Source organism: Paramormyrops kingsleyae, chromosome 11 (assembly GCF_048594095.1).
Source record: "Paramormyrops kingsleyae isolate MSU_618 chromosome 11, PKINGS_0.4, whole genome shotgun sequence".
In the NCBI taxonomy this organism is placed as follows: Eukaryota; Metazoa; Chordata; class Actinopteri; order Osteoglossiformes; family Mormyridae; genus Paramormyrops; species Paramormyrops kingsleyae.
The window spans coordinates 22,750,330-22,822,418 of NC_132807.1; the positions used below are offsets into that span (position 1 = coordinate 22,750,330).

At 45.6% G+C, this 72,089-nt stretch overlaps 3 protein-coding genes across 3 annotated transcripts; all 3 read right to left on the reverse strand.

The window, feature by feature from the left end:
* Positions 1-24,824: 24,824 nt before the first annotated feature.
* Positions 24,825-40,528, reverse strand: dhx38 (DEAH (Asp-Glu-Ala-His) box polypeptide 38). Its single transcript, XM_023790851.2, has 27 exons — positions 40,054-40,528; positions 39,253-39,664; positions 38,842-39,002; positions 38,528-38,677; positions 38,281-38,443; positions 37,559-37,677; positions 37,159-37,238; positions 36,804-36,959; positions 36,291-36,452; positions 36,105-36,212; positions 35,727-35,851; positions 35,490-35,627; positions 34,948-35,134; positions 34,204-34,389; positions 33,985-34,125; positions 33,477-33,587; positions 33,274-33,390; positions 32,693-32,800; positions 32,017-32,129; positions 31,313-31,521; positions 30,782-30,936; positions 30,065-30,220; positions 29,471-29,605; positions 29,260-29,385; positions 28,820-28,915; positions 28,351-28,472; positions 24,825-26,110 (listed from the first exon to the last, which is right to left on the reverse strand). Exons 2-27 carry the CDS (start codon positions 39,579-39,581, stop codon positions 26,029-26,031), a joined length of 3,735 nt encoding a protein of 1,244 aa, XP_023646619.1. The 5' UTR covers positions 39,582-39,664; positions 40,054-40,528; the 3' UTR covers positions 24,825-26,028.
* A 412-nt stretch (positions 40,529-40,940) lies between these two features.
* On the reverse strand, positions 40,941-44,766 carry cyb5b (cytochrome b5 type B). Its single transcript, XM_023790731.2, has 5 exons — positions 44,431-44,766; positions 43,225-43,353; positions 42,586-42,612; positions 42,374-42,405; positions 40,941-42,092 (listed from the first exon to the last, which is right to left on the reverse strand). Exons 1-5 carry the CDS (start codon positions 44,575-44,577, stop codon positions 42,002-42,004), a joined length of 426 nt encoding a protein of 141 aa, XP_023646499.1. The 5' UTR covers positions 44,578-44,766; the 3' UTR covers positions 40,941-42,001.
* Positions 44,767-51,605: 6,839 nt separating this feature from the next.
* Positions 51,606-53,971, reverse strand: LOC111833002 (adenosine receptor A2b). The gene is made up of 2 exons (XM_023790850.2): positions 52,975-53,971; positions 51,606-52,430 (listed from the first exon to the last, which is right to left on the reverse strand). Exons 1-2 carry the CDS (start codon positions 53,789-53,791, stop codon positions 52,120-52,122), a joined length of 1,128 nt encoding a protein of 375 aa, XP_023646618.1. The 5' UTR covers positions 53,792-53,971; the 3' UTR covers positions 51,606-52,119.
* Between the last annotated feature and the right edge of the window lie 18,118 nt (positions 53,972-72,089).

The window sequence follows — 72,089 nt, forward strand, 5'->3', positions numbered from 1 at the left end:
CTGCTCACCTGTTAAAACATACAAAGCAAACCTGAGGCTCACTTTGCCACGCTCATCCTCTGCACTTCAAGCAAGAACCACACATATCATCCTCGTTCGGAGGCCCCTGACAAGCCAGGCTTCTTGTTTGTTTGTTTTTGAAGTTTCAGCTTCAATCGAATCTTCTGGGTCCCTGTTGATTAGCAGCCCGGCCAAAGCCGTTTTATCTCATCCTCCCCTGCCTAGCCAGTCAGCTGTTTGTTTTCCTAGAGTGTCCTTGTTTGTTGCAAATGGGGCAGCACTTTGGTGGTGCAGCGTTGGCCTGGGGTGGGGGTGGGGGGGGGGTGCAAGTTTTTTAAAAAAGATTGTTTCGGGCCAGGTTGCTAAATCATTCATCTGTAGCTGCAGCCTCTTCCCATCCAAGTCATTAACATGCGGGATGACTTATCTACTCACACGCTTATGAGGGCCAGCGAAATGTTTGTGCTGTTATTTATTTATGTCGCCCTCTCAATTATTCATTTGTTTATTTATTCATGGCAAAACTAACAGCAATTGGAAAATTCATTTTTGCTGAAGGGCACCTCCCCGCTCCCCCCCCCCCACTGGTAATTGCTTTATGTGACGTTTTCTTCGACTCGCAGGGGGATGTGATTTTAATCCGAATGGATGTGTGCATGGGAGTTCGGGAAGTGACAGGCCGGTGGGGGCTGTGAGTTATTACTCAGGCTTTCCTTCCTGTTTTACTTTGTGTCTGAGCTTTGGGGGATCAGCAAAATGAGAGAGAGAGAGAGAGAGAGAGGCCGCATAGGCATGAAGAGAAATGGGAGAAGGGCATGACCGGCAACTGCCAGCATGTCGCTGTGGGCTTCCTGCATGTCTCTGCGTTCAAGCCCCCCTCCCAGAGTTAGAGGTATACATGCATACTGAGTGGGTGTGTGTGGTAACGCTACGGCATATCTGTGGGGTTTACCTGTGCAGTTGGTCTGTGCAGTGTAATTGTGCAGTTGATCTGTGCAGTGTAACTGTGCAGCTGGTCTGTGCAGTGTAACTATGCAGTTGGTTTCTGCAGTTTAACGCTGCCACTGTTCTGTGCCCCTGGTCTGTGCAGTGCTGTAGCGGTCACCCCAGCTACTGGTGAAGCTCTCACTGTGCAGTGTACCTACAGTTGCCTCGGAGTGCTGAGTGTAGCAACAAGCGACTCCTCACTCTTCCAGCGTCACCTCTCCTGGGATCACATAACCTTGGTTTCAGGGGGAAAGTGGGGAGCAAACTACCAATGATAGGATGTGGGTACTCAATTTGAAGGACATCCTGAGCAGAAAGGAGAAGCTGTGGATACCCTGTAGCAGAAGGAGAAAGCCCAGACAATGGGTGTCATCTGTGTGTGTGCATGTGTGTGTGTGTTTGTGTGCGTGGATTACTTTTATATTACTTTGTGGGGACCAAATGTCCCTCATAATAATCTGTTTTTTGTCGTTGTGGGGAACATTCTTTGGGTCCCCACAAAGATCTGTGAATGCCATCAAAAGGTAAAAATGCCAAAAGCCTCGTATTTTGTTTGGTTACTTATGGTTAAGGTTAGGGCTGGGTGGGGGTTAAGGTTGCCATGTTGAGATTAGAGGTTTCCCCATAGGAGAGTCCCCACAAAGATATAATTACAAACCTGTGTGTGTGTGTGTGAGAACAACAGAACAGCAGAACAACCCAGGCAGACAGCAGAACAACCCAGGCAGACAGCAGAACCACCCAGGCAGACAGCAGAACCACCCAGGCAGACAGCAGAACCAGAGACGGAGCAGACAGCATTAGCAGAATGGGGGCAGGGGCACCATTTGGGGGGCGGGACACCACCTTGGGATACTCCAGTGGAGTTGGGGGCGTCGTGTGACAAAGATCTAGCCACGCCAAGCAAATCCCAATTAGCATGATTTAATTACAAATGAGTTGCTCTTGGCATAGTTCTTTCATTTATTTTAATCCTGTTTACGCACCTTAATTGTTTCACAATATAGGTTTTTTTGTAATTAAATAAGTCTTATTAAATTGCACGGCCCCAGCATCGTATGAAAATGACATGGTGCTGTTCTCCTTCACAGCAGCAGCTCTGCTCCCTTCCGCTGGGGGGGACAAGGAGGGGGGGTGCACAGTGTGGTCTTTACAGGTGTAGGGGGGTCATTAGACTGCATTGTGGCTGTCAGAGAACCGTGGCGGTGGTCTTATAAGGTGCCACTGTCCATCAGCAGGCGTGGGGTCGTGCTAAGGGGTCTTCATCAGCAACTGCTGGAACATTCTGGAGGCTTTCCCTCACCTGACTGCATTTCCTCACTCTGATACCCCTTGTGGACCTGCAGTGATGTGCTTTATTGCTTTTACTTAAAAACTTTGCTTAATTTTGATCACTCACCTGTCCCTTGCCCTTCCCCCACCTAAAGTTTCTCCACCCCCCCCCCCCCCATGTCACTTATTCTTCTAGTATGAGAATTATATTACAAACAAAATGAGATTTGAAATTCCATGTCTGACAAGCAGCTTGATGAAAGGATTTTGTCGCACGGGCTGATCCATGAAAGTTGTATGCTAATGTTTCTGCTAGCCGAGTGATCTGGCTGGAAATGAATCAGAGTGGCGGAGAGGGAGAGGGAGGGAGAGAGGGAGGGAGCGGGAGAGTGAGCTCGGTCTATAAACAACCGCGGATCTCATCAGAAATAGCCGTGGGGTGTTGTCTGTGTGATGAGGTTCGGGGGGAAAATGGGGAGTTAGAAAATTACACTGCAGCTTAGCGCTGATTGCCACGGTAATGTATGCAGCCGTGAGGTGCGTCTCGGTCGTCATGACACCGGCAGGATGTGTCCCTCCACCCCCCCACACAGACACACACAAACACTGCATCATCATTCTCTTGACTGTTTGCCATTTATCATTATTTTTCCGATGGCTCCGATCCCCGTGTATCAGTACGCGCTCTACTTTTCGAGATCATCAGGGCCCGGTCTGACTGAGTCTTTATCTAGCTGTATCCTTCTAATAAAACAGGCCCGGTTAGTGCTGTGGCCTGCACCGGGTTCCCAGCACAGACTCAGGCCCCCGTTCTGCTTCTTGTCTTTCCTGCTGCGGGGTCTTTGCTCGGGGCCGACGGGCAGCTGGAGCCCCATCTGGACAAAGCGCTTCGTTTCTCCCGCTGTCCACGGCTCCCTGCGTCATACGGCTTTATTTTGGCTCGGCGGTCCCCATGTTATTGTTATGCATCATCGGCGGGAGGAAGTGATATTATCCCATTACAGATATTGCACACTTGAGTGTAATAACGCACCGTAGAGCTTGTGCTATTAGACCACCAGAGTGGAGCTCCAGGGAGGGGGGGGGGCTTCAGAGCAGGCCTGGAAGATAGAGATCCACCCCCCCCCCACACACACACTCTCTCCGAAAACTACAGCCTCTCCTCTGCAGTCTTTCTTTTTTTCATCCTGATAATACTTCGACTTCGCCCTGCTTTCTGTCATCAAAGTAAATGAAGCCCTGAGGTAAATTGTGCCATCATGTAACCATGCCGACGAAGTGCGTCTGTCTGAAACATGCTGGCCGCCGAGAGGGGAATGCGGGTGGATCTTCTGGGGTGGGGGGAAGCAACCACCACCCCGGCTTCAGTGGAGGGAGATCTGCAAGTATAACTAACACTAAAATGTCTGAAATGGCCAGGCAGTATGGTGAAACTTTCTCGATGGGAAGGGAAGGTCCTTTTGGTACCAAATTGATCAGTCTTGGCGTTGCTTGTGACCCATTAGCCGGTTGGGTATCTAGACAGTAAATGATCAGTCAACTAGAGAGAGCTAATCTTTCAGAAGCCTTTAAACGCTGCAGCCAAACCAGGTCATTCAGACCGGCAGTGCCTGACACAGACGCGATAGAGGGCTTTGATTTACTGGAATCATGAGGCCCATACAAATGACGTTAAAAATAATATAAGGAAATATTCAGCCTGTTTCACTCCATGGGCTTCAAGCAGCAGGAAAATGGCTTTGGTCTCTGGAAAGACATTCAACTGACGAGGTCTTTTCAAGTGTGGCTTTTGGTTTATGGGATCAGTCTAGGAGGCGAGCGGTTCTGTATGCAAGCGTGAGATGTGCTTTAGAGGAGCCTTTAGACCAGGGGTCCCCAGCTATTTTCTCTGAGGGTCAAATTCCATCAGCAACACAAAGCCAAGGTTTGGTGCTCCCAATAAAGTTTGCCGAGCATGGGGGTGGCTTTCCCCGCAGTACAATTTGCCAATCGATCACACAGTTTATTTGCGCTTGGGGACTCCTGCTTTAGAGGAGCCTTTTGGGGGGCAGTAGGAGGAATGAGGGCAGTCGGGGGCTGGGAGACAGAACAGCGGCCAGTGGGATGTGGCCTGTCGTCATTGCAATCAGTCCCTTAGACTCCTGCATCTCTTATTATGTCCACTGGAGCTCCACTGTTCCCACACTGGGCGGCTGTCGGCCCTCGTGATGCACAGTCGCAGGTAGACAGTCTGATCAGCCTTGATTCTGCCTGACATCCAGCATATACACACCTCATCTCCCTATCGCTTCCACCCCTCATATCTCTCATTGTCGGGGGCCCACAAAGTTCTCAAATCGGTCACCAGACCCCCACACCCACGGGGCTGACGAGAGATGCCCGGCTCTCAGTGGCGGATCATCGACATGTGACCTGATTTCAGATCCTCTCTCCTCGTTCCTCTCGTTCCTCGCCTGCGCCGTAGACTTGATTCGCGTCCCGACGATTTGATGCAGACGAGACTGAAAGTGGCACTCGGATTTATCACTGCAGTCATCAGAAACGCACGTGTGTCGCTATTTCCTTCAGCAGCATGTGGGACCTAGATTAGACGAGGGAGAAGAAGACGTAACGTCAAAAAATCAGAGCAGCAGCACAAGTGGACCATGTTGGCCGTTAAGGTTAAATCACGACACTGGTTCAAGCTCTCAGTCATAGCCATATGCTGGTTTTTGGTGGAGAACAGACCCCTGGGTAACAGGCACCTAGTGTGGGACATTAGAAAGCAGTATTAATGGTGTTTAACCTGATACCTTTACAGCAAGGGATACTCAAACACATCAGTATGTGTCAAATGAGGACGCTGCCTAACATGCTTCAGTGTCTCATTTTCAGTGATGTTCCAGCTCTTTCGAAGGCTCTGCTGGTCAGATTGACGACGATGCTTTACTTGCCATTTGTACAAGAACAGTTATATTGCAATGTGTTCGCGTTTGGCTCCTGTTCTCCTTTTCGGGAAAAAAAAAAGTTCTGCGATTCTCCCAGCGCCCCTGGAGCATGTTTCAGGGAGTTAAAGGCCTCGCTCTCTGAAGAGCATGGGATTCAAACAGGTGAGTGTTTCATCCCAAGCACCGAGGCCTAACCACTGAACCACACTCTGTCCCATGATTCATGGTGCGGCTCCTGTTCTTGGTCCTTTTGGTCTCTTAGGGAACGCGTTCCAAAAGTCAAACCTGCCCCCTTCACATACCACCCTGAGAGAGGGAGTTGCTTCTTAAATTCTGACAGGTCGTGTGGCACTTTCTTTTAAGTGAAAGCCTTCTGCGGGAGCACTCTGTCGCGAGCGGCTAATCTGCAGAGCGGGCGGCATAGCTGCCGTCGACTGGTCACGTGACTAATTGTTTGTTATGTTGGCGTGCACACGCCACACGCTCGTGTCTAATGGAGTGTGGCGGGGCTATCCGTCACTGCGGCAACCCGGGCCGCATGCCGCGTGATTTACAGCCCCTGTTTAAGCACGGCCGAACCGCTCCACTCCCGCCCAGATTGATCGCCCCCCCCCATCCCCCCATCACGTGGACAGGGCCAGCTGACGCCTCGCCACAACTCAACACTGTTTTATAGATGGTTACAGCATTCCGGCTCGCTGTTTACACATCTGTAAGTGGCCGTGAGGTATAGACTCATGCTGACGCCTGTCACCGCGGGAACGGGCAAGCAGACGCCATGTGACTCCTCGTTATTTTAATAGCCTGAAATGAGGGGGAGAGTCGGGCTCCCGTCATGACGAGTGCGAATAATATTATTCCTATTATCCGCGAATGTATTTCCCTGCAAACCTGGTGCCTGTTTTCCCCGTTTTATTTTTTCTCTTACTTGAAAATAACATCTAGCCCTTCCGTCCTGAATGTTTTATGAGAAGCGCACGTTGCAGGTACACGTGGAGAACCCAATAAGCAACACATACATACACACACACATGCACAGCTGTATATTTGTGTAATTGCATTTCTCTGCCAGGCCACAGCCTCTCCTGATTAGAAAACGGAAGCTATGTACTGTTATGACAGGGACACAATAATGATGCAGACTTAGTAAGGGGGGGGAGGAAATGCCAAACCTGCTGGTTGTTCATTAGATCATCCTGAGGGTGTTTCATCATTCTGATCTCAGTGGGGTTCTGATCTTTCGTCAGGTGATTTGTGAGCCTCCTTGTTGGGATTAATATTTGCTTACGTGGCATGTGAACCACCCACTTTTCAGCTGCACCTGGATGTTTCTGGGGGGAAACCTGGCTAATGTGACACATGCAGTTAATATTGCGACTCATCAGCTGCGTGAGGCTCTTCGTCTCATCCATCTATCCATCTTCCAAGCACTACGCAGGGGGTCTATCCACCACGGATGGGATGCCAGGTCATCGCAGGACACACACGCACCACAGACAGTACAGAGATGCCAATTAGCCGCACTGCGTGTCTCTGGGCTGCGGGAGGAAACCAGAGAGCCCAAAATAAACCCATGTGACACGGAGAGAACATGCAAACTCCACACACATGCAGAGCGGGAGTCGAACCCCCAACCCGGCGGCACGAAGCCGCAGTGCTACCCACTGTGCTGCCGCGACGCCCCGCTCGGCATTTCGGGTTTTAAAAAAGTCCTCAGTGTCAAAAAGGCAATTAGGATGCGAGAAGTGGCAGGGGGGTGTCAGGGGGGCGTCAGAGAGACGGTTCGGGCCAGGCGGGCCTTGGAGCAGAGCGCGCTGCGGGGCGGTCTTTAATAAGCCGCTCTCCAGCACGCCGCCCGTCCGTGAGCAATCCCATCATCAATTCAGCGCCCGGGGCCCTGTCAGCCTCGGAGCTCCCAAGGAGGCCGTTGCATCTGCGCACATGGAATTAACCCGACGCCAGATAGCCAGCGCAAGCTCACCCCTGAGATTAACCCTGCGACCTAACTAGCGAGCGGAGCCCTCAAGGATTAACTCCAGATGACAACCAGTAAGGAAATGTACAGCCGGAATTAAGACTTAACTAGCATGCAGGGATGTAGGAGTTAACCCCAGATGGGATCATGCATGCGGACACCTTGGATTGGCAGGGATACCACGAGCCAGCAGAACCTGCTGGGGCTAATCCCTAGACCTGACCAAATCACCTCTACATGCAGACATTGGGAGGTGATGCAAAGTAGAATCCAGGCCAAAACAAACATGGTGGACCAAAGGGACCAAAGCTGGGTCCATGCAGAGCTAATTTCAGCAAATAGGCTGACCTTGAAGTTGCCCGTTAAAAAGTTACTTTTTAATTTTGTTAAAGTTAATTGTCAATTTAATGAAGGAAAACGTTGGTGCTGTTATGTGAAAAGTTAAAAAGGAATAATAATATGAAAGTAATTCTGATAATGATGTCTCAGAGGCTAAAAGAGTTCTTTTTCACACAGGCACTGAACCGTGCACTTCCTGGGTGTAATCAGGTAGATACACGTCATGTAAAGGGAAATTAGCTGGCGGGGGACAGAATAAAAGGTGAAAGGAATGGAAAACAGCTTCTTTGGCACTTGGGTGATATGTGCAGTGTCAAAGTATGCCAAAGTGCGAGCAGACTTTAAAGGGGAGGAAGCGGAAAGGCTGTAGTGCTGTATCCCAGGCAGATCCCGTGAGCTGTATCTTTAAGATGATTGACTGTGGTCGTCACAACGGGGCCATGCAGAGACTTTTTGAGGGGCTCAGTCAGTGAATTTTGCTGATCAGGAGGTGGGGGGGGGGGGGGCTCGTTTACATGATCATCTGATCGAAAACAGGTGCTCAGTAAAATTTGCCGGCCTGGGTGGGGGGGGGGGGGCCTACTCCTTAATATTTGATTCAGGGTACTCAAGACTCAGAAGGGAAGCGCTTCGGTCATTCATGCAAAACAGGCAGGTGCTCAGGCATCCCCACACCCCCCGCCCCGCACATGACTGCATTGCAATGTCCGTGGTCATGATGACTCACCAATACGAATGCCTGCGAAGGTCTGGCTGCAGCCAGTTACTGGGATTCAGCCAGCAGTACTGCCCCAAGCCCCCCGCCCCCGTGCCCCTGTGTCTACATCGTCTACGGGGCGGACAGGCTGCTCGGTTTGTGGGTCTCCCCCCGTCTCCCCCCTTGAAATCAGATGTTTAACCAGCCGATGGATAAGGAGTATGCTGCTCTCCGAGCTGGCATCTCGCCGAAGGTGCGGTGCTGCGTCGGTGGGGCCCCCCGGAGCCGCGCATGGCCGCGGCCTGCCAATACGCATTAGGGGGGATTTAGTAATTAAGTGATAGGCCCATGACTAAATTGGGTGTTTGTGGGCTCCGGGGCCAGCCTGGGGTCCCAGCAGTCAGGCAGATAGAGGATTCTAATTGCCAGGGATATCGATCAGCCTGGCGAGGGGGTGCTGGTGGATTTCGCGAGCGATCGATTAGCTGTTACTGTAGCTCACTGTCGATGTATGGGGGGAGGGAGTGAGGCTCGGGGCTTTCCCATATCCGCTGTGCAGTGCCACCCCAAACCCTCTCACTTCCTCTTTCCCTTCATCGTTCTTTCCTTTTTCGGTTGGGCTGAGATTGGTTGGTATTGGTGGGGGTACCCTTACTGTCACATCCATCCTATGATCAGTGATAGCTGGCGTAAAGTTTGCCCTCCGTCATCTTCAGTGTTGATGTTTTCAGGAGACACCTCAAGCTCTGCTCCCACCACTCAATCAGCTGTGTTGGCCCCCCTCCTGTAGGGGGTGCCAGTCCTCCGCTGATGGAGGAGCCGCGTGCACTACCAATCTGAGATGCTTAGTGGCCTCTCTATAATAATTAATCCAGGGCACTTTCATTAAACCTGAAAGCCTGTCTGGCCAAATTAAATCAATTAGCCACCCAAATGGCATTTCCACATGCACAGTTGTGGTTAAACTGGGAAAATGGCTAATTCCATCCTGTTTGCAAGGCACAGGGAGGAGGGCGATGAGGTCAGTGCATGTGTGTGTGTGTGTGTGTGTGTGCTTGGGTTGCAGCCAATGTTGCTGATTTGGTGACATAAGCAGATACAGGAGGAGAGAAGTGTGGAGGCCAGAAGAGCAGGAGAAGAGTCTGCGAGGGAGTTTCTTGCACGAATGGCGCTGACATCATTCTTGAAGGAGTCTCAGCATAGAACAACCGAATTGTCACGGGAGTTTTTTTTAGCATCTCTAAAATACCTTCATTGGCTTGTTACCTTTCAGCGGCAACAAATGGCACCGGAGTGAACGTCAGCATGAATAATGTTCTTCAGATTCCCAACCTAAGTCAGTTAAAGCTCACGGAATCGATGCATCGATCAATGTAAATGTGATGTTTATGTAACACCCCGTGCGTGTTGCCTTGGTGCGCCCGGGAATCCACTGCTCATTCCCACGGCATCTGCCGGCACCACTGTCATCCCAACCTCTTCCCTCTCCTGCTGCTTTCTTTGGGCGGGGCTTGTTGCTGGAGCTGGGGGCGGGTCTAGTGGGGGTACGATGTCATATCTTGCACTGGCTTTCCCTGGCTCTCTGTCCTTATTGACGACTCTATTGAAATGGTGTCACTCAGCAACACCTGAGGCTCTGTCATATTTTATGCTTTGACATAATTCCTCCTAGATTCCCTTAGTAATTTTTATTTCAGTAACATTTCTGATATTAGTTCTACTGTATGTTGTATAGCTTTTGTTTATTTTTCATAATTTTCATTTGTTACTGGTAAATGTACAATGTACAATTATAACTTACAGTTATTTATTTAGAAGATGCTTTAATCCAAAGTGATGTACAATTGAGAAAGCAGACTCAGCCGGTCCCTGGAGCAGTTGGTGTTGCCCAAGGGCCCAATAGTGACATCATTATGTGACAACTATGGGATTTGAACTGCCAACCTTCTGATCACAGGCACAGAGTCCCAACCTGCAGCCCTAGGCTGTATGCTTGTGATGTGCTGACTTGTACGTTGCTTTTGACTTTTGCATTTATTTATTTATCAGATGCTAAATAAATGTTTCCCCCTTGGGTTAATTGGGGTGTGGTCATGGTGTTTCCTTATATATGCAGGTCGTGCACTGGGTTACCCCCCATATTCCACTGGCAGCTTTTGGTATGTCTCATTTCATAAAAACCACACTGCATATCGATTTATCAGCGAGGCGGGGGTGGGGTAGGAGGGAGATACAATTTGCTTGAGTCTGAAGGTCGTCTGTGGGTGCCAAACTAATTATTTTTAACCTCAAGAGAGGCAATAAGGTTAAATACTTTTTAAAAATGTTCGGTTCAGATCTCTGTATTTTATGAAATAAGAAGCCAGCATTTAGCCTGCAGTTTAGCTACTAAGAAATAAAATTCAAAAAATTAATGCTCAGAAAGTGAAATAAATCTAATCGAAAACTTCCCAGTCAATTATGTTATGAAATAAATCTCCCTAATCCTACCTTAATATCTGCCATGCACAGACGAGCACAGAAGATTCTTGAGCTCATCTTCCTTCCCATCTGATGCTAATCCTTTAATAGTGAGCAGAGCTGTCAGGCTTCCCCTATTTATGTATTTTTAAAGCCTCCTGTCCCCATGGCTCCTAAATGGTGGCTGTCTGTGTACAAGGGGGCGTACAAAGGTCTTCGGCGGCGAGTGATGGAACTCAAGGGCGCCTCCTCCAGGCCACAGGGGGAAGTGCCTGGCCCAGCCCCTCTCTGGGGAAGGTGGGGGTGGGATTTTAGTGAGAGTCAGGGTCATCATGTCATTGTGTAGGTGGTCTTTGACATAATCAGTCTGATTGTAAAGGAGTGCAATTTATGCAGCCCCTGTTGTCCTCAGGGTTGATGTTTTCAGGAGACACCTCATGCTCCGCTCCCACCACTCGATGTATGAGTTTGCATTCATGTGCTTTTTCCTTACATGTTTTTGCCGTTATTTTTTTCAGCTTCTGCACGCTTGTACATCTGTCAGCACACAAGATGTGATAGTAAAGCTCCATCGAACCCAGGTTCTGGATGGAGGAGGAGAAGGTGGAGGATGGCGTCCAGCGAGGGGATGCCTGACCCTTTGGGGGCAGCGGTAGGTCCAATCTCCTCGCTGGCTTTCTGGAAGATGCGGAGAGTACAACCAGGTACACCAACATGGCCGCCTGCAGACTCCGTTCACCTTCATCTGATCCCCTTAAACAAGCCCTAATGAGTGTTCTAATCCTCAGACACACTCACAGACACACTGTTCTCAGTCTGGTACACAAAAGAAGAGACGGCTCAGATTCAGAAGACGGTTGATGCTTTAACTCCATCCTGATACATATTCATGTTTGCAATTAGGTGCAGCATCCAACACGGAACCTCGTCGACGGTGCTCCGTTGGTTCCGGCAAGTTGGTTGAGAGCGGATCAGGGCGTCCTCGCTCTCGCTCCCTGCCAGCGTCTACATGCTGCCAATGTTGCGAAGTGCGGAAGCGTTTCGGGGGATGCCTGACTAGCTTAGGGAGAGCGGCCGAAGCCTGCGTGAGATGAGGAACAACATACGCTCCCCCCAGGAAGTAATAATTCGGTGTGTGTGTATGCGTGTGTGTGTGTTTGGGTCGGCCATGTTGTTTTCACTGCAGCTTTTCAGAAATAATTGCCTGGCAGGACTGAGAGGCTCGTTCTGCGGCCCAGCTTTAATGATCACAGCCAGTCATGTGGAACTTAAAGGAGAAGGAGGGAGATGTGGGTGAGGTTTGAGTGGGGGGGGGGCGGTTGTAAGAGTCCGCAGCGCTCCGTTAGCATGGCTGGCCCTCTTTGAGGATTACAGCTGAACTGTGGGCTCTGGCCGCAGTGTGATCACAGTGGGATTATGGGAAGCCCCCCCACACCCCCCACAAGCAGAGCGTGCTAGGGATGGATTTAATTGCCTTCAGACTCTTCATCGTGGCTATCAGGTCCACTCTGTGCTGTATTAGGCTGTGGTGGTTCTGATGTTCACTGCACCGACAGAGGGTCCTGCCTCTGAAGGTGCCACCTGACCCCGACAGCAGCCATCTCTGGCAGATAGTGAGATGAGCGTTGACGTTACTTTGATAATAGTGGTGGGTTTAGCATCCAGAGTTATGCCTTAGGAGTGGTAGATGTGAAGTGTTTGTGGAGGCCTGAATTTAGGGAAAGTGGGGGCTCCATAGTGGAGGAGGCTGTGGTAATGTCATGATCTGGAGGTCAGCCAAAGTATCTGCTGGCTCCTCACCAAGATCTGACAGAGAAAGATTGTTCATCTGCGAGGTTTTTATCTGAGGTAACTTAATCTCACTGTATGTTGTTACCTGTTCATAGAGCTGGACATTTATACATAAACCTGCTGTAAAACTTACTCACATGAACAACAGACATTCTCTCTTGGGATGTGAGAAGTCACAGAAGACATTGCTGTTTCAACACCTCCATCTGAATGAGATATTGTTCTTGTTAATGGAGAAGTGCTCTGTGTCTTTTACAGTTGCTGTGTGTGTGTGTGTGTGGGGGGGGGGGTTCTGTTTGCCATTTAAAAGGAACCAGGGTGTGATTCAGGAAGTCCTCAAAGCCCTGAGCATCGTCAATGATAGGTAACACAGAGCTGTCCAGAGTTTTCTAGGCAAATGCATACGTCTGCCTACTCAAACCGGCCTTTTGGTTAATTAATTTAGCAATAGTTTATATCTGAATGCTTGATTTGCATTTCGTATCTCTCGACAGTTTAGCACTGGAAGTCTTAATTAAAAGGATTGCATTTTGTTCTATTTAAAGTTGTTCTCATTAATATATGGCTCAAACTAATTAAACAGATTTGTATTGAACTTCTTTAGGGATAATTAAATGAATTTTGTTAAGGGTTTCTAAAACAATTAATTTGACAACCAATTCATCTTGAAACTCTAGATAAAAAAATGACAAGAAAAGTTCTATGATCAGGAAAAGTTTCCGATTTAGTAGCTCATGCTCATGCCCCGTGTTTGCTGGCAAGCTCAGGCAGGAAGTCGGGTTCAGCTAACCCTAACCCTAACCCTAGAAGAAACCTTAACCCTAACCCTAACTCTAATTCAACTGTAGCCCTTGCTCTAACTCTAATTGCATTCCCTGGCTGTGGAATACATACAGATCTTTTTCAGACACATTACATGGGTGAAGTGGTCAAATTTTTAGACGTCGCCCCAAAACTGAAGCAGCACCACATGGCGATAACAAAGAGAAGGTCGGCCTCAGGCACTTGATCTTGTCAGCATCTTAACTCAAAAATGATTTGGTGGATATTTTCCAACCATTGCCAACACGTTGTATGGGTGACGATCTGTACTTATTAAAATTTTGAGTCAAATCGTATACCTTGTGAACAATGTAGCCCTGATATTAATGTTCTAGTTACTATGTTTGATCTTTGATGGATCTTATTACCACTTCACAAACATGTTTGAAAACATGAAACATCGGCGATAGGGGGCAGCAGAGAGCAGAAAGTGCGGCTGCAGCATCCATCTTGTGGACATACAGTACCCATCCGCCATCTAAATGTAACCCGTGAGCCTTTTTGCAGACTTCTTGTCAGCGACTCTCAAATTGTGGCGCACAAGACGATTTTCTGAATATTCTAAAATGAAGTTTATCTCTTTTTTTTTTTTGCTGCCAGTCCCCCGCTCGGCAAATTTTATCCGTAACAGTCCAGTAGCTGGTAGATGAAGTGGGAGATTTGGCAAAAAAATAAGTTGGGCTTTTAAAAAGGATGAGTGTGTAAGGGCAGGCTTGGGTAGCATTATGATAATATTTTTGTTATATTGCGGCAAAAGTATGCATTTGTATGCATGCTCATTGTAACCAGTATAGTGCCATAATAAATATGTTTATTTAAAAGGCTAATATAACACCTATTTGTTTGGTTGCTAGTGGTTAGTGGGATCTGGTACGTTATATTGATTTTATGTACATTCTACTATACCTGTGGAAGTAGTTTTTTGCCAGCTAACTGGAGCTTGTGTGTGTGCGTGGTCAAAAACAATCTAATTAGCAGTAGCATTCGATGTCAGAAGAAAATCACAGTGGGGTCTATTTGACATTACATGGTAGGAGATCTAGAGGGGCCATGGAGAGTTTTATTTTATTATTTTTTGCACACAATGTACTAAATTGAGCACACAATTTAGTTTAACATACCAACAAAATACTAATTTGAGTTTACAAAGTCCCTAAAACCTGTGCAGAAGCTAGAGTCTTAGAATTGCAGTCAAGCCATCCGCACATGGTTTTGAAGTGTGTGAATGCTAGTTGTAAATAAACTGTTACTCGATTAACATAAACTGCAAATATTATTTTGTGAGCTTGATTTAGTATTTCGTGGGGATGTTTAACTACGGTAAATTGTGAGCACAATTTTGCCAAACAATAACTACAATTCTATTGGCAACTCCAGATTGAACCCAACTGAGTGTGCCCTACTGAGTTCACCCTACATAGTGTTCACTACGAAGTGTGCTCACTACAAAGTGTATATTACTTAATGCATACAAAAAAGCTTAATCAACCTTAATCCTGACTCTAACGCAAATGACAACCCTAACCCTAGTTCTAATCCTTATGGCAACCCTATGTCTGGCTCTAACCCTAATGTCAACCTTAGCACTATTTCTAACAAGGACAGGACTCTGCAGGCTGTAGTGGTGGGTGTGTCACAAGGTTTGCAGGCATGTCGAAAGGTTTGTGGGCGTGTCAGAAAGAATAAAATGTGGCGAAGTTGGTGGAACCATGAACTACTGGGGAGGTGATAGCAGCTTGCTGATTGGTTGACCACAAGCACCGGTGCTAATTTGGAAATCTCTTGTTAGTGCGGGGAAAAGAGAGAATTAGCAGAGCAAAACTTGAGCAGATGGAATTATTTTTGTACCTCGATTACATTTAATGCATCAATTAATACATTTTTTGTTCGTGTCTTCATATTTCTGCATCGGAGAATTTGATCAATAGCCAATATGCTTTTGTCCAATTTCACCAATGAAACTTGCCAGTGCTTATTAGAGGAATAATGTTCCATCATTTTTTATTCTGTGGAAAAAGAAAGATTGATTTGCTGGCCAGATTTAATAATGAATTATATACATGTTACGGGTTGTATAAATAAGGCTGTGTTCCATTTTTATCTTAATCGATCCCCCCAATAACTAATAAATAACTAACAAAACAATTTGTTTATTCTCCATTGTTTTGGGGTGGCAGTGTAGTTTTGTATTAGATTATGTGTGAAGTTTAACCTATGAGCTTTTGCACCTCCCTTGATTATTTAACACAAAGGTCCTAGTTCCTGTTGTGTGGTGTGAAAGCAACACACGAAAGTTGCCAGGAGCTACAAAAAGTTCCCAGTTACGATAGCTCAGGAACTTGTGTCCAGGGACCAGGTTCTGGAACTGATGTGAAAGCATCTAATGTCTTATGCTATATAAACAAATATGAAACAGGCATTTAATTATAGGCACAGAGGCTTAGCCTACTGAACCAAACGCTGCCCCCAGTGCCTCTACTGCAACTTGAACCTTATCGGCGACTCTAGCTATAACCCTTATTGCAACCCTAAGCCTAGCTCTAATCCTTATGGAAATCTTAATCCTAATTTTAACCCTTATGGCAACCCTAACCCTAGCTCTCACCCTTATGGTAACCATAAATGTAGCTCTAACCCTTATGACAACCCTCTGCATCAGACAGTATGACTGGCTGTGAGACTTCAGAGTCGGCCTCTGTAGCTCCTGAAAGCTTTATTGAATCTGAGAGCATGTCCTGCTGCAGTGGGATTAGCACCACTGCGTGTGTATATTGCAGTGGCTAATGGCCTGTGTCGTCCGCATGTGAATCCTAGCGACCCCCAGCTGGCCCGCAGATTGATGCTCCATCTCCCGGAGCGCGACGCCTCCCGGCTACCCTGATCTCGTTTAGTCCGTTCGCCATGACACCGTTAATGCAGCACGTGCTCGCCTCATCTCGCAGGCCTGCGGCATGCTGGGAGCTCAGGAAGTGGGGGTGTGGGGCAGTGAAGGAACCGGGGCGGCTCGCCACACAGTTAGGGAGGTAGTCTGGTGCATTTCTCCAGCTGAATGGACAATCGCAGCGATAGCTTTGGGGCAGGGTGGCTGTCAGACAGAGTCGCCCTCTTATGTTCCCTTACTCAGTTGACTTGTCTCTTACTGGTCCTGAGCTGGGGTTGGTTCACAGCACCTTATGCATTCATCTGATTGGCCTTGTGATGTGGCTTGAGTGTCAGTGCATTTTCACTCAGTAAGCAGTGCTAACAATGCAACCTAACTGTCTCATTGAAATGAACACGCACTGTCATCCTGTTCAGGATTCCCCTTCCTCTTGTCCTTCACTGAGACCCTGTAACGGATAAACAGTTACAGAATATGAGTGGATGGAAGTTATATAGCATAAGTATGTACAACTAACAATATAATACGACGATTTTTTGCGATTTATGTGTTGAGATGCTGAATTTTCTGTTGTCGATGATATCCATGTATGTTAGTTTTTAAAATCTTATATAAACTAATGTAAAGTCTGGTCCGGAACTTTCAGGAAGAGAAGCTTTATCTTGGGTCGGCTTTTGGAATCCAATATGCCGCACAGATGTGCTTCAGGATTGCGTATGTCTCCTTCCTGCCTCCTCCCTCGCTCTTTGTTTGTCCAACATGCCACATCCCATAATCTCCCACCTCTGCCTCCCTGCCCATCAGTGCCTGAACATTTATCCCCGGAAGCCACTGGTGCTTCTGGAAGAGGGGCTCCTGAGCTGAATTACAAGCGCGCCAACGGGCATGAATAGACAAAAGAGTCCCACCTCCTTTGCAGGAAGTTCTAGAGGGAGAGGCCCGATGAATAATTGCTCACTCGGTGGAACTGGCGGGGTGTGAAATGGCTGCACACGCCACAGAGACGGTGACCAATGACGGGGAGACAGCTCCTCCGATTAGCTGGCCAGTAAGTTAGCGAACCTGGGAAAACGACTCGGTGCTTCCTGCAGGCTGCAGGGGCACACGCGTGGCCAGGTGTCGCAGTGCAGACTCTGGGTATCTAGGTTCTCGCTTGCCATTCGGCACATCGCCACTCGCGATTAAAAAGTGGATGTTGTGAGTTTATTTCTCAACTACTTCACCACACTGGCTAAGACCAAACTCGCAATCCCAACCATAACAGTTGATTTTTGGGTGTTACATGTTTTGCTGATACGCTGTTTACTTTCCAGTTTAATTCACGCTTTCCAAGTTTATGCAAGGTTATGTAAACGAGTTACATTGTTGGGCACATGTAGAATCTGAAAAGATTTTGAGAGGATAGATGTATTGAGTAGATCCCTTATTCCTACATACATACATACCTGTTAAATTAATTCATGTATTTTAGTTTTTGATGGTTACCTTATCATACTACCAATACACATTGTCATTCTAACACAGTATCATAGCCTTACAAATCTGACCTTTTTGCATCTGTAGAAGCAGTCCCGCTTTCAGCGTGAGAATGATTTTGTGGCTAATGCATTTTACGCATGTCTAAGGGAACTACAGTACAGTTAGCCACAAGTAGCTAATGCTTGCGAAACGCTAGAGCAGGGGTCACCAACTCCGGTCCTGGAGGGCTACTATCCAGTAAGGTTTCTATCCTACCTGGCTTCTAATGAGCCACACTAGTTTTCAGGTAAATACCAGGAGCAGGTGTGGCTCATCAGAAGCCAGGTAGGATAGAAAACTTACTGGATAGTAGCCCTTCAGGACCGGAGTTGGTGACCCCTGCGCTAGAGAGAACCCTGTTAAGTCGACATTCTGAGCAGATAAGCAGGGGAGACGGACAGATCAGGGGGCTCCGTTATGTGCAGACTGGTCTACTTAGACGTTGTTCGATGGTTAGCTGACATTTTTAGCAAATCCATATAGCATGATATACAATTTCCTTTGTCCAAAGTGTCCTCTGTGAGTTTGTCCATCCAGGAGTTACTTTGCACTTCCATACCATTCCAGAGGGCCCCTACTTTACTGCCCCCCCCCCCCCAATAACTCTGGGTACAGAGGGGGTGCTAATTGACACTTGAGCTACAAGGCTAACATTGCATTGTTTATATTAGTACTATATGCCCTGAAAGCTTGCCATGTTTTAAGTGTAGATTTGTAACCCCCCCCTCCAGTTGCCAAGGGAGACTATAAACGTCCTATAAAAAACCAGAGACAGTTTGTTATTTTTTAATATATACACACATTTCTCTCCTGAAGAGTACAGAAAACACCCCTCCCTCTACGAGGTTTGAGAGGCAGCTTGTTTGTTAGCGTCTCTCTTTCCAGTTGACCTCCTGCTGGAAGGTCCCCTGACTGACCAAAAAGCTGCCTGCCTGTTTACTGGGACATCAAGGGATGAAATATTCATACCACGCGCACGAGTTACCCAGCAGAAGTTACCCAGGTGCAGCCTAAATAGGCCCCGCGATTAGATCTTTATGGCAGATCGCCATCATGAGAGAGAAAGAAAAAGATAGAGATAGAAAAGTTGTAGCTCTCGTATCTTCAGATGTTAACCGTGAGAGGGCAGAGCTCTCAGCCATCTTCCGGCATTTTCCGTGAGAGGGCGGAGCTCTCGGCCATCTTCCGGCATTTTCCGTGAGAGGGCGGAGCTCTCGGCCATCTTCCGGCATTTTCCATGAGAGGACGGAGCTCTCGGCCATCTTCCGGCATTTTCCGTGAGAGGGCGGAGCTCTCGGCCATCTTCCGGCATTTTCCGTGAGAGGGCGGAGCTCTCGGCCATTTTCCGGCATTTTCCGTGAGAAGGCGGAGCTCTCGGCCATCTTCCGGTATTTTCCATGAGAGGACGGAGCTCTCGGCCATCTTCCGGCATTTTCCATGAGAGGACGGAGCTCTCGGCCATCTTCCGGCATTTTCCATGAGAGGACGGAGCTCTCGGCCATCTTCCGGCATTTTCCATGAGAGGACGGAGCTCTCCAGGCTTCATGACTCCAGGCCCTCTGTCCATCCTGTTCAAATGTACATCCTGTGTCTTTAGGGTGCCCACCTGCTTGTCCTGTTCGTATATCTGTCCTATCCAAACACATCTAGTCAAATCTAGTCCTCATGGCTGTTTTTCCTGGTCACCCCCATGTGACCTATTCATCTATCATCTATCATCTTTTCTTCCAAACCTTCATCTTCCTTCATCCACTCGTGCCATTTGTTCATTCGTCTTTCCCATCTGTTTTTTCACCCTCCATTCCCATCCATTCTATCTGTCCGTCTGTTGGACCTCTCATTTTGTTTCTCCCCCAGTTGATGTTTGTGCCCCCCCACATGGGGTTTTGGCCACATACATGTCCTCCTGGCTGCCCACCTCACATTAAAGTGATTGACTCATCCAATCCTCATCCCCAAAGAGCTTCCTATGATTAGCTGCTTTCTCTGCCAGAAACACTCCTATTCATATGGTTAAAAAGTGTATTGTTAATAATGTGGATTAACATCCACACTTATGATTGGACCCCCTTGCACAGCATTACTGTGGAGCCGTCTGTCCTGCTGCAACACTATGATTCACGAAAACTAATTGCAGATGCGGTTCCCTTTGATGCGGGTGGCCGTGGAAGTGACCATCCAAAGATCGGCAGCAATGTTTGTTTATAGACATCAGGGCCCAATTAATGACAAAAACAACAGGTAGTTATGTGCATAATACACCGATAAATCAGCATGAAATCTAATTGAGAGGAGCAATCATTCAGAGGCCACGTGAGACAATGAGAGGCTGTTCTAAAACGTCTTTGCCACGCCTGATCTCTGTCGCCATCAAGAGACACCTTGTTCACTCTGCACGTAAAGGCCTGAGTCTGAGTCCGTCCTGACAGTGCCCATTCAAAAAGAAAATGGGGGAAACTTTTAGGATGTAAACTTTCTGTGCTCTCCCTGTTCCCGTCCGCCTGGTTGTGGGCTTAACACACACCTCATTAGTCTTAGCGAGTTTCCAGAAAGCCATCCGGGGCCTCTACACACCTCCATGTGTCGGAGAGGGCTGTGAGGGTGGGGGCGGGGGGGGCGGCCCCAAGGAGGGGATGTTTTTGAAGAGGCTCCAGTCAATGGTATCGAGCAGCGGCGCTCGCGGCTTGGCGGGGATTAGTCAGGGTCCTGCAGGAAGAGGCCGTCCCCTTTCTGCCTGCGCTGGATCAATAGGCAGCTTTCTCTCCTGCACAGCAGTCGATACCCAACACTTAAGGTGTCTGTAGAAACTAAAGAACGCCAATAATTGTTATTAATGCCCCGGTTATCCCCAAGCATGCCGTTTGGGGGTAATTCCAGTGTAACTGACAATCCACTAACTCCACGTGCATGCACACACACGCTCACACGCATAGTGACACATACACACACACATCGAAACATGCAGCACTGTTTCCACATACAGGCCAACCGGAAAAAGCATGCAAACGTGGAGGGAAAAGCCAATTATGTAGAAATATACACTGGAAAGGAGGCAGCAGGGCTGAATCATGTGGGAAATGTTGGATGTAGAAATGACTGGACTGTGGTACACGGATTACCCAAAGGTCGGCATGGATGAGGAGAATCACTGCTTACAGTTGGAATCTCACACAAAATTTCAAATAACGCCAGATAACTTGATAACATGAATCACAAAGTTACATTGTTTCGAGTTTTCAACGCAGAAAAATTGTTTTAAAACTCTCATAGCTCTCACTCTGAGAACCCCCTATAGTCCACATAAATATTAAGATAGCGTAGTAACCTCTTGTAATTATTCTAGGTATTGCTATATTGTATGTGAAAGTTAAATCAATCGTGCAGTAGCAGAGGATCTCTGGGGCCGGGGGTGGGTGAAACCTCGGTTGCTTCGGGGCTGATGGAAGTACGCGGGGTCAGGCTGCATGGCCTCTCGTCCAATCGGCCTGCTCCCTCTGAGCGCGAGCAGTCTTGCCCCGTTAGCTTAGCCCTGATGAACTACTCAATAATCTCGCCTAGCCTGTCAAGCCAGAGGTGCGCACTTTACCCTCAGAGGATGATCTGTTCAGGTAACAGGAGGGGGCAGAATGTTCACAGCTTGCTATGTGATCAGTACCCCCTCCTCTCAAGGTTGTAACAAATGGGTTTTTGCCAATTTGTTGCAGTGAATATCTGTTTGCTCTGTAATGCGATCGTACCGCTGTAGTCACTGCATGGTTGTTATTCTGAAATTTGCTATGTAGTTTATAATCGGCACTTCAGGTGAAGGTTCACCACACTGTTATGTGAACATCAGCATGAAATTTATTGTAATCCTTTTTTTTTGCACATGTAGACATATACTAATGTTTTTTTTCCTTCTCCGAGACCTTTAACTATCAGGTGTGAAAAGCACTTACTGTCTATAGTAGCTACAGATCTACCTCAATACCCAACAAATATCAATGTATCTGACTTGGCAATAATTGGACTAAACTATCAGTTTTTCACAAAGCAAATGGACAAATCTGCTTAAATTTGCATGGTCACTGGCCTGTTTACCATTCTGAGTTGTTCTGGAATCAAATTTTGCCTGCATCTTGTTTGGTTAATATGAAACTATGTTCATTTGAGACTGTTGCTGAAATTATACTGTACATGATTACATTTAATTCATGAACATTCAATCTGTACATTGAAATAATGAGACTAATAAGAAAAGGCAAAAATCGAAATCGACACGGGCCCCCTGCATGCCCAAACTGCAGCACGCCAAGCAAGTCCTGGTCTACAAACTCCAGTGGACATCTGCAGGACGAGGGCACCCTCCCAACAATCCCTGGGAACCAGAACAATCCAGGATCTCAAGAACTGCTCCTGCAGGACTGTCTCACTTCGCAACAGCTACATCCTACGATCACCAGCAATCTCTGATCTACAAGCCGTTATAATCAAGATGTGAACTCTAAATTTACACCATTCTTACACTTTACTGTAACAAATCCATTATTTATTTATCTGTTTATCCATCTTATACAGGGGAACATGTCCCCCGCCAGTCCCTCGAACCCTCACCCTGGCCATGTACCTGTTCGGACTGCATTTTTCTTCTCCTTACTGTATGAACCCTGTATATTCTTTGCACGCAGTATCAACGGGAAAAAAATGTAAAAAAAAATCCCCGTAAGTGTGAAGTGAATAAGGCTGATCCTGCCGTTGATTCTGAATAAAACTGAAGGTCTTAGTGAGTTTCCAGAAAACCATACCCCCCCAGTCATCAGAAGCGAAAGTTGCATTTAAAAAGTGTCCCTGGAATGCGGTGTCACCTCGACACGGGTTGTCCCCAGTTCACTCTGCGGCGTGCAGGAGCGAGGGGGCTCATTCCTGCCAAAGCCACGGGCAGCCGGAGAAGCCCGCGGATGAGACGGGGGAGGCAGACATGGTGACATCCTCCTCTAAATTCAGTCAAACAAAGGCGCAGCCCAGCGGGGATTTGGGGGGGGGCAGCAGAGAAATAACTCCAGTTAAGTTCCACTGGGCCCCACTGAGCTTCTAATGCAGGTTTGGATGTAATTGGGTCCCAGCGGCCTGTTCATTATGGGGTGGTGTGGCAACAGACGGCGGTGGGGGGGGGTAAAGAATGCCTCCCTCCGCACCGCTATCGGAGAGCGATTACTAGATTGCAGTTAATTAAAAGAGCGGTTGATGCCGCTGCTTGCCTCATCAATCTCACTTGCGCTCTTATTACGTTTGAAATGACAGTGTGGCCATCGCTGGCTGCCTAGCGACACGGGGGGGAGGGGCGACCTGGGACGACTGGGGGACGCAGCGTTTCACCACCGGACGTGGGGAAGACGATACTTCGCCTTCTTAGCATTCCCAGGTGAGCGGCGACACCAACCGGCACCGGGTCTCGGCCCAGAAACGTGGATCTAGCCGTGGCCGACCCGGGTCCTGCGGCATCTCAGGGGCCCGCTCGTGATGCTTCAAACGGCCCACTGACACCAAACATCAGGGAGGTCATTGGTCATGTGACCTGAAAACTCATTCCTAAAGAAGGGCGACAGTGCAGGTGGCCCAGGGCCCAGGGCAGACCAGACAGCCCTGGTATAGGGGGGGCGCCTCTATTTGCTGTTCTGGAAGGGCAGTCTGATCCCAATTTGCTGCCTGATCAAAGAATAAGTGACTAATTCGGAATTTGGAAACCTTTGGATCAAACTGAATCAATATTTGTCTTTTTCTTAATTTTTCTTGATTTTTTTTCCCAAAATACTACTACTACTAATAAAGGAACTCATCAAAGATTTGGGCCCAATCAATCCTCACGCACTCATGATATTGATGAAATAATGGGGCTGAGAGGAATATGAGCATCGGGAGGTTAAACAGTCCTTCAGCGTCACATTCGGCCACGGCACCGACTGCCACCGAGCTGCGGACGGGAAGCGGCGGGCAGCTCCCAGGGCACCACCGCTGCTGCCACCTCACACATAGCGGGAATTTCAAGTCGTCACGCACCACTCGAGAAACAGCGAGCACCCCTACTTACCTCGGGGACAGGGGCAGCCGGGAAGCCGTGACGCAGCAGATGAAGAAGCATGGACAGGTGATATTGGGCAGGAACCGGAAATCTGGCACATTATTAGTTCCATTTATGAGACTCAGAACGAGGTTGAGAATTTACATACTACTCCAGTGCAAATAACGCAACATCACACCCACCCGCAGCTTAAAGGCAGATAGTAGCACTCAGGAGAGGGGTGTGTGTGTGTGTGTGTGTGTGTGATGAAGGACACCCCCCCCCCCCCCATCTCTGTTGGCACACATCCTCCTCCAGCAGAGAACCGCAATTAAATCTGTCGTCCGAAAGATGCAGTTTCACAACCTGCCGGCCTTTTCAAATGCAATCAAAGCAGCCAAGAAATCAATGAAACATTCAAGGTCCCTGTAAATCCCATGCCCCCCCCCCCTTCAAAAAAAAAAAAAAAAAAAAAAAAAAAATGGAGAAGAGTAAAGGACACAGTTTTGTTTGGCCAAGGTGGGTCCATCCATCATAATTATAATTGGATTGTGTCACCTCACCTTTCTGTCTGATCAGTGGCTGATTAAATATTCGCCGGCTCCGGGCAAGTAATTGAATTGTGTGCGTGGAGCCCTGGGGCTGCTGGGAAAAGGGAATTAATTAAGAGCACGTCTGTCCTTCCACGGCGGCGCTAATGAGCGAGTCCCAGACCGCATCTGCTTGTTTATTCAAACGAGCGCCGCTACATTCCCCCACACTGTCGTCATTAGCAAAGTTAGGTCTGTAAAATGTTCGCAGTCGACTCGTTTTACTCGATTACATGTCGGTGCATCGCGAGTCTCTAACCCCCCTTGGGGACAGACAGCGACATGGCTAGCTCACACGTGCACAATCAGCGGGATGACGGTTTCCTGGACATAAAATGAGGTGTAATTTTTTTTGGGGGGGGGGGGGGGGCAGCCAGAGTACAGAGGACATGTTAGCAAATGCGGAGCAGGCAATTTAAGGGTTTTTCGGCAGTAACGAGATGCGCGTTGACAACGAGGTCTGGACCGGAAAGGGAGTGGGGGGGGGGGGGGCAGAGAAGATATTTTAAAATTATTTATACACGATCCTTACAAAAACAAATGCATTTATTCATAGCTGGTAGGTAAGCGCTGAAAGCAGAACATAAAACCCATTCACTGGCGTATCCCTTTTACACAACATGCTTCTGCCGCTACTCACTAGTGGTATACAAGAGGTCATGAAACGATCTGATGAGAGCGATTTGAAAATTACATTTCCGTGCAGCGAGAGCGACAGCATTACTCTACCAAATTATTTTCCTGCAGCTCACATAACGGACAGATTGTGAAGCAGAACATTCTACAAACAACAAGGCATGAACCTCACAAAGGGATGAACCTCTCAAACTGGGCCTGATTAGATCATGGTTCCCAGTGTGACGTGTGTCACCTACAGGGCAGGGCAACACCTGGGAGATCCACGATTTCAGTGAGCGCCGAACCAAACCTGGTCACGAAGGAGGACACTGATGCTCAGCTTCTCAAACCAACAACGGTCAAAATCAAATCAGCCATTCAGAGTCAGGATGTGAGACACCACAAATTTTATATACATAGAAAAATACATTTAATGGCTTTTTGGCTAATCTTGTTCCATGATACGGAGCGGTGTACCAAAGAACAATCTTTTAAACAAAAAACAAAATATAAACCTGCCCAATGAATTCCCTATACCTTGCCATCTGAGCTCAGAAATAAAATATGGGAAGAAGGTCCATTTAAGATGGAGGATAAGAATAACAATGGCGTGATATAGCCCCCCCGAGCCTCTGCGGTTCCTGCAGGCAGAGGCAGCTGGAAGGAGAGCTGGGAGCGAACGGCAAATTAAAGTGGTGGGTTTAAAGACCAGAGAGAAGGGGCTTTCATTTCAGTAACCTGGGTAGACCAATCCTACAACGCCAGACATCAAAACACTACTCATTATTCTAAAAAGCTTCCATCACATAAAAACAAAAATATATATACTCTCCATGTCACAGGAATTCAAAACAAATGGACTTATTAATACCACTGTTTCTGTGGGGACGGGAGAACAAGTACATTTAAAATCGTAGAGGAACTGATTTACCTACAGTGCAGTCATGTCTTATACTTTTCCGCCCTCTACTGGCCAGCACTGTAAACTGCATTCTTGCCATAGAAAGGTGGGCAGATTAAACCTGCTTGTCTGTGGACCCGACGCGAGGCGTCTGCTCTAAGTGGGAAGCCTGCTGGTGTTGCTGGTGAGGGGTGGGTTTCTGTCCGCTGAAGCTCACAGTCCGAATCGAGCTGGGGTGCGTTTTGGGGTCATAGGGGCCTCCTCCTTTCTGCCAGGGGTGCAGATCTTCACAGACCTGTGGAGGGGGGGGGGGGGGGGGGGGGGGGGCGACAGTGGCAAGAGGTGGGGTCAGAAATCCGTTTCAGCGACATCAGATGCGAGAAGGCACACCCCAGAATCAGCTGCTTGGTACAAGACGAGCTACATGGCGTCGAACGCTCAGCTAGGTTACCTTGTTAGGGCTGTTTTTTTCCCCCCCCAGTTTCTTGTGGCTCGGAGGAGCCAAAGAGGGCGCTCTTGGCAAGACGGTGAGACGATAAATACGGCGCCGGACCAAGGAGCTTAGCAGGCACCCCCCAGCACGACACTCAGACTGATGAAGAGCGTAGTGCACAGAGGACCCTCATGAAAGAGCACCTCAAACCTGACAAAGAGCTCTCTCTCTCTGTCACACACACACACACACACACACACACACACACACACGGCTGGGGCAGAAAGGCTTCCCAAGATTAAAGCAGTGGGAGGAGCCCCCGCCAACCTGACCAGGACGAGCAGCTAGAATGTGGATGGATGGATGGACGGCTGCCTTTGCCAGATTCTTTTAGAACTTGGATTAAAAGCAGACAGATCGGTGCCGGAGTCGCCTCGAGTGCTGTAAGAGGCCTCCATATGCGAGTGTCCCTTTTGAACAACCAGGTGTTTCTCAGTCCTAATACGGGGGGGGGGGGGGGCAGTAGGCAGTAAGATCTCATTCACTCTCTACCTTCTCTACATCACACGGGGCCCCCATCTGGACATCAAACCTGCTCCCCCCACGATCACCATTATTCACAGGGGCACAGAGTGCTGAGCATCACCCCCCCCCCCCCCCACACACATCCCCCTTCCCTGGTTCTCCCTTTTTGAAATTTCACTCGGACCCAAAGAAAAGACTGTTCCCTAACCTCCGATTGTAAATTAGCTTTTCAGAAACGCTGGTGCAGCCATGCCAGAGTCCTTATAAGTACCAGCTGGGCCCCCGGGGGGCGCCGCCGAGCCAATGTTGCTACCTGGTCCTTCAATGAGGCGGCAAAGAGGTGCCACAGAAAGGCGGCGCTTCACCAGGCCCAGCACAACCTGCACTAACGCGCCTCAAAACCCCCCAGAAATCAGACTGAAAATGTGTGTATTGTGATTTTTGTCAGGATGTCCAGCACGCAAGTGCCCAGGTAAATGTTCTGATACAGATAAATCACCTCATAAATCAATAATGGATGGATTTTATATTTTATGTTATATACAGCTGTTCTACACAGTATGTCTGCAGTTGTGAAGCCTGCTGATGTGCACAGAATTAACACGGTTTAATCTAAAAATTAATACAAGTTTTTTTTTTTTCCTGTGGCACAATATAAATTGATACAGTAATAGGGGTCAGCTCCGAGGGCAATATAATTTCTTTTTCTCTCAGTAGGAGTAGAAAGGTGAGAAAAGCTCATCCAATATTTCTTTATCCAGGGAAAAAAAGTGAGGAATAAGAAGAATAGAAAGACGGTGGCAGAGTCACAGACAGGAACACGCGGCTACAGACAGACAGTCGGCAGAGTCACAGACAGGAACACGCGGCTACAGACAGACAGTCGGCAGAGTCACAGACAGGAACACGCGGCTACAGACAGACGGTCGGCAGAGTCACAGACAGGAACACGCGGCTACAGACAGACAGTTGGCAGAGTCACAGACAGGAACACGCGGCTACAGACAGACGGTCGGCAGAGTCACAGACAGGAACACGCGGCTACAGACAGACGGTCGGCAGAGTCACAGACAGGAACACGCAGCTACAGAGAGACGGTCGGCAGAGTCACAGACAGGAACACGCGGCTACAGACAGACGGTCGGCAGAGTCACAGACAGGAACACGCGGCTACAGACAGACGGTCGGCAGAGTCACAGACAGGAACACGCGGCTACAGACAGACGGTCGGCAGAGTCACAGACAGGAACACGCGGCTACAGACAGACAGTCGGCAGAGTCACAGACAGGAACACGCGGCTACAGACAGACAGTCGGCAGAGTCACAGACAGGAACACGCGGCTACAGACAGACGGTCGGCAGAGTCACAGACAGGAACACGCGGCTACAGACAGACGGTCGGCAGAGTCACAGACAGGAACACGCGGCTACAGAGGACCGGGTTGGGAAACACCAATCTGGAGCTCAACAGTGACTCAATTGGAGCTAAACGTGGAATCACGGAAAACCCACATGATCAGATGGAAACTGTGTGTATAGTAGGGGGAGGGGGGCGTATATACAAATGGGAGCATACCTGGTACTACCCGGGTTGCTCTTCCTCTCCTGCTCATCCCGCCGTGCCCGCAGCTGCTGCTGTGCCAGGGACATCTCCTCCTCCATAATGGAGATCTCTTCCTTGGCACGCCTCCGGTTCTCCTGGAAAGAAAGGGACGTGAGGAGCGTGAGAGACGGGAGAAATATGAGGACTTGAAAAGGTGCAGCGGCAAACACAGGAGGGGGGCAAATGCGTCAACCATATGAGCAGCTCCCCACCCCCCAGCGAGGACTCCAAAACTCCGGCCGGCGAGGTGGCAGGGGTCCCAGGCCACCATAACCGAAGGCGACAGGCGTTTGCCTCTTTGCTTATGGCTATTTTCCAGCCTGATGGATTTTCTAGTCTGACATAAAATTCCACACGGTCGTTTCAGCAGAGCAGAGTGTTCGTTACAGCAGTTGGGTCTAAGGAAAACGGCGGAATCGGAGGGGGAAACTTTGGTCCTCACCTGTCTAGTCTTCCCGGCGTGTTTGATGCTGTAGAACATGGGGCCCAGCTCAGCAAGCCACTCGCCGTCCACAGCCGTCACGCACTGCATGTACTCCTGAGAGGCGCAGACAGACACACACACACACACACGCGTTACCTCAGCGCATGACGCTCGCACACAGGAGACATCACACGAGCACTGAGGCAGATTACACACACTTAGACACATGCACAGGAATCCTCCTCAAAGTTAACGCATTTAATCATTGTTAACAACATTCACACAAAACTCAATACTTGACCAAAAACAAAAGTTGTCTTTTCAAATTAAGAAAAGCAGCTGGATGCTTGATCTTGGTTACTTAGCATGTTTCGCCATTTTTCACCACAAAGACAGCAAACCAGCACACAGGTGAACTGCAGCTTGGCGACCACCAGGTGGCGTTGCGGGTCTCTCACCTTGGTGGTCATAACCAGCTCGTGATAGATGATGTAATCGGGGGTGTACCCCATGCCGAAGAGCGAGCTGGTCGGGTGGAGGTGACAGGGCATGCCCGTCCTCACGTTGACGTACTCCCCGATTCCCTGCGAGTCGGGGGACAGACAGACAGGTGGTCAGTGGGGGCACGGCGCTCTGGGCCGGTGGGGGGGTGGGTCGGGGGACTCGCACCTTCAGCTTGGCGGCATGGTGGAAGTAGGCAGCGCAGATGCACTTCCTGATGATGTCCCAGTCGGAGCCACATGACAGCAGGTCTAGTTTCTGCTGGACCATGATGTCTTTGAGCTGGGCCCGCACCTCTCGCACCTGTGACACAGACACACCGGGAGTGACCACCCCTCCCCATGCTTCACCCCCATAGCGAGACCGAGCACAACTGCTGCTGAAGGAACTTTTCACTGAAAAAAACATCAGATCAAAGACATATATGCAATAACCAAATTATTTTAAACATTTAAAATAGCACCTTTGACACTATTTTCTTGCTATTTTCTTATTTACATGCATTGAAAGTCAATGGCAATGGTTCCCGGTTTCCCCTATGGAAGTTTCCGGAAGCACAGAAGGCCTGCCTTTGTGAAAAATAAGCTCCACGCTTTACAGAACCTAACCGAGAAAACGGGTCAGTTTTGGTATATATACTCTGTCAGGATCCCATTAAAACCCCACTGAACCTCCTCTTGCTCTGCAGCGGATTTGAGGGCTGACCCCTGACCCCTGACCCATGACCCCCAGCCGCAGCTCCCCCCCACCCAGGGGCTTTACCTTACGCATGGCCTTGGTGTGAATGAAGTGCTCGTTACACCAAATGCTGGAATAATTGTTGTTCTTCCACTGCAGGTAGACATTGAGGTAGGTCAGGTGGTCGCTCTCGGGGACGGCGAACTTCTCCCTCACCTGGTCGCTCTCCTCCTCGCGACCCTGTCCGGCAGGAGACAGGAAGGACAATCGTGAGGCAGGAAGCTGGGGGGGCGCTCTCACGCCATTCACGGTTTTGGGTTTTCATGCCCTTCTGATTACTGTCAGGGACACACTGCTAAGGGCCCATCGGACTGTCTGAGGGTCACAGGCTGGGAAACACTAGATTAGTAGATTACCGGCCACTCTGGCCCAGAGCTACACAGGACAGCAGTAAAAAAAAAAAACGTTTTCAAGCAGAACCGCACTTTCACGTCACTTGTTCACACACACGCATGCACACATAGACACACACACGGTACCTAGGGCCTGTAGAAGATGAGACACACACACACACACACACACACACACACACACACACACGGTACCTAGGGCCTGTAGAAGATGAGACACACACACACACACACACACACACACGGTACCTAGGGCCTGTAGAAGATGACACACACACACACACACACATGCACACATAGACACACACACACACAGTACCTTGGGCCTGTAGAAGATGAGACACACACACACACACGCACACGCACACACACACACACACACACACAGTACCTTGGGCCGGTAGAAGATGGCCGGGACGCTGAGCATGGACACAATGATGAGGATATCCAAGCTGCAGCCCATGTCACACGAGACGATAAGCATCTTGGACAGCGCTGGGTCCAGGGGGAATTCCACCATGAGTCTTCCGGTGGGGGTGAGCGCACCTGGGGTCGGGGGAGGGGGACACGGAGTCAGTCACGCAGGTCCCGTTAGCGGAAACAGGAAGTCATTAACGTGACGAGGAGAGCCTCACACGGAACACCGCCAATTCATCTTCCTAAACGAGCCACTTCTCGACTAGCGCAGAGCCCTGTTAATTAATGATAATTAAGGCAAGCACTTCCAATTTCTGCGTGGCGCCACTGTAGACGCCCCTGGGCTGACTTTAGGACCCCTGTTATCCATCAATCACAAGGCAGTTCCTCTAAAGACAGCAAGCGGAGAGCAGAAGGAACAACAGGAGCGGAGAGAGGGAGGATAGGGGCGGGGCATATCATACAGACAGCCAATAGGGTGTGGAGGTGCTTGGGGGAGTCGTACCAGTGTTGTCCAAAGCCCCCAGGATCCATAGCTGGTACATGGAGTTGAGCATGTTGTCCTCCGGTGGGGGGTCCATGAAGTGGAAGAGCAGCAGGTCCTGGACACCCAGTGACTTAAGCAGCAGTACTACGTTGGCCAGGTTCGTGCGTTGGATCTCCGGGATGGTGGTGGTGAGCATCTCGTTCTTGAAAGCACTCTGGGTGTACAGCCTGGCGTGGGGAGGGGCGACAGGGACGGACAGGAAAGACATGGGGGGGTGGGTATCTCCTGGGAGAGGAATACGGAAGGCAGGCTGGGAAGGCACCTGTGCAGGCGTTATCACATCTAACCCAAAAGCAGGTTCCGGAAGGTCCCAGACGGCTATCAGAATAAGACCCTGCAGATCACGAAGATTCTTATCCTAGGTTTCTGTAAACCGCTTTACGGTAATGACCCAAGCGCAGACCAGCACTGCGGGTCCCTCTATAACACACGTCAACGCCAGACCCAGAGGAGCCCAAACAGGTTCGTATAAGCAGGTTCGACATCAGCAAGAGGGCAAAGGGCTGTACATGAGACGCTGTGCATAAAAAAAATTAAAGTAAGAGAAGCAGTTTGGCTGTTGATGCAAATCTGCAGCCTGATCATGACCGAAGTAAGAGACCCACAGCGCCACCTGATGTGCAGAACGCTGCGGGGGGTGTAAAGGCAGGAGCTGGGTGTACCTGTAGCACTGGCCGGGCCCCGTCCTGCCAGCCCTGCCGGAGCGCTGGTTAGCATTAGCCTGGCTGATGGGATAAACCTGCAGGGCATCCATGCCGATGCGGGGGTTGAACACCTGGGGCAGCAGATGGACGTCATTGGTGTCAGCAATCGGGACATTTAATAATTAACATTACAGATTCCGCTTCAGCCCGACCGTGTCTGTGCCCATATGGTCATTAAATTCCAGCCGCTGTAGTTGTAAGCTGGAGAACGGCGAACATAATCTGCTGTTATTTCTGCTCCCTTGAGGTCATACATGCCATATGACATTTAATACTATTCATACGATATAATTTTATATAAATCACCAGCTACAGGGCTCTTCATTTAATGGTAGACATGCCATTACTTTATAAACTACACGGCAGCACCACAAACACAAATCATTAATTCTGTGATGACAACTGTCTGCTGGGCAAGATGCAACTTCACTAAACTCGTCCATCAGCCGTTATGATTTAGGAATCCTCTGAAAAGAGGAAAAGCTGAAACTTACCCTGAAAATTAAGGTTAACCAATCAAATACGGTCAAGTTTTATTTAGCGTAGTATTTTTTACAGGCTGTTAATGGATGGACACACAAAACACCACGTCAGCCCTAGCGAAGGCCACTGGGGTCCAGGAGCTAAGATTCACCTTCAGCTTGCAGAATCCCGCGTCAATGACGAACATGATGCCGTCCACAGTCAGCGAGGTCTCCGCTATGTTTGTGGCCACGATGCACTTCCTCACGCCGTCGGGAGCCTATGGTACCCGGGAACAACATGTGAACCTCAACACGCGGACTTCACCGCACTGCGTTCTCACTCACTCGTCTTACGTCATCTTCCACTGCCCAAGACCAGTTCCAATACTAAGAACACAGGCAATGAGGAGAGTAAAAATCCCCAGATGTTGGTCTTGCACCGCCTCAGATATCAAGGATACATCGGTTGCATCCTGGCTGAATGAGACCAATCCCATGATTCACTGCCCCCCAAGTTCGTTCTTGGAAGGCAAGTTGCCAAGACCAGTCTTACCAAGACCACAAGTACGGTCTTTGCGTTCTTGGTATTGAGATTCATCCAAAGTCATAGTCTGTTAAAGACATTCACGATGAGCGATCGGTGACATCAGAAGCTTTCAAAGGACGGTTTTACTTCATCCAGTTCAATGACTATGTTACATGAGATAACTGACCCTTACCATGCAGGCTTAGATGAAGCAGCGGGTCATACCTTCTGGAAGATCTTGGCTTGCAGATCTGAGGGCAGCTGTGAGTAAATGGGCAGGACAGCCAGTGGAGGAGCACTTTCCAGGTCTTCCAAGCGCTCCACGATCTGGTCTGACGTCACCTGAATCAGAGGCAGGCCAGAAACCCAGGTTAAAAAGACAGAAATAAAACCTGCACTGGTCCTCCTGACATAGATCACTGTGGTACCTCAATGTCCTCCTGGCCAGGCATGAAGATAAGGATGTCACCGTGCATCCCGCTCAGGTGGATCTGAAGGGCCTGCTTCACCGCGGCTTCCACGTAGTCCTCTTGGGGCGTCTGGAACATCATGAGCACCATCATTACCATCACCGGGCACCATAGTGACCAGCATCACCGCCGCCAGCACGATGACCAAAACCATCACCTTCATCTTCATCACCATGTCCAACATCACTACCAGTTACCATGACTACTGTCACCAGGACCACCATTTATTTCATTGCCAACGTCATATCCTCACTAGCTAATCGACAGTAACTCGTCTTCATCACTGTGACCAAAACCATTAATCTCAGCTGTTCTGGGCATCTACCACAACTTTATGTGGTTTACCATCATCATCATCCTCAACAAGACACTGAGAATAAGTAAAATACTGAATGATAATAAAAACGGCTTCAAAAGGCACAGAACAGCAGACCGACAATCAATGAAAAGGACTGAAATATCGCACCTTGCTGAATAAAATCTCCACTGGGAACGTTCTTCCGGGAATATGGAAAATAGGGACGTTTCCAAAGAAGGTGGCAAACTTATCCGAGTCCATGGTGGCAGACGTGACAATGAGCTTGAGGTCCGAACGCCGGGCGACGACCTGCGGGGATTCCACACAGTCAGACTTGTTGACCGTCGGTGTCATCCGTCCCCCCGTCCCCCAGACCATCACACCCACCTCGCGGAGCAGGCCAAACAGCACGTCCGTGTTGAGCGAGCGCTCGTGGGCTTCATCCATGATGACCGCGCTGTAGTGGTCCAGATCTGACTCGCGCAGCGATTCCCTCAGCAGGATGCCATCCGTCATGTACTTGATCACCGTCTTCTCGGAGGTGCAGTCCTCAAACCGAATGGCGTAGCCCACCTGGATGCAGACCACCCAGAGTTGACAGTGACGCAAGAACCACCCGGCTTTCATCAGAAAGGCTGATCTGAGACCTCAATTTAACAAACCAGAGATATTAAGCTAGGAACATTGATTTAATCACTCTGTAAAGGCCACCAAAGTCTAGGGACGTTTATTTACACACATTCCATATGCAAAGGTAATTCAACTGGGTCCACAGAGACCCCCCATTCAGTGTTCTGGATTGTTTTGTCCAGGTGTCCTGGGACGGAGGGAAAATGTGGACTGTCTGAGGATCTATGCGGAGTGGGCTTAGAGACCCACTGGAAAATGATAAAATACGGGTCAATTTAAAAATCACAGCTAAAGCGACAGATAAAAAAACAAATTAAAAAAGAAGACTTTCAGGACATTTAAAAGGGGTGTACATGACAAAATAAATCACAAAAAACATCTTTAAAATTTTTTTTTTTTTTTTTTTTTTTTTTTTTTTTTTTAAGTGTCTCACTAGTGCTTTCCTTTTGAGGAAACCCCAAGGCCCCGCCCCACCCCTGGCTGCTGGCCACGCCCCCTCACCTCCTCTCCCAGGTTGCCGGCCATCTCCTCGCTCACTCTCTTGGCCACGCTCATGGCGGCGACCCTGCGCGGCTGCGTGCAGCCCACCATGCCGTATCCCGTGTAGCCGTCCTCGTGCAGGTACTGCGTCAGCTGCGTGGTCTTGCCGCTGCCCGTCTCGCCGACAACGATGACGATGCTGTTGTCCCTGCGGCGGGAGGCGGGGGGGGGGGGGGGGGTTACCAAGCTAGGGGATGTCTGACCCAGCTAATGGTGTGGCCTGGTACTGTCAACACACACTCACTGCTCACTGCTCACTAATAAACAGGGTCCTGCATCACAAAGCTGGATTTTTAGGTAAGCAAGATATCCTGTGGGATTTAAAGCAATCTACGCCAAATGTAAATGAATGAAGATAAAGTCTATTTAAACTGGGGTGCCTTAAATCCAACAAGTGATCTGGCCAAGCAAAAAATCTCAATTTGTGATACAGGCCACCGGTGCTGAAACTGACCCATCTGCCTGTCACCACTAGGTGGCGTGCAACTTCACCAGGCTGGTACCTGATGATGTTGAGCAGCTGCTGTCTCACGGCGAAGATGGGCAGGTACTGCCTCTGCTCCAGCAGGGTCTTCTTCTTGGCAAACTCGCTGCTGGCTTCACTCTTCTCCTTCATGTGGTCAGCGAACTTCTGTTCAGCTCTGGTGGGGGGGGGGGGCACAGCATTAAGGAGAAGAAAGAGAGCAGTCGCAGGAGGGGGATGCGAGACGGTCGGAGAGGCCTTCGGGGGGGGGACCCACCTGTAGTCCACGGCGCCGTCCTCGCCCACCGGTTTGCCCGCGCTGCTGTCCTCCTCCTCGGTCTTCTTGATGCCCATGATGTCACCCAGCTTGGTGCCCGCCAGCTCCCAGTGCTTGTGCTGGGCCTGTTGGACAAGCAGGAGGCATCAGGACCTGCCATGGAGCCGGACGGCGACTCGCCGGAGATTAAGGCACATAATGACAGAACTTAAACTTGCTAAATGTGGAAAGGTGTGTAGAGAGAATGTATCACTCCCCCCACATCTCAGTCTCAGCACTCAGCAGTTATAATGGCTGCGTTTAGCATGATCCACAAAAACAATGCTGTCGTTAAAAGTTCACAGCGTTGGCTGAAGGGGGCGCCGGCGGGCAGGCTACCTTCTTGCGCTCCTTCTGCTCCCGGTGCTTGCGCACCAGCTGACTGCCCTTGCGGGAGATGATGGCCAGGTCGGACGTGGGGTCCTTCACCGGGATGACGGGCTCAGGCTGGAGGCAGACAGGTCATGTGTGTCAGACGGGTCACATGATCACTGATCACGTGGCGTGCTGTTTGCCGGGCGTCACCTGCTTGGTGAAGACGATCCTGCCATCCAAGAAAGGCGGCACCAGGTTGTGCACCAGCAGGTGCACCTTGGCAGCGTTATCCTCCTCGAACTCGTCGTCCACCTCGAGCCTCTGCACCACCCCACTGGTCAGCATGCGGTTGGTCTCCCAGCGCTCGTTATCCTGCAGAGCACAATGGCATTCCGGCATCAGGCAGCGGAAACCGCATAACCATGCGAGGCAGCCTGCATGTGTGCACTCACCCACTGACAGCAGACTTTGAGAAGGAGAGAATGTTCCCCATAGCAACTAATTCACCAGCAGCCGTTTCATAAGCGACATCTTCTCGCTTACATGAGTCTAAAGAGCCATAAAGTCAAGCCAAGCCCGACGGTACCTATGACTGAGACAGCCTGATTACGCTGCTACTTCGTGAAAAAGGCCCTTAATATGTTTGGTGCGCGATTGAATGTCACAGAGACTAAACCACATCTTGTTTAAAACGACCAGCAGAGGGAAGGCCGGGAAGGGTACCTCGTTGATCTGCCTCTTCTGTGCAGAGATGCGTTTCTGTGTCTGCTTCTGCAGGATCTGCTCCCTCTTCTTGACGTACTCGTCCGAGCTGGAGTTCAGCGGGTTGTGGAACTCGTCATAGCCCTCATCCATCATGTACCAGTCCCGGTCGGCTTGCTGCAAAACCGCAGTCCAGTTTCACGTTTGCTATTGGCTCTCCGCCCTTCGCAGATTTAGACACATATTATTAAACAAGGTAACCCGGAATGAAGGTGCAATGTCGAATGAGGGCACAAGATTTAAAGGCACAGATCTGTGCCACAATAACAGTGAGAAAGTGCAACCCCACCCCCACCCAACCACCCCCTTAACTGACCCTTTGATCTTCCTCCCACTGCTGTCTCTCATCTTCGTTGTCAAACGCGATGCCATCTTCTCTGTCCTCCTTCTTTCCTCCTACATAAAGCAGCAACACAATCAGCCATGACCAAGACCCGCCCCAGGACAAAAAAGTTCCTCGTCTTGTCTAGACTGTCAACCTTAAACACAATTCACTGACCATAACACCTGAGCACAGAATTTATTTGCTGTGTCAAACCCTAATTATCCCTACATGCATTTTAAAACATATCAGTGCTCTTCCTGAAATTGCCTTCTGGCAAACACTCCCAGGATCAGCCATCTCATCATGCTCAGCAGTGACAGATCCTTTGAGGAGTGACAATTACAGCGCATCCCGTCTGATCATGTCAGGCTCAAGGGTGTGTGTGCCGTACCTTTCCCGCGCGACAGGCGGGGGGTGGAGCCCAGGTGCTTCCTGTCATTGGCCCACTCGTTGTATTTGTAGGAGGGAGTGGGCAGGGGGGTATCAGCCGGGTACCGGCTCCTCACAGACCTTGGAGACAGAGAGAGTGCTGAGGTCAGAGCTGGAACGCCATTCTGCGGCAAGCACAGGCCTCACACTCAGGAACAATGCCATGATAATGGACCACATCAAATGAATCTTGGATACTAAAAAAAAAAATCCCGAGGCACAGGTACGTCCAGCAAGCTTCCAACAGCTTATCTAATACAGGGTCTCCTATTCAAGGCAGCACAGGGCACAAAGCGGGCAAACACCCCGGGCAGGATGCCAATCCATTGCAGGGCAGACACAGGATATGCCAATTTACAGACTTCGTTGCGTGTCTTTGGACCCACAGGAAACATGCAAACACACAGAAAGTCTGGGAGGGACTCGAACCCTCAACCCTGGAGGTGAAAGCAAAGAATGCCACCCACTGAACACTGATCACTTAACCCTGTTGTTGTGCATAGTTAATTTCACCAGTTTTTATTCAGCCAGCTATCAAGTTTCAATAAACACTGAGCAATTACCCATTAATAAATAATAATAATAATAATAATAACAATAATGTTCACTTTGTGTCACAGAAGGTGAGATATCCAGGGTTCTTAAGGATCAGTAGGGGTCTGTGTTTGGAGCTTGAATACTCACCGATCCCGCCTTTCACTCTCCCGACCAGGGCGGTGGCTCCGTTCAGACTTGTCCGATTCTCGGTGTGAGGGCGCTGGGGATGGGGACTCCCAATGGGAACGCCGGGAGCTGGCATAGCCACTGTCATCCTCGTCCCAGCTGGAGCGGGACGGCGTGGGAGCATCTAAGATAGAAAGGGGGGCCTTTTAGTGAAGCCCAGTACTGGGCCCCAGAGATGGGCCACATCCATCGGTGGGGGGACACTAACCTCTGGGCCGGTGTCGAGGGCTCTCGGGCTCGTCCCTCTTTATTCCGCGACTCAGCCGCTCAGACCAACCCTCTCTCTGCGAGCGCTCACTGCGCTCACCCCTCTCAGAGCTCCCTCTGCTGGCGCTACGCTGGCTGCGCTCCCGCTCATCTACAGCGATAGTGAATCCATGTGGTCCGTCAGTCACATGACAGTCAACAACAGAAACTCACCATCCTTCAGTCAAGCAAATGATTACAAAACAAGACCATGAAGGTGTTTAAATTAAGGTACCTTCTGGTATCCAAGTATGAATTTAGGAATCCTTTGCTCACCTCTCCGATCTCTGTCCCTTTCTCGCTTCTTCTCCTCCTTGGAAGAGGCATAAACTCCATGTTCACGCCATTCTTTCTCCCTCTGCTGGTGTCTCTTCCGAAACTCTTCACTGACTCCACCGGGGTTGGACGGTGTTTCAGAACCAGTGACACGATATTTCCTGACAGAAGGAGATTACAGGATGATAATCCATCACAGGGCACTCAGACATGCTTACACACAATCCATCTAAATCAAGCATATCTGAGAAAACCCACATAAACCCAGCCAAAACCATGTCACCACATGACCACAACTAAGCCACCAATACCAATGCTGTTTACTTTTATTCTAAACTATAAATTCACTTATAAAAGACATATTTAGTTGATACACTTGTGTTAACAGTTTGATAGGTCATAACACCTCACCTCTCTTTCTTGTCCCCCATGCCCTCTTCATCACCATCTTCATCATCTGACCCAGAGTCGGCTCTGCCGTCCTCCCAATCCCGGTATGAAGAAACCTTGGACTTCTTTGTCTTCTTGGCGTCGTCCTCGGCCTCCTGCCGGTCCTTCTCCTCACGCTGCTTGCGCTTCTGTGCCGCCAGAAGATCGAGGCCCAGCAGGGAGGTGCGAGGGGTCGGCGGCCGGAAGACGTGCTGCTCCGACACGGCGCTCTTCTTCTTCACGATCAGCCCGCCGACCTGCTCGTCAGGTTGGTTGCCCTCCAGACGGTGGAGAGTGGCGTCATCCTCCATCTTCTCTCGGGCAGCTCAGGGACGACGGTAAAATACTGTACCGATGGTTTATAAAGTCGGGTGCTACGTAAATACTGTACAACCTAAAACAAACGAAATCAAACACTAATTTAGTAAAACGTATATACATACTCTAAATACATATTTCCGGGACACTGAACATAACGTTAACCTCAGATTTGCAACTGCTGTGAAATTTTAAATCACGAAACTGTCGTTATCAAAACGAGGAGTATACCACTCTTCTCAGCTACATAATTTTTTGAAGGATAAACACTTTATATACAACTAGATTACAAATAACGGTATATATGCGGAATGTCGAAAAAATTATTCGTAAACTGGCAAACAGCTGGCTCACATAATAACGTTTATAAGTCAAGTAGATCAACATCCTTTGAACAATCAACCAGTTCCCATAGTCATAATCTTTATATGTTGTTAAAAATATAATTATGAGTCGCGCACTTACCCAATGGATGTAAACTCTTGTCCTCGAGGTTAGCGTTAATTTCAGTTCATGTGTACTGTAAATATTGTGTAGATCTTAAGAACAACAGCACAGGGCCGCCATAGCGGACCCAGAATCCCCTGCGTTTGAATAAACTTTATTGACAGAATAGTGGCTGACAGTTACATTGTACACGGGGCAGTGACACTTCTGGAAATTTTAACGAATCATTTACTGGTGATTCGGCAGGTATGACGAGTGTATGATCAACAAATAACGCACTTTGTTTGCAGTTTGTTTTGTATATAAAATTATTCACGAAAAAATAAACACCACTAAGGCAACATTCAAATCCACATTGCCGGATACCTCGTTGATATGAAATTACTTTTCAACAGAATGAACTACGTATTTTATGTATCACGTATAGTGTTTCATTATCCTGCTTCCCCTTGTTCTTGTGTACTGCTATTTTACCGATTTTGGACACCGTCACATTTCGGAATCCATTATTCCCGACTTGTCCCACCCACTTCACGCGGATTGGACGAGGATGTCAGTGTGCGTTAAGTCGCCCAATAGCCAAACGAAACGCACGCTTCGCATATCACCGTACACCGGCAACGGACGGATTTCGCCATTATACGTCGTCTTTAACAGGTGCTTTTAATAGGCGTATCTCCAGCAAGGTGTCTGTTCCAGCATATATCCATTAAAGAAAAAAGAACAATACCTTAATTTCTATCGTGTTATCCATCACAGTATTTTCTATGGATGAAAATGTCTGCTGCAGTAAACGTGTCTGTTAAATATTAGTAACAATGCCCAAAACTTAAAATTAGGTCTATGCATAATTTAAAAATTCTAAGTTTCATGTTACTTTTGTTTTGAAAATAACTTGAAAGACAGACAGTGAGGCTGCTTCTTTAATTCCAAAAGTGCATATGGACAAGCAAAACACATGAACATATTATGGAAACCAACCAATCTTAACCCAAAACCGCTGCTTTACCAATTCCATCGCCAGTTGTTGCATCTCCATAGAGGTATTCCACAGTGCTAAAATGCATACGATAACGTAATAAAGGGACTAAGTGGCCATAAAATAAATACAGTACACAGTTCTGTAAACACAAAAAATACCCAAATGAGAAGGCATCGCAAGTTGAAAGGCAACTTCTTAAACTGAGGATCCTCAGTTACGATAAGTATTACAGCGTTATTTGTGTGGAAAGACCATGTACTGAAAATAAACAGCCAGCATAGCAGTTATGTGCACCAAACTTACACTTATTGATTTTAGCAGGCGGGACATAAAAAGGGATGTAATTTGAAATGATCGATATAAACCACTAGGTTCGGTTTTCAAAGCTTAAGTAAAATTATCCAATCAGAATACAGAATCAAATACACTCCAAGTGCTCAAGGTATTTAACAGCTATAACAGACTATTTAGACAATTAGCTAAATAATGAGGGAATCATTCTTGGTCTGTTAGCAGTATAATTTCTTGATATTTTTGATATTCAGCCCTACAAGACATTTAATGACATTTTTCTCCATTTAAAAACACCATAATTTTTTGTATAAAAATGACAAGCTCAGCAAATGGTGTATTTCCATAGACTATGAAGAACAAGAACCTGTAAACTTCATAAATAGTTAAGTGGAGGGGGGGGGGGGGGGGGTCTGAGAATGGAAATGAAATTATACAAAATATATGCTGATTTCCTGTGCATCTCCCCCCCATCTCTGGTGGGCTTTGGGTTGCAGGTGGATGGTACAGCTATGCTTGAGACCACACCTACTCCTTCTGCTCCAAACTGGTTTAATAATGCAGTGTGGGAGTTAGGGTGCACCTCTGGATCGTTAAGGGCAGTCAGTGTGGTAAGTGATCCAACAGACCATCACATCAAGGCCTCCGGGGACAGAGAGAGATGACATCAATGCTGTGCTGGTTCCAGGTGGTTCATGAGGACTTCTGTTCTAGCACGTAGTACCGGTACATCACACCAACTACTGCTGCTGCCAAGATAGGAATTACCCAGGTGGTCCAAGAACTGTAGAAAAAGGGGGGTGGGGGGCAGTCAAAGTTTATATACCTTCCCCAGATGATTTTAAATGAATAAAACCATTGAGAAAGCAGAAATTATGGCTTTTGTTGTCAGTGATGAACAATAAACAATCTGGTCAAAATAAGCTTAAGGTATTACTGCGTATATATCAATCAAGCATTAAAAGTGAACAATATGCGAGGCTTCGTCGGCCCCAATTCCATCCAAACACCAGCTTCTTTCCAGTCAACAAGGAAGTGTCTCCACGAATGGTGTTCTTCACATACCTGGTCTTGCCTGTTGTTGTAATGAAAATATCCTAGAGAAGAAAGAGCAGACATATTAGTCTAATTCAAGAGCTAATGGCCACTTAAACATGAACAGGTCTGACAAGCAAATGAAAAATATTTATGGAAGTACCACACCAGCACCACACTAACACACAACATTGTAAATATATTTGCTATAACTTGATATGTAAATTACCTATTGGACTCACCTTTCCAGCTTCCTTTTTGCGATCATTCTGAAAGTATAATTTGAAATTTTATTCTTTATAATAAACGTCATTTGGTGGCATCACTGCATACATTTTAAAACACGAGTAGCCCCATGATAAGTATGCATCTGTTAGTGAAGCAATCTTATCTTTTATGCATATATTTTATTACTTAATGGAAAATATAAGATACCATAAATATGTTTACAGAACAAAAACAAAGAATGTAGAGCAACATTCCTTGTACTGTACTTGGGATCCGCACCAATGTTCTTCCAGTAAGCTGTAAATTTAATTCTGCCATTGTCTAGTGTGTTATATACCATTTGAAAAAAAAAGTGTAAAATCCTTGCAATACTTTCTTACCACATACTTTCCTATGAGTTGCTATTCCTAAAAAATGTAGCTCATCATTAAATAATTTGTATTGTATATGTAGAACTCAACTTGGATATGTAGAACTCAATGCTCATACAACCAAAACATCCACTTATCTACAATTTATCTATACATTGGTTTTATTGTTTTCATTTTCTCTATCTGCTCATGGTTTGAAATGGTGACGCTGAAAGATCTTTCCAAATGTCATTTGTAAGCACTCATGACAATAGAAGCATGAGGAGGAAGATGCATGTGTACCATGTGAAGTTCCCCGATGAAATACTGCTGAAGCATCTCCCTGGCATCTTTGGAGTGACCAACATCTTCAAAGCTCTCCGTGGCATCCGTTCCCGCCTGTTCCAACAGCACCTCCTCACCTCCTGGATGCTGGCCAGTGGTCAAATCAATTATAAATCAATCATATTACCCATACTGCATTGCACTACAAAATAGACCATCATTACACATTTCGTACATACATATAACAAAACTAGTACTACAAATCCATCGTAAGATATTTAATTTGTCTTTCAAGGCATTTATTAAAACTTAGAGGGAAACAGCAAACTTAATTAAGGACTTGGCCAATGAGGCACAGTTTAGTGCTGTATCAGTCTTTAGAATTAAGGTGGTAAATTCTCTGATAAACAGAGAACAGTAGATTCACAAAGGAACCAGGCAAACCCCAAACTTCAACTTCAACCCGAGTAAGGCTAAATGTGCCATTTGAAAGTTTCTTCTTCCCTCTAACTGGCTGTTTTTTTTTGTTGTTTGTTTTATTACCAGCGTCTCCAGCTTCATCTTGTTCCTGTGTATTGCTGTCTTAGAAACCCTGAGCCTGGACACAGCCTGCCTCACAGTGCGGCCTTCTGCCAGCAGAACCAGGATTAAACTAGGACTTTTAAAAAAAATGGAGGGATCTTTTAATTTTTTTCAGAGAAGTAAATGCCGGTGAGACTTTTGCGTGCCTATTAACGTAACACGTTAATTTACTTCCGTGTGTGTGTGTGTGTGTGTGTGTGTATGTGTGTATGTGTGTGTGTGTGTGTGTATGTATGTATGTATGTATGTATGTATGTATGTATGTATGTATGTATGTATATAATGGAACCCCTGACCGCGGTTGCACAACCGGATGAAACTTCAATGGACGTTTCTTCACCAGATGTCAGTCTAAAAGCAGTGGATACAGTTGTTTGATTCAGGATTAATCATTAGACTGTAGCTAAATATATCAACTCATAATTATACACGATCACCTGTACTTGGTCCTATGGTACGTTAAATCCAGAATGTGGCATTGAAATCGGTGGCCTAACGACTACTGGTAAACCAGCGAATGAATCAGAAACCCCCGGCGAATCATCAACTAAAATGAGAAAACGGTCGAAGTACAACCTTAGCGCTAGTTAATGGCCGTGGAAACGACCATGGTCAGTTTTATGCGCCGGACTCATGCCTTACCTCTTCCAGGAAGCTTGTGATATTGTACACTTTGTCGTGAATAATGATCCAGGTATCCTTACTCATGTTGTGCTGTTTGATCTCTTCGAGCGTGAAATACTTGACAGAGCTCTTCGAGAGAGCTTCCGTGTTATTGTCCGTATCCATTTAGTGTTTCGTCGTCGGCAGTGATAAAATCGTATCAATCGAGACGGTTTGTTTGTGGCTAAATTCAAACTTGTCTCGTTTCACAGTTGCACAACCACAACCCGTCAACGCAACCTCTGGTCCCCTTTGAAAGGAGAGAGAATAACTTTTCTCCACCCGGCCACCGTATCGTTCACTCAGCTGTCACGTGCTATAGCCAATGGCTGAATCTGCTGCCAATGGCCCAATCAACATTTAGGAATTGCACAATTCAGCCAATAAAATGCGGGCTTCTAAAAACGACCAATCAAAGTCACCGACATACGATCGCCTGAGTACCTGAGTATATATGAACAATTAACTTGTAAAAATACTGCGTACCGTACGTTAAGCATGTTATTTGTCCGACATTTGAGTATGAGACGCTCCAAAACCTCAATAAGCAGAGGCATCTTAATGCACCCATCCCTCCCAATCAGCAACTTTAACCGTCGCCTATTTTTACTTGGCTCTGACCATGAGGCCTCTATCCATGTCAATGTGCCACCGCTGATAAGATATATTTGTGTACGCGGACTGGCGCCGATTATCTCTGAATAACGCTGAGTGGTCATACGTAAGCCAAGGTATACATTACATTTCTGGGGGGTTGTATTTACTGTTTAAAGGAATGCAGACGTGCTCATCCTTATCATATACGTTTACCTGACCTTTTACACTTAGGTTCGATGTAATATCACAATCGATTTGGAAAAATCGAGTTAACTTTGGGGATTAAAGAAGATAATTTTCCATTATGTGGCCACTGGGTGGCAGCACACAGCCATGACAAAGGGGGCCTGGTGATCGATCCATGTCTTTCTGCACTAATTACTGTTTATTTATGGGCCTGATTATTGTTTGAGGCTTGTATGTATGTGAAAGGGTTGTTAAGGGTTGAATGGAGTAGTGGAGTAAAAAGAAAACACTGAGTCGTTAATATCCATCTCTTGTCCCAGATTAATGTAGAACTTCATTTCTGCAGTCACATTCCTGATCTGTTACAGGGCAGTCACTGATATCGGAGACAATCAGAGAAACTTAATTAGACGCCAAAGGAATCGTGGCTCTTTGTAAAGATTTTTTAAACAAAAAAGTTATAAAGGAAGGTCGCATCCACAGGGACACCGATTGCTGGGAGGGGTGGTGGAAACATCTGCTAAAACTTGGGCAGGAAGTACACTCCCTTATTGCACATAGTTGTCCTGAACATAAGAGCTCAATGAGGACAAATTGTTACGCAGACTAGCATTATATTTACTTAATCCAGAAAGCGGGTCCAAGTTTAAACCTTAACTCCAACACCTCGGTAAAGTTAGCTTTATATGCAGTTTTCCGGCTGTAATATCTCTCAATGTTTGTAATATATTTCCATATTCCTGTCACTGGCGGTGAATGGACGCAGTTCAATTATTAACACGTATAAAAACACAATATTAAAGTTACATGTTGTACATTGTACTATTGTTTAATGCTTAAAGAAATGTTTACTTGACATATCTGTATTAGGTTTATTTTTGCCGTCACGTTGCAGGAAATAAGTGGGCAAGTCTAGTGGGAACGCAAAAGTAAAAAAATATTTTCCTACCCTGACCTTTTAGGGGCTCCGTAGTGCAACCAGAAAGAATAAAAACATATTGATTGTCTCATGTACGTTACACGTGTGTGTTATAAGTTTAATGGATGCACAGAAGACGAGATAAAAACAAACTGCAGGAAACTTTGGCCTGTTTGCCCAGGTTCAGACGACTGGCTGGAATATGGAAGGTGGGTGGTTTTTAGCACTAGATGGCGCTATGATAAAGGTCTGGTATGTGATGTCGAATAGTTAGGTATGATCTACATGAATTTATTCAAAGAAAATGTGAATTCAAACGTAATTTTAGGACATTACTAAGATTAATCTTTAACCACCCTGGTACCTCTCCAGAGTAAATCAGTAGCCAACTGAAAACATCCAAACACAGAAACTTGGTATAAAATCCATGAACAAAATAAACTTGCTGAAGGTGACGGAACTCAATTAATTTATCTTCTTGTTAAAGAGTAGTGTGTGTGTGTGTGTGTGTGTATATATATATATATATATATAAATAATGTATATAAAACTTCTAACCACTCATCCTGGTCAGGGTTTAGGGGTGTGGCCTATTCTAAGCAGAACAGGATAAGGGTGCACCTTGGACAGGATGCCAGTATGGATATATTAGCCCATGTAAATTAATGGAAATGTATCCTATATGTTATTAACCAGCAGGTAGATTCAACCTTCTACTGGCATTTTTAGCCATTCCATGACATGAATATCTGATGTGACTGCTTGTTTTACTCATGTGCCAGATAGTGCTTAACTGGACTTACATTAGTTACACAGTAAAATGTTGTCAGGTTACTTTAAAGGGTTCTGGCTTTGTTGCCTTTGTTATCAAACAGATGCCTCCTTCTGTGTGCAAACAAAAGACTCTGAAATGCTGATTGTTTACAAGGAGATTAGTAATTTTTGGACCACTTCCTTTTACTTATATCAAGCAGTGCGTCAGAATATTTGGCAATTTTCATAAAAGAGCAGTTCAAGCTAAACCAGAAGCTGAGGTAATCATCCACTCTGGTTTGCAGCTGGTAAATGTGCCAGTTATAATGATGGCACTAATGTACATATTGTCACACTGGGATGCATGAAAGGATGAGCTGGCAGCTGGAACAGCAAGGTTAATGAGACCTTAGCAATGCAATGCAGAAGCATCGAGAGCTACTCATCCCTTTGATTTCATTAGCTTGCGTGTGTGTTTGTTCTGCTACAGCCCTTCACATCAGCCCTGACTCCGTGGAACCACTTGCATTCTGGAAATGTCCGGAAACTGCAAAGAACTGTACAAACATGATGTACCCCTGAACAACAATCAAGTGTCCCTTAGCCTCTCATAACCAACAGCTGATCTCAATGTACAGTTACCACCAGACCAACAGGCTTAGATATTGACTGGTTATCAACCTCTCATGCCTGTCAGTACTAGAGGGTGTAACGACCCACATCAAAGAAGGAACTGCTATAGCATTGGATTTTCACCCATTCATCTTCCATATGCTCTACCAGGTCACAATCACCAGTACTGACAAGGATAAATTCCAGTGCAATTTTCCTCAGTCCTGCAAAACGTTAAGCAGTAAGCATCGTTTTTGCTACTACAACGCTGAGCACAAAGCCCAATTCAAGGCAGAAGACATGCATCATAAGATCGATTAAAACAGGAAACCAGATACATGCAACAGTACCGGTTATAACAGGATAAGAAGCTGAAATTGCATTTTCACCCTGTATTAGAAGTGATGTTAGGTAGTCTGAGGCTGCATTATAACTATGTGTTATCTGACATCAGTCCAGCTGGGTTTTGTAATGCTGGGGGGGGCATGGATTTAGTTGGCATGGATTATGTGCTCAATGGAGGAGTGCACTGAGCGAGCGAGAGTGTGACTGAGAAGGAAAAGGGTAACATTACAGCTGCAAAGAGAGGGAACTGAAGACGCCTGCGTGGTAATGGAGCTCCCATTATCAGAGCTCAGCGAGATGCCAGGTCCAAAGGAAGATCATGCAGGAAACATGCGTGTGATAGTGTGGAAGAAGGCTGCAGGGAGGAGAGAAATGTTAGATTTTATCATTAAAGCTAGGCTTGTATTCAACTATGTAGACCCCAAAGTTGCTAGATGCATCAATGACACATCCACAAGTGAATGGACTTCACATCCAGCTACAAAGACTCTCGTTGTTAGTATTTGTCATTTTTAGAATGCTAAAATAGCAACAAGGTATACAGTAGGGGAGATTGTGCCTCAGGACCTGCTTATTCAGTGCCTTATGTGGAGTTTTTGTGCATAAAAAAAAACCTGAGTGCAGCCATTTTGATCTGAATGCATCACAAAATGCTGCTGTGCGCACATTACTTATATTTACAGCTAGGAAGTGTCGGGGGGGGGGGGGGGGGGGGGTCAGCTGCCAGTGCAGGCTGTGATGCTCCCCAAGTAAATCAGGGGCAAATGGTTGAAAAACATCTGCGACCTAACATTCAGATATATTTCTGGAACAGCAAGGAATTCACAGGAAAAGCGAATCAGCAGTGTATTTTAGGTCAAAGAACAGGCAGTCAGATGGACAGCATGCGAAAGAAATATGTAAACGTTTTATTTTAGAAAAACACAACCATATCAAATCAAAGTGAGAAAACCAGGTTTCAGCATGTGAATGAAAATAACTCTAACCTCACTGTGGAAAATGGTTTGATGGGGCTGTATTACAAATAAATACCGGCTTCGTCTCCGTAGAAGGACACATTAACAGACATTTTATTAAACATTTCACCCAAGCATTAGTGAGAGCAGTGCCCTTTGAAAATCCTGCAAAAAACAATCTGCAGACTCAACAGTCTTAATTACAAAAAGCTTTTCCAGGTGAAAAAAATAAGCTGAGAGTGCCATAATCAGAGAATACCTCACAAGACCGGTGCACTCTCCAAGCCTCCAAAGACCATACTGTAGCTCACTGCCACTCAGTTTATTAGTACATTGTGTCCTGATCAAAATTACATGCTTGCATCAGAATGGAGATTTAATCAACTGCCAGAATTTGGGTTATTGAAGATGGATCAAGGCTCCATTTTCTTTCATAACCTCATTTCTTTCATGTCTTTGCTAACTGACAATTAATTCAGTGTGAAAACAACAGCTGAGTGATTAGTTCATTCATGGTTTTTGCCAGTGAAACGAGATAGGAAAAAAAAACAGGCTTTGATTGTTTGCCTCAAGGGACTTTTTCCTTCCCCATCATCATCCTATAGCTAGAGAACAAATATCTCATAGCTTCTGACCCCACAATCTGTGTAAGAATTTAGGTCCACATGCTAATAAGCTTAATCGTGCACATTATAAGGAATCAAGGTGAGGTTGTGGAAAATCATTTTTCCAGTGGTCTGGTTGACATGACTCTGATGTCTCAGGTATTTTCAAAACCCCTTTGTTGTATGCAATTGGAATTTTTAGCAACTCATATCAAATTAAAAATACACTTCAGGACTGAGATATAGTTTTAATTGAGATCAGGCATTATTTATGAGAAGGATAATGCCTTGCTACAGTCCTGATTTGAATCTGAAAGGCTGATCGCTTCTCTCCATGGATGTTAAACGTGCATTTTTCAACCCAGTCCTCAGGAAGCCCCCACAGTCTATATTTTTGCTCCCTTCTGGTTCCCAGTATAATCGTGCCAGTTATTCTGTGTTGTTGATTGTTTGGTACAGGTGTGCTGAGAGCTGGGAGGGACCAAAATGTGGACTGGGTGGGGGTTCCTGGGGGCCAGGCTGAGAAACACTGGTTTAAAGCACATTTCACTGAGTCATTGTGGGTCAGCATCGTGGGTCACGGCAGAGTGACCAGACTGCAGACAGTATCTGTTAATATCTTATTGCCAACCACCTGCAAGTCCCACCTCATATGACCTGCAGCCACTGTGTGATATATGTCATGTAATTATGTCCTGACAGTTGTGACACTGAGAGGCAGCATGCAGTGAGGATGGCCAAACACTGACCTTTTCAATTAGCAGCTGGTCAGTTCAAGGCAGTCCCAAAATAATGCCTGGCAAAGAAGTGCCACTCCCGACTGGCCAATGGGAGAGCAGAAGCCAACGCCTCAGCTGGGTCCCAGTGGCTCCAAGTCAAACCACAGCCCAAGGAGTGATGGGCAGGATTCTCATCAGTGCAAGATAGATCCAACAAATCGCTCCCCAGAATCCTTATCCTCAGCCATCCCATGTCTTGCGTTCCAAAAGCTTCAACAAATATAAGGCTTAATTAGATTAACAAGATTAACGGGAAGGGAGAACAAATTAAATATGTGCTGGACAGGCCTAAGATATTTTGGACTCTCAATCCATATAGAATTTATTTGACCTGTTGGGTGTCACTCATATCCATCCATCCATCCATCCATCCATCCCATAAACCAAAATCAGCGGGAAGCTTACATAATCATAACACTGGTATAGATGTGTCTGTGTGGGGACTTAAGTTTTAAATCCACTGATCAATTATAAACATGGTACAGATCCATCACATGAGGCATTCACTGTTTGTCTCACACAATAACGTGTAATCTTGGTCAGGTCCACATGGTGGCGCACCTCTGAACCACCCACAAGATGCATGTGCAATGACATAACAGTAACATTAAAATGTCACATGACTAAACACAGCAAGACACAGACATATTAACATGCCAGTTCTTGGCATTAGAACTGTATGAGATTAATGCTTTTGAATAGCGTTTCCCAATCCGGTCTTCAGGGACACATAGTTGGTCCATGTCTTCCTCCCTCCAAGCTCCCGGCCACAGTCCACATTTTTGCTGGGAGTTGGGAGGGAGCAAAAACGTGGACTATGTCCGAGGACCAAATTGGGAAACACTGCTTTAGGAGGAATGGTGCCACATCTCTTATGGTCTGCTCCTAGATGGAGACTATCCACTTTTTGTCCCCAGAGAGCCTGTCCACATTAGTCCAGCATTGATTCAGCTGCCATGTGACATCTGCGGCTAGCAGCCCACAAGCTCCGAAGTGTCCCCAAAAAAAGCAGTACGGCCAGCTTCAACGGCCAAGAAACAAAGCATGTCACACAAATAGAGATTCCGATCCGATGGTCATTTCCATAACATCTTCACCCAAGCCAACTGCAGTTAAGATACGAGAAAACGCTTGTACAGTTCCCTTGCATTTGGAAGTGCATTCTAACTTCTGCACTTCAGCTGGTGATGTTACTTACAATACCATAAACTTACAAGGCCTTAGTTTGTCTTATGCATAGGGATGGAGGCACCATTAAGGAAGGTTGGGACGCTGGTTCTACGATGGGCGCATGACCACTAAAAGACTGAGCATTTCATTTCTGAGTCAAGTAGATCTTCACTGCTAACGGCATTTAAGTAGGAAATGGATGTACTTAGGCAGGATTATAGCAAAGAGACACTTAGAAACAAAGGCATTAAGCTTTATTTTCCCCATACAAATTCAATTTTGAACAAGCATATACAGTACTTAAGTGCATTTTTTTTTACAAATATAAAATTTTAATATACAAATTCATTAATTTTTTGTTTGAAAAGCATAAAAACATGGTACCATGTTCAGATTTAAGAGAATGCAGTTATATACAGATCAAACTAGCCATGTCCTTCATGATGAATTTCTGGTGAAGTTGTCAAAGTCCATCATACAAAAGCATCATGGCACCAAATACTCAGCAAATACTCAGCAAATACTCAGCAAATACTCAGCAAATACTCAGCCTTCAGTGTCAGATCAATTCAATAAATTCAATCAATCAGACCGACCACCATCATGACTGATCTTGGATTTACCTTTAAAGAAGCTTAACTATTAATTCTAGTTCCACAGCGACCGACCTGTGTTTTGGGGTGGGGGGTGTTGGGGGTTCACTGTACACAGGCTGCAGGAGGAGGGGCCAGCCAGCAGCCAAATGGTCACATGTGGGTCTCCACGGCCAGCGTGATCAGCGTGCATGTCGAGGACACGCTGGCCGATCGCTCCTGGAGACAATTGTTGTTGTCCCAGACACCGGCCACCACATGAACCCCCCCAGGGACCGAGCACCTCAGCCCCTGCCCGGGCTGGGGGCACATGCACAGGCAAAGCCTCTGTGCAACTGAACGGAACTTCCGGCGAAAGCTGCGGTTGATCCAGAAATAGAAGATGCAGTTGAGGAAGCCATTGGCAGTAGGTAGCCACACAGCCACAAACTCCACCCACTCTGGGACCGCACTGCCCGAGATGGCTGGGGGGGGGGGGGATAAAAACCAGTGCCGAAATTGAGTGCACTTGGAGGTTTTCGCATCCCCACATTTAACACACACAGCTAGCTTAACCCCCCCAGTGAAAAATCAGCTGAGCTGTAACTGAACAACTTGCGTGATGAACAAACATACAGAGCAAATAAACGTGAGTGATCCATTATAGTATATAAAAAAATAGTAACTTCAGACTGGTGTAGTACAATATGCACATTCTGGAAATTACTTTTTATGTACCAAAGGTACATTACCGTTTACATATTTGATATACTAAGGTCACGTGTCATTTCAACAGCTTTTCAGCCATCTGCATTGGTCTTTGGTTCCATTAAATAAAAACGACCAGGATATTGATGGCAACCTAGAACTCAGTATTGCATGGACTGGAATTTAGGTTTAACCTTTTGAAACGATCTAATGTCGCATACAGACATAACTTATTACACATTACGATTGCTTACTATAGAAGACAATGCAATCCTGTAATGTAACGCCTGACTAGCTAAACATGCACTCACCCATACTCACCATTATAGAGTATTGTAACCATGCAAGGAGTCCAGCACGCGTAGTACACGGTCATGACGGGCACCAGCACCCGCGAAGCGACGTCAGGCCGGTCCCTACCTCCCATTTCGTGCTTCGAAAGTTTGATGCGCTGCTTCTTCGCCGCCAGCCAGAGCCGGAGGTTGGCGTAGGTCATGATGGTCGAACATGGGAAGAATATCAAGCCGGTTAAAGTCAGCGAGTAGCCAACGTTGCTGGAGTACGAGGGATTGCAAACTAAAGACGCGGTGGAGAAGTGCACCTCGATGATCGTGTTGGGGAAAGAAATGGGTAGTAATAAAACTGGAGGGAAGAACCAGGCGAAGGCGATCAGAAGTTGGGTTCTGTTTCGGGTCATGACCGACGAGTACTTTAGTGGATAAAAGACGGCCACGTATCTCTCTATGCTTATAGTGGCCAGCGTGTACATGCAGGTCGCGTAGATGGTGGAGTTCACGAATGCCACCACATGGCAAAGCGGGTCCGGCCCGTCGCTGTAGTCCTTCAGAAGACTTACGCACAGGTTTAGGGGCATGACGATCAGCCCAAAAGCGGTGTCTGCCCCAGTTAGAGACATCAGGAAGTAACGAGAGTTCCTGGACCAGCCGGCCACCGAGGAGGCAATAACCAAGATCACCGCGATGTTTCCCAAAGTGATCATTGCACCCAAAATTGATATTATGGCGACTTTTATGGGACGATGAGATAACTCCACAAGCCTTTGATACTCCACGCTGGTTGCATTGAAGTCCTCGCTGGTGACCTGCCCGAACAATGTTAAGTTCGCGGTCAAAGGCATGATTACTTTGCAAAATTGCTATCATTTGCCAGTACCGTACTGCAACTTGTTCAAAATAGATGCACTCAACGAAGACACTACACAAGACAAACTTAATATCTAATTAATCTATATTTTCATATCAACATTTGACACACATATCTTAAGACCAGCTCCACGATTAAAAGCGCACCTGAGTTGCATCTAATTATATATCCACGTGGTCCTACCATGCAATCAATCAGCAGCTGTAACGGAAACGTGGATTAAACTACTACAAACTTTAGATTTCTAAATATTCATGTCTAATATGAAAAAAAAAAAGATTTTTTATTGTTAAAGCGAAATTCCTTCATAATCCAAATGAAACAATTAACAGATTGTTTTCTGGAAATATGGTGCTTAGTATAGCACTTTGGGTGTTTATACTTAGGGTTTCAGCCGCAAAATCACGAATGAGAAATATGTTATTTCTGAATACCGAACGACACGTTTTTAAAGATAATGTAACGACTAAGTAACAATATCATGCAATTTTTACCACGTTTGTGTAAAAAGTAAGATGTTGCGTTAATACCGCAACACTAATGAACCTAGTGGCAACTGAAGGAACTGAATTCGTGCCAATTTAACTTCAACGCCTGTTAAATCTGTGTTGCTAAAGAAAACATTTGAAGGCCACACTAAACATTATTTAACGACAACCCTAAAGACTTGTTAATCCATATAGATGCATTCCCTGATGTACAAACTGTTTTTTACGAGTACATGTACTGGAAACGAGTATCTGAAAAGCAGACTTGTCTACATTTGCATTGAATGAACTGCCTTTGCAGATGGGGACAATGACATGCTATGTGAAAATGCTAATTGTTTGTCTTGCGTTTGTAAACTAGTTGTTGGGATAATTGTTGTTGACGCCAGTCATAATAAACGTTAAACTTTTGCAGTTTGATAGGATGTTTAATTAGAGACCTTCACCTGAGCTGTAAAGGCAATTTATTTATGCACTTACTTTCTTAAAAGCCTTGTTCTGCACTCTCATTAAAATCTAACTGCTGCACGTTAATATAATACGTCAGTGTGTATAATACCGTACATCTTTATGACCGATTAATTTAAAAGAAATCATAGTCATAAAATTTAACATGACGTACATTATTATAAAACTATTATAGCTTTATAAATGGAAATAATGCACTTACCATTTCTCTTTCATGTACCGCTTGTCAAACGATTGTTACGTTATTGTGGAGTGGAGATGAATACTGTATGTCTTAGCCAGTATACGGAAAGATATTCACATGCTGAACAAATGTTTTAAGCATGAAGTTGACACATTTGACATGATGAATAGGTTTCATGTGAATATTCAGAGTGGAGAGAAACAGTTCCATTGGTTCATTTGTTTTGTCTTGGTTCAAACAATTAAGGGGCGAGTTTTCGAATTTCTGTTTTTTTTTCTCTGTGTGCTATATTAATCTACCGGAGTATATTTTAAAATATTCTGTAGGGCTGGCTTCAGGAGGTTCTCATATCTACTGAGAGCTCCTCTGGATAGCGGACTGAGGATCTGGGCCATTCCACCAAATCGGTGCCATTTCTGTCCCCAGGACATTATATGTATAAATATTTATGAAAAGTAGCTTTATAATACATGTTATCATCAAGCATAATGTCCTGCATAATGTCCTCATTGCAAATGTAAGACACATAATCTAAAACAGTAATGTAAACTACCTAGATCACTGAAAAAGGGTGTGTCACCTCTCCCTGCTCACTAATACTATACTACCATGAAATATAATGATTAAAAACCTCCAGTAATCTTATTTTTCTGTAATCCTATTCATGCTTTTAATACATTTTCCTTATAGTAAATCATTGATTGCTAGTTAGAATACACATTTTAGTCCTGCCCCCAGGTTTTCGCTCATTCCTGTTACCCTGATACATTTCTGACCCTAAAAAATTTGGCACGTTCCTCCAGTGGCATGTTCAACGGGAACTTGCATCATCTCAGTCGCCTGAAGACCACAGGAAACCCAAAATTAGTTTTCTCATTTTCTTTCCTGTGTTTTAAATGATATTGTAAGTATGTCTGAGTCGAACTCAGTGCTCAGTCCTGTTATCCAAATAATTTCTTAGATTTAATACATTAATTTATTAAAATATTTTTTTGTAAGTTATTTGGCTATGCTCAGTGTTATCATGCTATTATGTTTGATGACATGTGGCTATGATTCATGAATACATTTATGCTAAAACTCAGTCCTGATACTTTCTGCCCTGTTACTCATATAAATAGAGAAAAATACAACTTGCATGCATATATAGTTATTTTTTAACCACAAATATATATTTTTGAACATAACCAATCATTTTTGTAAAATACACCTTTACTGAGGGCCACACAAAACAACTAGTTTTTATGATTTTCATATGATATTTAAATGGTTGCTTGAGGTTTTGTTAACAGGATTGAGAAACTACCTTCCACTTAAAAATAAAAAATATATATCAGTAAGGGAACCTGAGATTGACCAGTGTACACTGAATAGTGAAATACATGTATTCAGTCTGTGGAATCACCCATCTTGCTGGGAATTTGTGCAGAACATGATTGCTCAGACGCAGGTTTAATCCTCCAATCAGAGGAGACCTGTCATACTCAAAGAACTGACACCAGACCTCAAACTGTGTCATAGTGGAGACAGCTCAGGTGTGGGAGTAACATGGAACTAGGAGGGTCACCTAGCGATAACCAAAGCACTAGATTATCAGTGTAAACACTGCCCGTCAGTGCTATTTTCAGTGATGTTGCTTACATTTACTATATAACTGATGCCCTTTATAGAACAGAACAAAAAAAGGAAATATTTTGCAATAAGGCAGGAGACGGTGAGTTGGAGTGATCAACCTGAGGACCCAATGCAGCCTGCCTGTCTGCCTGCCCTCCTGCTGGCCTGCCTTCCTGCCTGTCTGCCCTCCTGCTGGACTGCCTGTCTGTCTGCCTGCCTTCTTGCCTTCCTGCCTGCCTGTGTCTACCTACCTTCCTGCCGGCCTGCCTGTCTGCTTGCCTGCCTTCTTACCTTCCTGCCTGCCTACCTGCCTTCCTGCCTGTCTGCCAGCCTGCCTTTCTGCCTGCCTGCCTTCCTGCTGGCTTGCCTTCCTGCCTGTATGCCTACCTGCCTGTCTACCTTCCTGCCTTCCTGCCTGTCTGCCAGCCTGCCTTCCTGCCTGCCTTCCTGCTGGCCTGCCTTCCTGCCTGTCTGCCAGCCTGCCTTCCTGCTGGCCTGCCTGCCTTCCTGCCTGCCTTCCTGCTGGCCTGCCTTCCTGCCTGTCTGCCAGCCTGCCTTCCTGCTGGCCTGCATGCCTTCCTGCCTGCCTTTCTGCCTGTCTGTCTGCCTACCTGCCTTCCTGCTGGCCTGCCTTCCTGCCTGTCTGCCTTTCTGCCTGTCTGCCTCCCTCCCTTTAATTCGATCCATGGTCTTCTGACAGTGTGATGAGCTGAAGGGGACAATGACAGGCCCAGAACATCAAAGGCCCGTTTCAGCCTGCACTCTCCATACGCGTTTGATGTAAGCGATCCACACCACACGCTGACACAACTTATTAGTCTACAGACCTGGTTTGAAAAACAGAATACAATATTTATTGTTTTTCAATGGAACAGAACCATGGAAAAAATACACATATTTTCAGCTGAATGAACTAGGCCAGCAAAGTGTTTTTTTTCAGGCGTAATCATGTGACACTGAGCCGGTTCCTATTTTGGCTTCAGAAAAGGACAAAAGAGATTTGTGTGCATCTGACTTCAAATAAACTGGGAAATGTGACGTCATTCATTCATAGCATGATCAGAGAAAATGTAATAGAGCAGCAGATCTAGCCAATGGCTCCTACTCTACTGCTGCTGCATCTTAGCTTACATAATTTGATGACTGATATGCTGATTGGCCATCTAGAATGTAGATACATGTCTAATGTTATATAAGAGTATTTTCCTAAAACGATTAGTAATGTGTTGATTATGTTTTGTACTGTATGGAATACTGTCTAAAGGTGCTGCTATTCTTCCAGCTGCTTCTCCTGTGTGGGGTGATGGGGGCTATAGGACACAAGGCAGCAGTATAAGTAATTTTTTCATTTAAAGTCACTAGTCATTGAAAGGCAACCAATGCAGCCTCCAGCATCTCTGCACTCCTAGACATTGGCTTTTCAAATTTTCCAGAGAATTGGTGGTGTAGATTACACAGTAGCTGTTTTGTGAATTGAAACTAACTGGTGCTTATCTACTTTTGCCCATCACCATAAAGTCTGTTGTACTCCGGCTGCCTCCTGCCTGAAATGCAACTGCCACAAGCCCCAATATCCCTGTCCAGAGTGACGATTTACAGTCCCATAACCTCACAAATAACTAGGTTTGTTTGCTCTGCTAAGCCTGGTTTTGGAGAAAAATGCTCTCAATACCCCTTGTTTAGACCAGGCAGACTGTAAAAAATGGGACGAGTCCTGCAGGAAGATCCTCTTTTAAAGGTGGCAGAACAAACATGAAGTAATGAAATGCAACTTTGCCTTCTTAATTTCAGGCAGCGTATCAGATTCTCCTGGACATGCAGTATATTTACCACACAGCTGTCTTTTTATATAGCTAGAGAATCATTGTGAAGGAATATTTTACATCTACGATCATGGAGAGAATTTTGTCAAAAGGTTATAAGCATTACCAGGAAATGACAGTACAGGGATTGTGGACATGGTGCTTTAGTTTAATAAAATAGATGGACAGCATTGAGTGGTTTCAGTTATGCTGTATATTTTAACGCCCTGTCTGGTGTGTACCACAGTCTCATGCCTCGTACTGTCAGGGACCTCAGGTTGCCCTGTAGGTATAGCTGGTGTAAGTGGATCATAGATGGGTGGATGTATATTTTAGGGGTCCTGTGCCTTGTGCCTTGTGCCCTGTAGACTCAATGATCACCCATCCTTGTACTGGACAAGCGCTTATGGATGGTGAATAGTTGGTGTGTATTTACAGAGTTATGTGGCTGGACACCTCTGAGTGATAGTGGCGGGGGGCCCATGTGAATTTTATCAAACAAGAGGGTCTTTCTGAGTGAGACACTGAGAAGCTTGATGCTTTCAGCCTGGCCAGCATTTTGACCAGTAACCAGACTCTGCCATGATGGACTAATTAGCTGGCAGAGGCTGCCAGGCCAGTTTAACATAAAACAAATAGGTCTCTGTGTGGCCCTTCGGAAGGCAGCCCTGCACTCAAATCTTATTGATGTGTCCTGTTGTGGATACAATCAGGAAAGGTACACAATGAATAAATGTGTAATATATCCCATTAATAAAGTAAATAACATAATATAAAACTTATTTGTGAGGTGATAGGATGCAGAGCAACAGCAGGAGCCTGAGTTAGCATGATCAGCGTCTGTGCTATGGTTGACTGCCGGCTCCGAATCAACAAGCTGCTCTGCTTTGGTAATCCAGCTGGACCTGATTAGGTTAGACCCAGAGTAGGTACATGTATGGTGCCATTCCACTGCCACTAAGAACTGAGCCATACCTGAAGGGTACCGTAAAGAGACAGTTGTGCATTATGCGAGCCATACCCGAGACGTACCCGAGTCGTACCCGAGTCGTACCCGAGACGTACCCGAGCCGTACCCGAGACGTACCCGAGTTGTACCTGCACTGACATGGCCCTGCTTAGTAACAGGGCCGAAAGAGTGACTAAACTGAGCTGGTCACGTCACCACCATCTGATTGGGCAAAATGCACGGAGATACTGAATGTTCTGAATCAATATGCATGGATTTTCTGAAGGAAAAAAGGGCATATTCTATATATTATTCATTATTAGTAGCATAGCAGATCAGTACTCAGTACTCAGTACTCAGTACACTTTATTGCCAGTAAGTGAATATATAAGAATTGGTTGTGGTTCAGTGCAAACTATAACAGGGACGCATAAAGTACAGTACATACAGAGGATATGGTACATACAATCTTTACAGTGCAAATGAAAAGAAAAGGCAAGGAACTTGCAGTGCATACACACAGTACAGTACATACACCAATCCTTGCAACAACTGCAGATCACGATGTATTGATGCATTCTTGATAACTCGGAACTTGAAGAGTTCCAACCACCTACTGAAGAAAGTACTATGGAACAGCTGAATGGAATGTATTTGTAATACGAATTTCCGTATGCAGATGCTAATTCCACTAGCATTTGATGCTAACATTAGACAATGATTCTCACGGACATGCTAGTAAATCATGATGTACACTGAACGAACAGTAAATAAGCGTCTCTTCAGTTTTACATCACTGTCGCTCTCCAAACCCAGCAGCACCTTTACCAAGCCGAGTCTTCTGCAGTGGAAAACTGAAGCAAGCTGGAACCGCGCTGCAACTAGCGTCTCTTTGGATATGGGTCAGGTATGGCTTGGTTCCGGTACGCCAGTGGAAAAGCACCATTAAGGGTTTGATCCAGTTTCCAACCACACGTTGAATCTCCTTCTCTGAAGGTACTACCAGGGTCCCAGGAGCATCGTCCCCACCCTGGGAGGAGAGAATAGGTCTTAGGGCTCCATAAGTTATCCAAAGGTGTGAAGGAGCACGTCCTTAAATATGGGAGGGATCAGGTTACGGGGCACAGAACGCCATTCTCTTACCACATCCAGAATCAGTAATCAGAGGAAGATGAGGCCTGTGTCTTCCATTGGCAAAGAGACCTACTGCTCATGCCTTGTAAGGAGGGCTGATTCCTGCAGCCTCAGCCCTGTGAGGAGCACGTGCAGCAGCATCAGCAGAACCTATGCAGAGGGAGGCAGAGCTCTGTCCAGGCAAAAGACCAACCCCAGATAAATAAATGACAGCGATGCTTTTTCTCTCCATGGGAGGGGACCTTGGCCTGGAAGACTGCCACCTAGAGGAAAGCTGTCCAAAAGGCACCACAGTCCTTAATGGTGGCGGAGAGCTTGCATATCCTGTGTGCATATTGCTGCTTTTGGTAGTTGGTGTTAACTGGAATTTTATTTGTTTCTTAAGTGTTGATGTGATAATTGCTGTTGCGGATGAATTGTGGTAATACGTAGTGGCGATCATGTTTGATATGTTGGCTCTATAGTCATGGCAGACAGCAATGTACCCACATAGTAAGTTAGATGGAGAAGCGCTATTTGCCATTTGTACAAGAAGTGGTATATTGGGATGAGCTAGTATTCACATATCCCATCATCCTCTGCTTTTTCAGACATACACACACACGCAGGGGTGAGAAGGAAGCTTGGGGTCTGAGCACAGGGTCAGCCACGCATCCCGCACCCCTGGAGCGGTTTTCAGGGGGTTTAGGACCTTGTTCTCTCACCCAGCCGAGATGTGGCTTCTTGGTCACAGGGGTTTTCATTCATATCCTTGTGCGAAGCTGGACTGAATCCAGACTCCTAGTTGGACTAAGAACCTACAACAGTGTTTCCCAATCCAGTCCTCAGGGTCCCACGGACGGTGCACATTTTTGCTCCCTCCCAGCTGAAGGAAGTAAAAACATGGACCAAATGTATGTCGCTGAGGACCAGATTGGGAAACACTGACCTACAATTACACAACTTCAAACATTAATCACTGCTTTGATTTAAAATTCTAATGCTGTTAGCTAGAATTATGATTAAACTAATGTGTTTGCTGAATAATTGCAATGATTTTCCATTTATTTTCAAGTCTTCTATTTATTGAAAATAAAAGACTGATCTTTGAAATAAAACGGTGGGCATAATTTTGCTGGACTTTCACAAACGATACAGGTATTTTAGTCTGTTCAATCCACACATGCACCTTCCAAGCACTTATCCAGCACAGTTTGGGGGCAGTGGGCTCTGCACACGGATCGAGGAAGCGGCCACCCTGCCGATCCACTGGCAGACACGCAGCCACATGCCACAGGCTCTTTAACGGCACCAACTGCTTCTCTCTAGATTACTGCAACGTTTCAGCCCCCAACTCTAGAGGTATGTGGTAACAGTGTTGCCTTATGTTCCACCATGCAACCTAGTATAGTTAATGCATATTCAAATTTTTGGAAAGTCTTCTAGTACCATATTGTGCCATACGATTTTAATTCTGGTATGCATTCGCAACCAAGACTGATTAATTAAGGACTAAAATGATTTTGGAATACACTGTGTGCTGCAATAACCAGGGATGGGAATCGTTGTTACTTTTACAACATATTCTTGTACCCATTTTCAGAACTTTAACTGCAGTAATTCATCATCCTGGGGTTTGAAATGCTGCTTAACCATCATGCCACCTGCTGCCCGATTTGCATCAAACTTACAAGCTTCTCTTGAGCATCACCATATTTTTATTTGAGCTTTTTTTGAGTGTTTCCATGGTGATTGAATACCAGCCCTGGGCTCACGAGTAGCCCAGTTAATGAATCTCAGCTGGCCCTGATTGGACTAATTGCCTGTTAGGATACAGTCAGCTGGGTGGATTCAGAAGGGCACGAGAGATGGAACTGTGCAGCTATTTTTTTGATCTTTGTGTTCATTGTGTCCTTCAGAGTGGTTAACCCTGCAGTCCTGGGCTTCCATTCTGCACCGTGTCCTCCACCACAACCTGCCACACTGGTGGATTTTCTCATCCTTTCTTAGCTCAGGGAACTCGGAGGCCTGTGATCTATGGAGCAGATAAAGTCCAGAGCAGCCAATCTCAACCAGTGTTCTAGAACATTCTGACACCCCTACGCACTCTTTAAAATGAAGTTCGAGCATGAATACAGTCTACTTTCCCATTGACTTTCCAGCGCTGCCCACCCCCCACAATTCCCTTCTCCTATCCTGCCGCTACCGCCTTTCTCTCCCCTTGACCCTGAGACATATTTAAATAAAGCAGCGATGATGATAATCAGGCACTTTCAGCAAGCCTGCAGGTCCTCTGTGTTAAGATTTCATAAAGGACGTGTGAGAGGGTGAGAGAAACAGCTGGCTCACATCTCTAACAGACCCACTTCCTTTCCATATCAAAGAGCTAAGATAGGCTACGTCATGAATAATGCATGTGGCCTCTGAGAAGCAGAACTGGTACAACTCGCACACTGAAGTGGATGTGTAAGGACTCCTACTGGACGTGTTAACATTCCTGCTGTATATGTAAGCATTTCTACTGGCTCCCATAAGGTCAAATGACAGATTAGGAATAACATACTCTTTGTAAGGCCTTCATGACAGCTGCTCCTGGGGCAGTATGCGGTTGGTCCTCGGAAGGTTATCAGTTCAAATCCCATGCTCAGCAGAGTAGCCACATCACCCTTGAGTAAGGCCCTTAACCCCCCCACCCCCCAAGGAAAGAAAAATGCTGTAGTGACACTGGAAAAATGGCTGATTCCAAACTTTGCTCTCGCCTGTATGTGTCTCAAAACAGATCAAGATGGGATATGTGAAAAGAAGCATTCGAATGTAACTGTACTCACACTCATACAACAAGCAAATAAAATAAGCATCATTTGACCTGACCTGAATATTCCCTTGGAATCAATGAAGTATATCAATGTATCTATAAACATACACACACAAGCACCTGGCTATTAATGAAATTGCTTGCTGGTGCTGATGACATGGGTTTTCTAGATCACCTCTACCTGCACTCGATTACATTAAGGTTGTGATTAAAATTCTCAGCAATCATAAACAGCTAGGAGGAACAATTACAGATGCACCAGGGGAGCAGTGAAACATCTTTAATATGTATGGCAATGAGAAAAGTTCAATAATCACAAAAGCATGGGTGGAGAATATCTCACGTCAATTTATAACGAGGATCTGAAGCATCTCATGGGTAGTTAGTAATATCAAAGAAGTTTCATTTATAGTTCTTTGGCTATCAATGTGAAATACATGTCTCTAACCCATAGACTTCTCATTATATTCAATTCAATTCAATTTTATTTGCATGGAGAATTTTTACATTACGTTGTCTCAAAGCGCTTTACGTTATCCCTGCCCAAAACCCCCAGTGAGCAAGCCAGAGGCGACAGTGGCAAGGAAAAACTCCCTAGAAGGAAGAAACCTTGGGAGGAACCAGGCACAAACAGTATACAACTTAGAGTCTTGTGACCAATAAATTTGCCTTTATGAAATGATGTTAGTAAAACAAAAAAGAAAACAGCAACAGCAATAATGAAGAATTATTGTCCACCCAGAGTGTACGCGGTCTGGATATCACCGGGTGAATTGCAGACTAAATGTAGCATTTTGTAGGCCCTGATGAATGCTCAGGAAATAGTGTGTTGCTATAAAAATCCTTCACCTTTTCACAAGGACTTAGATTTGGGTACAGGCAGTATAGACGTGTCTCTACCAAGATTGTGGGAGTATCACATGTGATTTGGGGGGTGGGGGGTTCGAGGCTGATTTGGTACCTACCAACGCTGAAGCCAAGCCTAGGCCTTTGCCGTTCCATCAGCACTGAGTACCAGAGAGGTCCGGCTGTCAGGGGGGGATTGGTGTTTGGTGTCAGGAAGGTGGGAGGAACAAGAGTGCTTTGTGCTGATTTTATGGGGGAACAGGAACTGGGTGACCACTGTGGTGTGCACCTGCACTGGGTGAGGGGATGAAGTGTGTGACATCAGCACTGGTACCCAGGTCCAAATCCATGGGCACCAGATGACACCAGTGGAAAGAGGCTTCCAAAGTACTTCCTACTCATTCTTGTACGAAGTCTAGTTTCAGTGAAATTCATTTGCTGAATCTGTAATTGTTTTACAAAACTACTGTATAACAGCAATAAAGGTCGCTCACAGAATGCTTTCTGAAATGTGTGGCATTTAATAATGGATGGATGATATTAACACGAATTTAATTTTTAATTCTTACTACAATCAGCAACAAATATATTTAAGTAAGAAACTGGAGTCGGCATTATCAAATCATGCAGAAAATTAGGAAAGAGAGAAAAATGGCACAATTATTCCAGTACCACAGAGAAAAATAAATTCTGAACATGTGGAAAAAAAAATTATTTCTTAGTAATATTTTGATATTGTAATTTTTTTTTTTTTATGTTTTGGGCCAGCACTGCACCAGTAATTCACAAAGTCGTTACCAAAATCCTTAGGATCTGAAATTGTAGCAAAACTAATTTAAAACACTAAGGTAGTTCATGTTGTTAAATAGCACGTGAGTCTCATTGAACTGCCTGACAGCATTACTTCGAGAAAGGAAACACAGTAACTGATCGCAAGTCCTCTGGGTAAGATTTATAAAGCTAGAATATTGCCAGGCTTTGAGCCCACTAATAATGACAAACGATAGACCGCATGCTTATTATTGGAACATTAGCTGCATGCAGTAATAAGAACCATGTTAAGAAGAGACAAGCAGAATTTATGTGCACAATAAATCACCATTACATGGTGAATCAGGGGGTTAATTAAGAGCCGGTCATAAACCAATCGCTATATAAGAAACATAACAGCAAAATGCAATTTCCTTTCTGTGAGACTGCGGTGTTCTGGGGCAGAGATTACACTGCTTTGATCATGATAGGAGTTTCATTTCACTGATGTCATTCATTCACATAACATTATAACATATTAACTGAGGGCTGTACCGAGACCTGCAAAGAAAATAGTGCAACTGGTTTAGATCCCACAATGGAAATTGCTGCTGTGACTCTAGATGAGCTGTTTAACCTACTCTGTCTCCATTATTTTATTTATAGTATACCGGCAATGTAAGAATGAGTCACGCTCATGTGGTGGGTTAGGAATCTGTGCTTTCAAGGTCATAGTTTCAAATCCCAGGGCCAGCAGAATGATCATATCACAGTCGGGCTATTGAGGAAGGTCCGTACCCCCCAACTGCTCTTTGACCACAATCTTTCCCCGCTTACATTACATGTTGCTAAATGAATAAATGTAAAAGGTAATGTGTTGCTGAAATACACCCAAGCATAGGTCACTGCTCTACTGTGCTGATGCATTACATGCAAAGTGCGTGAAGATGTGCCCCTGGAGAGGAGAGCCAATCAGGATTATTCACCAGAAACATAAGGTATATGAAGCGGAAATTACACGAGTGGGAAAAAAAAGTGAGAAAGAGCACAAGACAAACAGGAGACGTTGATCATTAATTAAAAAATGGAGAAGGAGCATCAAGCAGAGAAATGAGAGGTTGTGCAGCCCGATTACCTGATTGGCAATCATTCACGCCTCTTCTAGACATTACCCTCTTCCTCTTGTCATGAGAGCAGACACATACAGTATACATACATGAACGCACACGATGCAGAACACAGCCATGTGGTGGGAAGTGATAGGAAGCTTTCCCGTTCCATCTTAAGCCTGCACCCATCTGTCAGAGAAACTCATCATACCAGCTGTTTCATATTTGCCTAGAACTGGGGGGAATCTTGGAGTGTGAAATTCATATTTCAATTGTGTGGCACCTGAACACACAGAAATCAAATTTAAACTTGTGTCTGTAAAAGGCATATGTGAAGCAACAAGGCACCACTATAAAATCACAGCAAACTACTGTATGTATTGGGATCTATGGAAGCTTTTTTGTTATATATATGTATGTGTGTGTGTATATATATATATATATATATATATACAGTATATATATATGTATGTGTGTGTGTGTGTGCATATACTGTATATATATATATATATCATGTTCATGTGGTAATGGGATTTTTTTTTTTGCTTTCTCATGATACCGGAATACTTTTCCTGTGACAACGGAATAATTTTCTTGATATCTTGGGAAAATGAAAGTTGTTTTCCAGCGATAACAGAATACTCTTCTTGAGGTCTCAGGACAACAAACATAATTTTTTTCTTGATTACAGAATAATTTTCTTGAGATCTCGAGAAAACTAGTGTATAATGTAGAGAAAATGAACTGAATATTTTGGTATCTATGTTATTTTGCATTGATATTGATTGTGTGCAGGTGGCATTGTATGCAGGTGATAAAACAATGGAATTTAAAAATAATATTATTATTAGGCGCCATCAAGTCCGTGTTGACCTCTGGCTACTATACGGGTGGTATTCCTCCAGAAGTAGCCATTTTCCTTCCAGGTCTTCATGTTTCTCAATAAATTAGCATACAGATTTTCTCTGTAGGGGTTCTTTGTTGTAATGAGTTAATCTATCTTGTTCCTTTTTGTCCTCTTCTCTTACCTTACCAGTGCAGTGGTAATATACACCCAACATGACATACCTTCACTCTGACCATTTGTGCTTGAAGTGAAATTTGTGCATTTCATTTGTTTGTTTCCGTCGCAGTCCATGGTATCCCTAAAACACTTTGCCGAAGCTATTGACTGTCAGATTTCCTTGAGATACAAGCATTCCAAAATATTTGTACATGATTTGCAGGTTTGCAACCTAATCTTTATGGAGGATCTATCGTTCAATCTATCTTGTAATTAATCTTTCAATACATTTTACAATATATCATTAATTAAATGTCTTAATAAATAATAAAATATAAATTGTAATATGTTATGCAATAATAAATTGCTAATAAATATGTTGTAATGCATTATGAGCATGGCTATATTATGTTATGCCTTTTTATAAGTCGTTATAGCCATGTTTAGTATACTTTATGAAAGCATTATAATACATTATGAAGGAATCTGTAATGCATTATGTTGACTACTTTAAGTAAAATGAGAGCAAATATTCTACTATCTAAAACTGCACATGCTGTATTATGTAAGTCCTCCATGGCTACAGTGCCAATATCAGCCGTATGGCAAGATCATATTAAAATATTGATTTCACTGCACTCAGCTTTTTCCAGTCTGACTGTGAATTTGAGTTATAACTTCCCAATGAGTTCAAATGAAATGTAATAGTATTAATGTTAAAAAGGAATCTATAGTGCATTATAGATGAAAAGATCCACTGGCGGCTCTGAGACACAAAGGGGTTTATTAAATAATGCAAATAATGAATTAACTAAAAACATGAAACAAAGCACAACTAAAGAACTAAGGGGTAAACACAGGGACTAGAACTGTGCAGTATAGAACAAACACACAGTGGCATTAACAATGACTGGCTAGAGAACAAAGCAGGAGCAGGGACTTAAAGACACACAAAGCTAAAAAGACATAATGCGGAACAGGGCAGCATAATAACCAAATAACCAATCGATGAAAGCACAGGACAATGAGCATCAGGTGGAACCAGGAACACTTAATTAGCACAAACTAGGAAACATAACAGACACTAAAACTAGGAAACAAGCCACACACTAGGGATACAACACAGGGATAATTAAAAGCAGAATCAGAACAGAACGGAACATAAGCAGGGCAAATCTAGGACAAGAAAACTAAGACAGAAAATAACATACACTGGGGTACAAAATCTAATAAATATAAATCAACCGACGAGGGTGGTTCCAACTCAGCCTTGAACCCACAACCAGCAGGTTTACACTCTCGGACCCATGCACTCCACTCATTGAGCTATGCAGTGACCCAGGTACTAGGGAGAGCCCACTGGGGCTGGAGGACAAGAGACAGGAAGGAGAACAGGATGGCCAGCGACACCTGCTGGCCAAACGGGGAGGAGACATAAAAGGAAGGGTCGGACAAGCGTTGACCCTGACAATTAAAGAGTATTTACGTGAAAATGTAGTACTTTAGAAATAACACAACTAGAGCAAAAAGTTGGCAACAAAACTGTACAGAACTTGATAAATGCATAAATAATACATGAATATGATATGTTATGGGTCAGGCAGCATTGAAGGGGGTGCAGAGGAGGTGGAATGAGCTGCAGGGGTGGGACTTTAATAGAAACACCAAACAAAACCCCCCCAGGGGAGAGTGCTCATGGAAACGGAGAAAAACCCAGCACAAACGGGGAATCTCTTCCCACCTACCTCAGGAATAATTAAAAAAGCAGAAAGATGATAGGAAATGATATGAGGGCTCAGCTGCAGCATAACATTAACAAAATAAAACTGAGTGCGTTTGCGTGACGGGGCCGTGTATCCTCAAAGCTAGCTTTGCAACCAACGTCCACAAGGAGGAATCCATGGTCGTTAGGTGTGCCGGCTGCATACCCCCTCCCCCTACAGGGTGGTTTCTCCCTTCGCTTTTCTGGAGAGCTCCTGGTCCTGAATACCTCTGAAAGGCTCTCCTGGCCTTCATAGAGCTGTCCACATATGAGGTGCTGAAATTTACATTACAAGCGGCCACATACTGGGTCACCAGTGAATGAGGTCAACAGAGAAGGGCCACCTTATTAATTAAGAATATTGAAACATTTTAATGATTGCTTAGGCTTGGACACCAATGAGACAGGCAGTGTCTAGCAGAAATGTTCCATTAATAACAAGAGAGGTGATAAACATTACAATTTAATTTCTTCTTAAAAACACTGACAAATACAATGTTAATATTTCTCTGTTCAATATTGTGTAAACATTAACATTCATGCTGTCTAAAATGCAGAATGTAATGTACTGACTTTTATAAACAACGTATATGCTATTATAATTTAGAAGTTTATATAAGGTACTCCTAAAACAGGAATAAATTGTGTTAGGTGCCAGAAGCAAAAACGACTTTCCTGTTAACAAAAATAATTTAGCTAGAGTTACCAAAAGTCTGACTGTAACACACGCTGAGTCTCCCACGTTCCCAAACACTGCAGTGATTCACACGGCTCATTTAGCATCAGACGGTTCTATGGGTGGCCAATTAAAAGGGACGTGTTGTTTGCCAAATGTTCCAAACAAAGGCTGAACGGTGGTCAAAGTAGATCATGTTCCCAGCTGTAGAGCAGGATCATGTAAGATGGAAGAGAAACAGCAAATCTGAGGTTATTCATGCATGCAGTACAAGACATTAATGTGTCTAGTAAAGAATAGAATAGAATAGAATAGAATAGAATAGAATAGAATAGTGGTACTTTATGCATCCTCATGGGGGAATTGTCTTTTATCCAACCGCATCTTACTCCCCATGAGACACATATACAAATGAGAGTAAGTTCGGGGGTCACAGTGCAGGATCAGCCAACCTGCAGCACCCCTGAAGCAATTTATGCTAAGGGCCTTGCTCAGGAGGCCAATGGCAACATCAGAAGAAGCAGTCAATGAAGCAACTAATGACTTTTTTCACATAAACAGGATTACGTCACATAATCTGAGACCAACATTAAACACTGTCTTCTAACACAGACAAGTCACATCTCATAAAACTCTAAAGTCTACAAGAAGTCTTTGAAATACCCTTGCCCTCTTAGATTTAATTTGGTGACCACAGCTGATGTACAGAGAGACCTAGATCTGTCTGTGCGACTTGAATACATATGAGTTCTAATTTGGGCCCACTGTGAAATTCATTGCAACTTTCATACATTTTTTTTCTCAATTTGGGAATTCAGAGTATTTTGTTAAATACCCATCATGCTTTTTCATTTTTATTGGATCATTATTGGAATAGTTTTGACTATTCTGTACATGGTCATGTGACAGTCTTTTCCTAGCAACACTAGAGAGGAAGACGTCTGCCCTGAGAACTTACCAAGAACCCAAAAACTGATTGTTCTGACCTCCAGAACAGCCCACATGGTAACAGGGACATTTAACATGCCAAGGAGGGATGAGAAGCAGTCAGTAATTGTACTTATAAAGAGCTTTCATGCTGTGAAAACAGAAGCCACTGGCTAAATGAATTGTGGTTCAGAAATTGAAGAACAGCGCACCATATGATATGTGACTTCTGGTCTCGTTCTCCATGTACATGCTGCCGCAATAACGGCTGAGTCCATCTGTCAAGTAGGGAATTCATTTTGGCACCTTGGCGATAACAGAGCACCCACGTGTTTCACTGAGGACAAAATGTTTCGTGTGTTTTACATGTCACATTTTTTGTGCGACGTGGGACATTTTCGTACGATATGGGACATTTTCGTACAAGCCTTTGTTAAGTAATTGGTGATGGTGCAGGACAACAGGAAGGAACAAAATTTTTGGGCACTTGAGTCTCAGGAATCGAATTATTCCATAATGAGGTCACTAACGGAAAATGAAACGAATCTCTCTGAAGCTCCGACCTTTGAAGTAGACTCTTTGATGGAGTCTACTTTATTCAGGTTTCTGCAGAGAAACAAGAGCAATTTTTAAATGAAAGTATACAAGTGGGAAAAATTATGACAGCTTGTCTACGTGTCTGTTTTTTCTCCTTGCCCTGCGCCGCAGCCTTTATGACGTTTGACACGTCCCCTTGCTTTCATTTCGATGGCAGATACTGGGCATTGAACAGAAAAGTGTAGGACACAAAAACATTCCGGAACCATCATGTCATGCATGCTACTGATTTCTCCGCATTGCCCTCTGCTTTCAAATGCACATGAAGCTGTGAAGTACACAGGATCAGACTGATACAATATTTAGTGGCAAGCTATTCCCTTTGATGTGTCTTTTGTTGGGATAAGAAAAATGAGAGTGTAACAGTCTAAGAGTTCTGTAAAATGCCCTTAAACACGGTTTTGATGTTTTTTTTGTACTGGGTTTTTCCCCATGCCCAGTAACCTGGAGGAAGTCTCATCCTTCATGCCCCTGAAAACCAGCTCCAACTAACAAGCCAAAAATTCTCCCACCCCCCCCCTCCTAGATCGGCACTGCATTTCACCCCCTGCCAAAGCTCAGTTTTCTTTTTGCAATTTTGCAGTTCCCAATCCCTCTCCTATGGAGGGTGTTTTATCATAATATTCAATAAATAAATATGTCATTTAAATGATTATTTAAATTATAATTTAAAGTGTCCCTTAAATGACTATTGATAAATGTAATTTAAATGATTTAACCAATCATTTAAATTGCTGTTTAAATGGCAATTTAAATTAAATTGTCTGTCAAAATCACCCATCAAACTCAGAGGCCGGGCTCTAAACAAAATATAATATCTGATTGGTTACATTTCATCTTAGGTCTTTGAATGTATCATCCGTGGCCATGATAAATAATAAATACTTTTTATCGATTTACTTTTTTATCATGAGCGGGGCTGTATAGTTATCCTAAAGTTAGAAGAGTTTATTTAAGATTTTGGGAAGCTTGTGAGATACACATTTCCTTCTTAACTTGGGATGGGAAATAACTTAACTGTTATCCTAAAGTTAGGAGAGCTTATGTAGGATTTTGTTAGGAGGTATAGCCCCAGGACAGAACAGACAAAATTCAGACAACTAGGTGAGATCGATCAGTTGTGACTTAGTTTGCAATGCAACCAATCAGATGTTATGTTTTGTTTAGAG

Excerpts from the sequence above, each read along its gene's own strand:
- dhx38 (XM_023790851.2), bottom strand. The coding sequence starts at position 39,581 with ATGGAGGATGACGCCACTCTCCACCGTCTGGAGGGCAACCAACCTGAC. Across the intron at positions 38,678-38,841 it reads AAGGGACAGAGATCGGAGAG|ATGAGCGGGAGCGCAGCCAG; the intron begins GTGAGCAAAGGA and ends CTATCGCTGTAG. Across the intron at positions 29,386-29,470 it reads ACCATGCCGCCAAGCTGAAG|GGAATCGGGGAGTACGTCAA; the intron begins GTGCGAGTCCCC and ends CCCGACTCGCAG.
- cyb5b (XM_023790731.2), bottom strand. The coding sequence starts at position 44,577 with ATGGATACGGACAATAACACGGAAGCTCTCTCGAAGAGCTCTGTCAAG. Across the intron at positions 43,354-44,430 it reads TCACAAGCTTCCTGGAAGAG|CATCCAGGAGGTGAGGAGGT; the intron begins GTAAGGCATGAG and ends ACCACTGGCCAG. Across the intron at positions 42,093-42,373 it reads ACAACAACAGGCAAGACCAG|TTCTTGGACCACCTGGGTAA; the intron begins GTATGTGAAGAA and ends CTTTTTCTACAG.
- LOC111833002 (XM_023790850.2), bottom strand. The coding sequence starts at position 53,791 with ATGCCTTTGACCGCGAACTTAACATTGTTCGGGCAGGTCACCAGCGAG. Across the intron at positions 52,431-52,974 it reads GGTTACAATACTCTATAATG|CCATCTCGGGCAGTGCGGTC; the intron begins GTGAGTATGGGT and ends CCCCCCCCCCAG.